Source organism: Sturnira hondurensis, unplaced genomic scaffold (assembly GCF_014824575.4).
Source record: "Sturnira hondurensis isolate 20B ecotype Veracruz unplaced genomic scaffold, ASM1482457v3 Scaffold0022111, whole genome shotgun sequence".
In the NCBI taxonomy this organism is placed as follows: Eukaryota; Metazoa; Chordata; class Mammalia; order Chiroptera; family Phyllostomidae; genus Sturnira; species Sturnira hondurensis.
The window spans coordinates 8,082-72,812 of NW_028094742.1; the positions used below are offsets into that span (position 1 = coordinate 8,082).

The window sequence follows — 64,731 nt, forward strand, 5'->3', positions numbered from 1 at the left end:
TGAAAAGGCAGAGAAACACAACAGCAGAGAAAGTTCCAATGTGTCTGTGTGTTTCACCTGACATCCTTCAGGATTCTCTTCTTGTTGTTAGTTCTGTCAGAGTTACACCCTTAATCTTCTTTCCCCTGAAGTCCTGGATCCTGCTCTTCTTAATTTAAGTTATTGATGCCTCAGAAAACATCACTGTCATACTCATATGCATGAAAACAACCAAATTTTTTAAATGTAGACCCATTTTTGAAAATGACCATTGCCAAATTTAAAATATTTCAATAATTGATATATGATTGTAATTATAAATCAACTCCTATATTTTATGAATTCTACCAATACCTTGCTTTATACAATAAAATTTTGTCTGCAAATGCTGATTATGAAATACATAAACTTATTTCATCTTATTCAGAATATCCCTCATGACCATATTACAAGTGCATGCACCAAGCAGAGAAGTGGAAGAAGGACTCATTTCCTTGTGCAGCATCGTTGTAGAGAGGGAGCAAAATGGGCTTTCTCAGGAGAGAGTCACAGGAGAAGTTCAAGAACAGGAAAAGGATGCCCTAGGCCTAGAGCATGTCTCTGTATTCCTGTGCACATATTGGGTAGGGAGACACATTGGGTCTGTATATATTCAGTTATTTTTTATCAGTGAGGTTCTCATTAAGGTCTCTCCTTTTCCAGCCTCCTTCTCAAAGCAGCATTGACGTCTCTGTTCCTCAGACTGTAGATCAGGGGATTCAGCATGGGATTAAAAAGGCTGTGAAACAGGAGGAGGTAGTTATTGTGCTCCTCAGAGTCCCCATATAGGGGTCCAGCATATGTAATAATGGCTGTGCCATAAAAGAGCCCCACTACACATAGATGGGAGGAACAGGTGGAGAAAGCTTTCCAGCGCCCCTCTCCTGACTGGATCTTCAGGATAGTACATAGAATGTGACTATAGGAGACCACAATAGTGGACACTGGTCCCACCAGAACCACCACTACCCCAGCAACAATCACAACCTCGTTAAGGTGTGTATCTGCACAGGCAAGATTGAGAACAGCCAGAAGCTCACAGAAAAAGTGATTCACTTTCTGGGGTCCACAGAAGGGCAATGGTAAAAGTAACAGGAAATGTACTAGGGCTGGGAGGACCCCTATAGTCCAGGAAGTCACTGCCAGGGTGAGGCAGACTCTCCAGCTCATTATGGTAGAATACCGAAGTGGCAGGCAGATGGCAACGTACCTGTCATAGGACATCACCACCAGAAGAAGACATTCGGTGCTAGCAAAAGTCATGAAGAGAAAGGTCTGTGTCATGCAGCCAGCATAGGAGATGGGCTGGGCTGGGCTCAGAAGGTTGACCAGCATCTGGGGCACTGTGGTGCAGGCAAAGGCTATGTCGACAGTGGCCAGGTGGGAGAGGAAGAAGTACATGGGGGTGTGCAGTCGGGAGTCGAGTGAGATGAGTCCCAGGATGATCCCATTGCCCAGCAGGGTGAAGGCATAGAAAATGGAGAAGATCCCAAAGAGGAGCACCTGCATCGTTGGGCTGAGGAGAAATCCCACTAGGAGGAACTCTGTGACAGAAGTCTGGTTGCCTCCCATTTTCCTGGGATGGAACAAAGGAGACGGTTCATCAAGTCTGAGTGCCCAAGGGAGGTGTTTAACATGGTAGACCTGTGTATGTCATTGTCTCTTCCCTCAGAAAACATCTTCAGTGACATTTCTGTCCTGTTCATCAGTTACTAAGTGAGTACTATCTATATATGGCAAATGACAGAGAAGGAAATTTTTTCACCTTGATAAATTAAATGCCAGTGTTCTATTACACTGTTCCATGAATCTTACCTTTATTTCCAAAGTTCCACCACAGTCCCTAACACGTTAACACGCCTGCTCTGCACACTTTCAGAGTGCACACTTTCAGTGGACACTTTCCTCAGTCAGCACAACTGCTTCAGAGGTCTGCTTGAGAGGAGTCAGGATTCCCAGTGCAAATACAGCCACCGTGGGGAGGGGGCTGTGGGCCTGCATCTGCACACACACACACACACACACACACACACACGAGGGTGGGAAGGAGGACCTGGAGCCTGTGGGAGATCCTTCTATCAGGGGATCTCACCGATTTGTGTCTTCATTAGAAGATTTATTGGTCAGCCTTGTAATTTTTACTGGCAACATCATCTTGAATTAAGTTGAGAGCATGGCAGGCAGACTGCCACAACTTTAGCTGCATTTAAGGGAGAGAACTTTGTCTTTTGACTTTTGTACTCAAAGATGTTCTACTCTCATCATGCTGTTTCATGGTGAGATATTACCCATCACACACTTAACCCTATATGAATATTCATACTCTATGACTGTATGTGTGGGTAACGTATATGGTATATATATAGTTACATACAAGGTTATGTGCACATGCCTATACTTGTACTATTATTACGTGCAAGTGTGCCCAGTACTTGTTATTTTCTATACTATTTTCTACTCTATTTCATTAGTAAAGTGCTGGTTGTATGATTTCTTGTTGGGTCATGGCCTGGGATTTAAAGCTACTGCTCAATATCCAAGGAAAGAGCTCAAGCTGTAACTACACATTCATATCCTTACAACCTTTAACATATTTTATAGCTTAACCCTAACATGAATATATTATTAACCACAAATCTTTACTTTCTGTGATTTCTCAATCTTCAGGAAAGAACTTGTCCCAGGGTGGGAATTCGGAGGTTTCACTTGTAACTATTAAACCACTGCTTCTGTTTCCTTGTCTGTCTGACTTCATATCCTTCTTCAGTTCCAGCAGCCATCTGAATTTTACTAAAATAAGGATTTCAAAAAATCCACACCTGTGGTCCTATATGAGTTCTCCATTCAAATTTTCTCATAAGTTAATATTTTCAAGGTTTGATAAGCAACAGTGTGAAAGTTTCACCCTGCTTCAAAGAAAGAATCCGAATTCACAGCAGTAACCCTGGCAGATGATTTTATCACAGTCCAAGAAATAACATCATAACAGTTGGATTTACCTTCATGAATAAAGCTGGTTGTTTTAGTAGGACCAAGGTTTATGTCAGTAAGTGCTTTAACTCAGAGATTTGGATTCCCTTGTTATGAGAGAAGGCGAGCAAGAAAAATGATCAGGTCTCTTGCAACTACAGGATTCTTTGGCCCTAAATGTATAGAAAAGTGATAGCCATTTTTGTTTCAGGTTTGTTTCCACATTTGGGGAGAAAGAAGATAGCAATGCTATTTCTAAAATGTCCTATAATGAATTACACAATAAACTTAAGCAGAAGGACCAGTGACTGCCATCTCATATTCCTCCTTTCTGCTAAAGTTGCTACAACACAAAATAAAATCCCACAGACATTGACTATATATATTCCATTTTCATCCACACATCTTGGCTGAGGACGTACAAGACAATTTCTATCTGCTGGTGTACAGAACCTGCTTAGAGTGACAGGTTTCTTAAAATGACTTAAAAGATGATAATTCTCGCATTCAAATAACTCACCAAATGGAAGTTCACTGTCAAATATAAAACCTTCAGGACAGTGTTCTGTAACAAACTTCTTTTGTGGTCAATTATGTCATGAAAACATGACTGAGTTTCATCAGACAATGGAAACACTCAAAAGCAACTCTCTCAAACAGCTAACATATCTGATCATTTAAACAAAGAATTTTATACTAAAAGTATCAAGGTAAAGATCGATATTAGATGTATCTAAACAATATGGTGACTGAGATGATCCTACTAGCTAAGTCTGTACATAGCAAACGCCTACAATTGGCAAAGAATAACAATTCTGTTCTGTACTGTGATTTCTCATCATAGCCCGTGTGAATTTGAATAAGGACAAAGACTGGACAACATATGAAACAACACTCTTAGACCTAAAATCAAGAAGACCAGCTGAATGTGACCTGGGTGGAGCAAAAACACACTAATATAGAGAAAATATCTGTGAGTTACTGTTGAAGTTGCCATCTCATAAGCATCTCTTAGGAGAAAAGGTGCTGGAAGAAGAAGACATGATTTATTCTCTGCTCCAATCCACCACCTCTCCATATATTTCTGAGTGTTTGTTGTAGGAATGGATGAAGACCCGCCAGGAACTGTACCATCAGCTCATTTACAGGAGAAAGGCATTCTCCAGGGACTAATATCTGGTGTTCTCCACAGGGACACCTGTGACAAGACACTGGGTATGATGGTTCCTTCACTCACTGTGAGGTCCATGTTCATCCATGTAGAAGCTCTAGAATGATTTCTGGGACTCTTTCACACATTACAGTGACCACACCTTGCATTCATTATGGCTCAAGAACTCAATTTCCCCACCTACTAACAATCCAAATAGAGTAGGTGGTACACAGGGAAGCTGAGTCCCATAGCTTTTACCCATCTTTTAGTCTTGGCTGAGTTTTTCCTCACATCTGACTGGAGCATGTATATTTTTCAATGTTTCTCTTTGAAAATATGGGAACTCAACAGGGAACAGATACCATACTGGTATAATATGATAGTAGAGGCTTTCATACAACACAATGGTTACAAGGATACTGGGAAACTACAACAGGAAACACAGAGCTCTCAGATCAGCTAGCAGAAGTGTGTGAGGCTGCTATTTCTACAGTTCAAGGGCACAGAGAAGAGGCTAGGTGATTAGATTCCAGAAGGGCAGAGGATTCAGGGTTCAGACTTGACCGTATGTGGAAAACGGTTGCCCCAGTGGCACAGTGGCCCCAGCAGGGAATGACAGGTCTGGCTCTGGGAAGCTGTGTAACTAAGGCTGGGCAGGGAGGCCTCTGTGGCCAGTTCCAAGAGCTGCTGGGCAAGGCTGAAAAGAAAGGGGGGCAGACAGAAAGGAGCAAGGTCCTTTTCCCTGCTACAGGCTCCCAGTTTACTTCAGAGATCCCTACCTGAACAATGTAAGCAATTGGAAGCCCCTGAAACCATTACTCTACCCTGGCTGGTGTGGTTCACTAGGTTATAGCATCATCCCGTAAACAGAAAGGCCCTGTGTTTGGTTCCTGGTCAGAGCACACAGTGTATTTAGGTTGAGGGTTTATTCCCAGTCAATACACATACATGTTTCATGTATGTATGTATGCATGCATGTATATAATGATTCATATGTAAGAGGGCACTCTGTATATTTTCCTCAAAGTGAGTTTGAATGCACAGGAAGAGGAGAACTTGGAGCTGAAGCACCTACTGCCTGAGGTGGGTCCCAGGGTGATGAGTCACAGAGGCCCTTTTTGTCCAGAGCACGAACACAGGACACGAGCTCAGGAGACTTCTTGACCAGAGGGCTTTACACTCTGACCACCTAAAGCCAACCCATTCCCCAGACACATACCTGTAGAGTCCAGAGAACAAATTACAAAGCATCGTCCCAATATTCCATGTCTTCCCTACTGAGCAGAACGAACCTGCCCTTTTGTTCTCAACTCCAGCCTTGGTATCTTTGGGTGTGAGTGCATGTGAGGGTGTGATTGACTGTTTCTGTGGTAATAGTAGAGAAGTGAGAACTCAGGAGAAATGTCAGGGTGGTCCTACTCAGCAGGATCTCTGAATAAAAATGTAACAGGCAGACAAGTCAGATGTTACAGAATATGTCACAGCACAACCTCCACATTCCCAAGTATCTGGATTCTAAGCAGCTGATCTGAGGTGGACACTGCCTCCGTACCACTGTGGAGAATGGTTTAAGCTTCATGATGTGGTGTGTGTGGCCCCCATGGAGCTTGTTAAGGTGAGCACCTCGAAGGACTGGCTCCTCCCAAAGGAGTGAATTATCTTTATCTCCTGAGAAGTGCTATCTTTACTGGGAAACCCATAGAGATTGAAGCTTATTTTCTTATATTTAGGGCCCTTTAATTGACTTCAAGGACACTGAATTGGCTATCCTGAGGTTGAATTCAGTGGGCACTGCTGTTCACATTGACCTGCAATAGTAAACACTGACCTGGAACACTGCAGTTTGGGAAGAGGCATGGGGTGAGAGATTAATTCATGTCTGGCATGATGTAAAATACATTAAGTCACTTGGAGTGATGAGGTCCCATAGTAAGTGCTTGTTCAGGGGAGATGCACACAACCTCAGTAATCTTTAGAAGAATATGACCCGATAATCAATGACACGATAACGTGAGTCCAGAAAACAGAGGCAATAAAAGGAACAAATAAAGACTTCAACAAAAACAAAATGAAAGATAAACATCGCATGATCATAGCAATAGATGTTGAAAAACATTTGGTAAAGTACAGTACCCATTTATAGTAAAAGCACCCAGCAAGAGGGAATAGAGGGAGCATACCTCAACATAATAAAGGCCATATATGAGAAAACTATAGCTTACCACCTCACTCAATGGGCAAAATCTAAAAGGTTTCTTTCTAAGATCAACAACAAGACAAAGGTGTCCACTTTCTCCAATTTTTTAAAGATTATTGACTTATTTATCTTCAGAGGGGAAAGAAAGGAGAGAGGGAGAGAAGAAGAGAAGTATCAATATATGGTTTCCTATCGAGAGTCCCCTGCTAGGAACTGGCTCAGAACCCAGGCGTGTGCCCTGACTGCGAATTGAACTGCAATCCTCTGGTTCCCAGGCCTGTGCTCCATCCACTGAGCTACACCAACCAGGGCCACTTTCACCACTTTTATTCAACATACTATAAGAAGTACAAGACACAGTGATCACACCACAAAAAGAAATAACAGGCATCCAAATTGGAAAGGAGGAATTAAAAATGTCATTGTTTACAGATGACATGATAGGGTACATAGAAAATCCTAAAGGATCCACCAAAAACTACTTGACCTAATCAGTCAATTTGCAGAATAGCAGGATGCAAAGTGGATATTCAGATTAAAAACATTTTTGCCAACCAACAATGAAATATCAGAAGCAGAAACCAGAAAAAAAAATCCCTTTTACAATGGCCACAAGAAAAACAAAGTTCAAATACATAGGTATAACCTGAACCAAGGAGGTAAAGGACCTGTACTCAGAAGACTACACAACACTGAAGAAAGAAATTAAGGAAGATAAAAATAAATGGAAGCACATGTGGTGTTCATGGATTGGAAGAAGTAACATCATTAAAATGCCCATACTACCTAAAGCAAGCCATAGACTTAATGCAATCTTTATTAACGTACCGATGACATGTTTCACCGATGTAGAACTAATATTTCAAAGATATATATGGAACCAAAAACAACCCCACAGGGTCTCAGCAATCTTGAGAAAGAGGAACAAAGTAGGAGGGATCACAATACCTCATATCAAACTATATTCCAAGGCTACTGTAATAAAACAAGTTTGTATTGGCATAAAAACAGATACATAAATCAATGAAATGGAAGAGAGAGCCCACAAATAAACCCATGCCTCTCTGGTCAACAATATTTGACAAAGGGGGCAGGAGCATAAAATTCAGTGAAAATAGCCTCTTCAACAAATAGTGTTGGGAGACCTGGAATGTTAAATGCAAAAAAAAAAAAAAATGAAATTAGACCACTAACATAAACCATTGACCAGAATTAGCTCAACATGGACCAAACACAGAACATATGACCTGTAACATCATTAAAATCCTAGAAGAAACAAATGCAAAAAAAATTTCACATATTCATGCAGCAATATTTTTGATGATATATCCTTCTAGCCAAGGGAAATAAAGGAAAGAATAAACAAATGGGACTACATAAAATTAAAAATCCCCTGCATGGCTTAAGAAAACGTCATCAAAATGAGAAGGAAACCAACTATATGGGAACACACATTTGTCACTGACACCTGAGACAAGGATTTGATCTCCAAAATATATAAACAACTCACAGGAATCACCACCAGGAAGACAAACCATTCTATTCAAAAATGGCCAAAGGAACTGAACAGACACTTTTTCCGAGGAGAACAAACAGAGGGCCTATAGTCATATGAAAAAATATTAAACATCCCTAGCAGAGAGATGCAAATTATAACCACTAGCAGATACCTCCTCACACCATTCAGAATGGCCATCATTAACAGATCAACAAATAGAAATTGCCGGTGAAAATGTGGTGAAGGGGGAACCCTAGTGCACTTTTGGTGCACTGGAATGCAGACTTGTGCACCTCCTGTAGAAAACATACAAAACTTCTTCAAAAAATTAAAACTGGAACTGTCTTTTGATCCAATGATTCCATTGCTGGAATCACACTCTAAGAGGCATGAAACACCAATACAAAAGAACTTATGCACCCCTATGTGCATAGCAGTGTTATTTGAAATACCCAAGTGCTGGAAACAGCCTACTGCTCATAAGTAAATGAGTGGATCATAAAACTGTGCATCATTTATACAACAGAATACCATGAAAAGAAAGAAAGAACAAACTCCTACATTTTATGACAACATGGATAGAATCGATGAGTATTATGCTTAGTGAAATGAGCCAGGCAGTGAAAGGCATATACCATGTGATCTCACCTCTAAAGGGAACCTAATGAACAACACAAATGAACAAGCAAATAGAACAGGAGGCATGGAAACCAGGAATAGATGGGCAGTGACCACAGGGGAAGAGGGAGGGCAATAAGGAGGGAAGGAGGGAAGATCAAGGAACAAGTAGAAATGACTCATGTACATACACAACAGGGTGGGGATTGACTGTGGGAGCAATAGGGGTAAACTAAGACAAGTCAAATAGAACACCATTAAAAAGACTTCAAATAACTGTAATTTATGTTAAAGGGGGAAACAATGTTATAAAGAATGAAAAATAAAAGATTTCAATGAAGTATTACAATGTACAAGAAAACTATTATTCATTTTCAAATGGCAATATATAATGATTTCACTGAAGAAAACATCAAATACAACACATGGCTATGCCCTAAAAAGAGCAGGACCAATGATCTCAAATGAAAATTAATAGAAAATATCAAATTGAGGCATAAAATAGAAAAACTGGAGTTGAGTCAGAAAGAAATCTTTGAAAGTGCTGAAAAGTGTTCTAACATACACAAGGGGAAAGGAAATTTAAGTGGTGAAAAAACAACTTTTGAAGATATTATTTCTGGAAAATTTTCCAGCTGTGATGAAGGATATGCTCCCATGAGCACACAAATCTCAGCAAATCACAAGTAGAACAAATTTACATACAACACCATGATCCTGCAATAATATAGTGACATCTCTGAAAACCAATGATAAAGTAACTATTCTCAAAACTCAGAAAAAATATTTATTTATTACTCATTACCAACAGGAATTGTTGCTTTAGCTGGAAAAAGATACATCCGTTAGTGTCCTTTGCATGTTACCCTGTTGGAAAAAAAACAAAAAAACAAAAAACAAAAAACAAAACCCCTTGGGTTTGGTTGTCTGGTTGGTTTGCTTGTTTTATTTTTACTTGTTTTTGTTTGAAAACATGTTCATTTCATCTTAATTTTGGAAGCATATTTTCCTGTATGTAAACATTTGGATTGACAGTTGTTTTTTTCAAAACTTGGCAGATACTGCTCATTATCCTATGACCTCCACAGCTCCCACCCAGCAGACAGAAATTACCATTATTGCTGTATCCCTCATGGTACTACAGAAAGGACCTAGTTCCATGGAGGGTCCTCTACTCTTATTCCCTTCCTTGCATAAGGGTGGGCTGCTCTCATAAGCCATTGCCATCATTTCAACCTGAGACCTTAGGGACTGAAAGTGACCTTAAGCCAGTGCTGGCTTCAGATTTCTTCATTCAGTTGCTGAGTCCCCTTCAGTTTTGCCGTTTGAGAGTTTTACTTACTCTCTTTCATGCCCAGTTATATATTTCAGAGTTATGGTTTTTTAAATATTCTGTCCACTAGTTTTAGGTGCTTTCTCCTAACATGATTTTCAGGATGACCACTCTGCTCTATTGCCACTGTTTCTGCTCTAGAAATCCCAGAAGTAACCTACCTGGGGAGGGAGTCAAATACCTGCTCTCTCCCTTCACAAATGAATACCTGATGCAAACAGAGCTGCACTATAGGGATGCAAGCTCCCTTCTCATTACCTGCCCACAAAAACCAGTTATTCCTGTGACCCATGTTCCTTACCCTTGCTCCTACCTCCCATTCCACTTTCTGCCTTGTGTTATTTCATGGGACACTTATCACCTCCCTTGCCCAAAATCTTGCCTTCATCTATAATGCATGCCTCCATTTTTATTTCTTGAATTCTTCACAATTCCAATCCATAGTCCTTTCCTGTAGTTACATGCTCAGATTTATAAACCTCTACTTGTTTCACAGATTCGTCAGGGGTGAATCTTTGCTCACATAATTATTTCATTAGATAAATTCTTTAAATGGGAATTACTGGATCAAAACTTTCTTGCAGTGTTCATCTGTGCTATTATGTATCAAATTGCCATGGGAGACACACACACTGGTATTATCTATTCTCTCAATGCTTTACCATAAAGTACAAGCAAGACTCATAGATAGAAAACAGACTGACAGGTGTCCGAGGAAAGGAGGTTAGAGAGATGGGTGAAAAAGTTGAATAGATTAAGCAATGATAAATAAATAGAACAAAGCCACAGACGCAAAAACCAGTATGGTGATTGCCAGAGGGAGAGAGGAGTTGGGGGGAGGAGGAAGAGGGTAAAGGGGCAAGCAATGGTGATGGAATGAGACTTGACTCAGTTTGGTAAACATACAATACAATTGTCTGTAATACAGACAGTGTATTACAGAATGGCACAGTTGACACATATAATTTTATGTTTAAAAAAATTTCACTTATTTATATTTAGAGAAAGGGGAAGGGAGGGAGAAAGAGAGGAAGAGAAACAGCCATGTGTGGTTCCCTCTCATGTGCCTCCTACTGGGGACCTAACCTGCAAACCAGAAATGTGCCCTGACTGGGAATTGAACCAGTGACCCTTTGGTTCTCAGGCCAGCACTTAATACACTTAGTCACAACAGGAGGTATGAAACCTATATAATTTTATTAACCAATTGGATCTTCTTTTTATTCTGATATGTACTCTTATATTTGTCCTGATAAATTGGGTAATTATTAATATAGTGTCTGAGAATGTTTACAAGACACTTAAATGTTGTGTTCTGATCATGCTTGGTCTTTTTTTTTTGCTTTAAACTTTTGAGACACTTTGGGAAAGAAACTAAGTTGTTAAAACACTTCACTCAGAGGAGACATCTAGTCAGAAACTGGGAGCTTAATAAAGATTACTGAAAGGGGATTGGACTAGCAGTCTTCTTTCTCAGAAAGGTCTCTTTTCTGGTTCCCCAGTGTGAATACATCACCAGGTGTCCTTACAGAGGTGATCTGCTGCTGGAGCTGGTTCTGGCTTTCTCTGTGTTTTAAGGCATACCTACTTACATTTTCATGGACCAATATGCACAGTGCATGAATAAGTGAATGACCAAAGGCGCATAACTATGAATACTGTGGCCCCCAATTCACCATACCCATACCTTTAAGTGATCTCATCTTCATGACTAGAGAACTGCTTTTGCAACTCATTTGAAAGATTAACACGAATTCCTTCAAGCATGTCTTTTATTTTTAAACATTTTTATTGTTGTTCAAGTACAATTTTCTGCCTTCTCTTCCCACCCCTCCCATCACCCCAGCCCTCCCCACTTCCTTGCCTTGTTTCCAACTCCCTTGTTACTATCCATGTGTCCTCTATAATCGTTCCTGTAGATACTTTACCGTTCCCCCCATTATCCCCTCCACTCTCCCCTCTAGTCACTGTTAGCCTGTTCTCAATTGCATAGCCTTTGCTTATATTTTGCTTGCTTCTTCATTTTGTTGATAAGGTTCCAGTAGAGATCCTATGGTATTTGTCTTTCACTGCCTCATCTATTTCCCTCAGCATAATGCTTTCCAATTCCATCCATGCTGCCACAGAGGGAAGGAGCTCATTCTTTCTTTCTGCTGCAGGGAATTCCATTGTGTAAACGTACTATACACTTTTGATTCATTCATTTACACATGGGCACTTAGGTTGCTTCCAGCACTTGACTACTGTACATTTTGCTGAAATCTATCAACAGAGTTCAGATGGATTCATTTCAATCTCATATCTACCTACTAAAGCACATTCTATTAAAAAAATTGATCAGCTTGCCGCAGACTACCTCTATCACTCTGTGTCTGCTTCTCAGGGCTAACATGGAGTTTTGGGGTCCAACCCTACATACCACTCAAAACATTCAGGCTTTGTCAAAGAAAGATATCTACATTCATCATGTATCATGAATGCATTGACACCTATTTCTCTGGGACTTAACCCTTATGGCAGATACCTCTCCCTCACCTCCTCAGGCCTCTCAGGCTCTGAGATCTCTCTTGGGTTCTCAGATGATTACTGTTCTTTAGCCTCCTCACTCATGTCATTTCACACGCCTCTTGCTTCCTGACCTGAGGTTGCCTTTTTGCCCCAGGGGAAAGTTTCTCTTGATTACTTGGTGGTCACACTGTACACACAATTGTTCTGTGGGATAATTGACAACCTGTGGAGGGAGATACACCATTTACTGATGAAAGATAACAGTAAGATAGTAAGTTCTCCACAGTATTATTTTTCTTAGAGAGGGGCAAGGGAGGGAGAAAAACATGGAGAGAAACATCAATGTGAGAGAGAAAAATTGATTACTTCCCTCTTGTACGTGCCTCAAGTAGGGACAGAAACTACAACTGAGGCATTTGCCCAGACTGAAAGTTGAACTGGTACCTTTTTCTTTGTGGGACATAGCACTGAGCCAACTGTGCCACACCAGCCAGGGCTTAAGTTCTTCCCTTTACTCTTCCTGGTAGTACCTGCCTTAGGTGCATGCTGCTTATGGCCTCTCATAAGGGCATCCTATGAGGTAGAACAGTTCGCTGTTTCTACCATTACACAGTGAGTAGCCTCAGTAAGTCACCATTGAACTTGCTTTCCATACTCTTTTGTCACTCCTTTTTTCTTCATTTATAATTAATTGTTGGCATATGAGCTTTTATTGCGGTTTTATTTTGGGAGGAGTCAGATGAATGAAACCACTGACCTTACCAAAAGCTAGTGGTAGAGAGAACCCAGCCTGAGGTGTAAGGACACTCTCAGCCAACATGGAATGGTAAAAATTCTGTTTTTCTGTTCCTGGTGAAGTGTAAGGGAAAAGGAAGACAGGTAAGAAGGCAGGTGGTCAGATGCATGTACACGCGGGCTTCCCCACTCTGGTGGTCTGAAAGGACAGAGATAGGTTTGTTAGGTCTGACAAGAATGAACATGAAAGGCTTATGAGTATTTCTCTGCATCTCCCATTAGTGCCTCTGGGTAGAGACAAATGTGCAGGTCAAGTGTATAAAACATCACACTCAGGGAGGGAGGAGAGAAAAGTGCTACAGAACTAAGCTTTGTAGACAGACACACCTGTGGAGTATCTCCTGGATCCTTGCAGCCTACATAGTTTCTGGAAGGACTTCAGGTGATTCTGCACATCCCCAGAGGTGGTGGTGGGTGAAAATATTGGAGAAGTATGTCTACCACTGGCACAGGGAATCAGCATTGTGTCACGGAAAAGCCTGATACCTGAGGGCATCAGGGTGGTCCAGTGAGGCTGGAGATCAAAAGGCTCAGCCAATTTCCAAGAGGTTTGCAGCACCAGGGAAGGTGTGAGTAAGGTGGGAATGACACACCAAGGACATCTAACTGACACTGACTCAATAAACAAGAGAACCACTTCCCACAGGCCATGCTCCAGGGTCAGAGACAAGACAGGTCCTGGGACACTTCACCAGAGGTTACATCTCAGCTGGCCACAGCTGCCCTCACCAAGGAACTCAAGTGCACAGAGAGACTGATGTATGGACATGAATCAAATGCCATGGGAAAGAGGTTCTTTAAACCAGGCAAGCAAGACTGAGAGACCTTCAATGGAAATGTCTAGAAATTCATGTAATCCTGTCATACATACAGAGCTTCCTTTTCCCCTCTCCCCAAACCTCAGTGCTGCTAATTAAGAATATGCCATGATATAGAATAAATAAGTTGCTTATTCCTGGTTCAACTATTCAGAAGAAAATGAAAATACACTTCTGACCTGGTAACATATTTATGTATATGCTATATTAGAGTAGAGCCCATCTCTCTTATTAGAGAATCAAAATCGGTCAGTTCCAACTTTTGAGCAGGGAAACAATGTTTCAATAAGTGTGATGATAACAATTCAAAAACATAAGAATAAAGACACGGTTTTTTATAAATACATTTTGGATTCTGGTGGACCCTTTCATACTTCTTATATGTACTATATACAATACTTTTACAACAAAGTAAGCAGTAGACAAATGTGAAGAAATCCTGAGGAGGACAAAATACATTTACAGTATTTTTTGAAAAACGTCTGCATAAAAGTGAACCCATGCAGTCTAGCCTGCTTTGTTCAAGGTCAGCTGTATGTATGTAGTCATCACTGTCTCACCAATGTTCAGCTCAGTGTGAGGAATGGTGTAAAGGTTGAGTAAAAGGTAATAACCATGATACCGTAAGCCTATCGAATGTTCAAGTCAAAGAAGATTCAAGTCCAGGACGTTCGTGACTCCAAATTACCCTGAGTACGTCTTCAACAAAAATGATTGCATGTGGTCCCCAAAGCATGTACATAATTCCGTCCATGGACCAATTTTGTGTTATAGCCAAAATTATAGAAAACAAGATATGTGCCACCAAAAGTATCATGCATATATTGTGATAGATTTTTAGAATGTAATGTATCAAACGATTAATTTCATGAAATAGAGTTACCTGTAGCAACCCAATGAATCCCACAATGAACCCAAGAATGAATGAGTCTGGAAACAGGAAGAAATCCAGGGGATCCTAACCATAGTCACCGAGGTTTACATACTTGTTGAAATGGATGTGAAAGTTTGTAAGTTGGAGATGTATTGAAATATTTGGCTACCATGCAGCCACTGGAAAGGACAATGTTGGAAGGAGCAGGATAGTATAAGACTCCTTACACAGTGAAATAAAATTTTAGAAAGAAATTCAAAGCACAGGTGTACAATGTGATCTGAATTATATTTTATAACATTAACATATTTACTCAATATATGTATGCCTATTTACATATATCTGGGAAAATTTTTTAAACATAAAACTGTATATGCTGATTATCTCTAGAAAGAAAGATCATGCGGGAATTTACCTTTCATATAAATGTTTTGCCTATGAGTTTCTTTTGTAATACACTCTGTGCATGAATGGGAAAAAATAAGATATTTCCACTAGGGAAAAGTCCATGCTGTGACCTAGAACTGAAGCTGCACCTCTTTGCTCCTCATTGGACAGTGACCCTCACCCAGCTGGCCAAGAAATGTCAGAATGGGGGCAGGTTTTCTCAGAGCTTCCAGTGGGAGAACTAAGTCGCTGCATCATGAGACACAGTTATCCTTTGTCAGGAAAGGGAGATTAAAAACCCAACCCCATTGCTCAATATAGAATTTTTTCCTGAACAGTACTGATAGAAAAAAAGATCAAACTCTTCTATTGACTGAAATAGGTAAAGAAGGATGGCCTTGGCCAGTGTGGCTCTGAGGGCTGGGCATTGTTACACAAAGCAAAAGGTCAATGTTTTGATTCCTGGTCAGGGCACATGCCTGGGTTGCTAGTTTGGGCGCCAGTTGGGGTTCGTGGTCAGGGCACATAGTAGAGGCAGCCAACCGATGTATCTCTTTCACATTGATGTTTCTCTTCCTCTCTTTCTCTCTCTCTTTTCCTCTCTCTAAAAATAAATAAATAAGAGTGTTAAAAAGAGTAAAAAAGGATCTAAAGTCAGGTGGAAAATTACCATTACACCCACCTAAACGTAAAAGACAGCCCAGGCAAAGCAAAAGTCTGAGTTGCACAGATCAAAGACAGTGAGCTGTGCCATTCAGACAAGCATTTTCCATTGCATTTTTTTAGTTTTCTCATTGGGAATACAGTTTCTGGGGGTGTCAGTCAAAAAAACAGAAGTATGACAAAATAATGAAAACCAGTGCCTGCCAATGCAGAATCAGACATGACAGGACACTGAGTAGTCATCTACTCCAGGATTTTCCATCAGTTTATAAGAAAACGCTTACTAGTGCATACTGTGCATCCCAAGCTCATGACAGCTGCCTCTTGCCCTTGACACTGCTTGAGGGAGGCACCCCAGACTCTGCCTCTGTGAATTCCTGAACTTACATCCCTGTGGCTGACCCATGTTTTTGCCAGGACACATGTCTGATCAGAGTGCCTTGCAATCGCAAGTTGGAGAGACATGTGCTCTCCTTCTTGTGAACTTCTGTGTCTATGTCTGCTTGCATTTGGTGTTTCTCTCCAAAGGAAGTGGCCGTCTCAGGCTAACTTCTGCTGACACTTTGCTGGAGCTCCCAGGAAATAGTGGCAAATTATGGTCAGTAAAATATCTTACAAAGTTGCTCAAGCATTCCTGAACTGATTCTATTGGAGCTGACAGATATACTTTTGACTTCTTATAAATTGATTTATTTGTAAATTAATGCAAGCAGAGTGCAGTTAAATGATGTATGTTGACATTCTAATCAGCAGACATGTAAGTTGGAAAACGGACTAATTTTCTGGACAACATAATTTTAAGGACCGGATAGAACATGGCCCTTTGTCGACCCACCAAGAATTGTGCTCACGGGTCCCCCTGGATGAAGCTGAATTGAGTGCTCAGAGAACTCTTACTCCCTGAGACTTCCAGGAGTATGGACATGTTGTACATTTTTAAGTCTCTTCTGGAATAAGCATATCATCATGGAAAGTAAGGAACAAAGGGAATGGTAAAAGAAAATTAGATAATACCTTCAGAAAAGGTCCTGTCTGAATGTCTTTAGAGCTAATGAGGATCTGGGAACCTGAGCCTGAAAAGACTAGGTCTCTTTCCAAGGATGGTGCTTGAATGAGCCATGGAAGGCCTCCAGGGGTGAAGCGAGGGTAAGAACTTGAAGGAGACAGGCAGGTGGACTGAGAGCAGGGCCCGGGATGGCCCCATGGAGTGTAACAAAGGCCAAGCTCCTGGGTTTCTCTGCATTCCCACTGCACCTGTGTCAGTGACCTAGGATAACAGGGGGGTGATTCAGCTATCTCATATGCATGTCATTGCCTTCCTCTTTCCCAAAGACTAGAATTGACTAATAAAAGTACATAATTAAAACAATGGGACTAATAGAGTTCTGCATACATTTTGGAAAGATATTTTTGAAAGACAAAACCAATTACTTAGGAAAAAACTGTTTGTAAATGGCAGGGACAAATAGGGAGGCAAATATAATTCTTTTTTTTAATTTTAATTTTTATTTGATTCTTGATCAAGTACAGTTTTCTGTCTTATATTGCCCACCCTGCCCGTACCCTGCCCAATGCTCCCAACCTTTCTCCCATTTCCACCCTCACCCTTAGTTATTGTCCATGTATCCTTTATGCTTGTTCATGTCAGTCCATCCCCTTTTCCCCTATGATTCTCTCCCCTCTCCCCTCTGGACATTATCAGCTTGTTCCGTATTTGAGTGTCATTGGTCATATTTTGCTTGCTTGTTTTTTTTGTTGTTTAGATTCCTGTTAACGGTGATGTCATATGGTATTTGTCTTTCACCACCTGGCTTATTAGTGAAAAAAATTCATCTGAGGTGAGCCACAAACAAACCACATGTTCTACAGGAGCCAAGTGCACTGTTACAGCGTTGTAGGAAGGCCAGGACAGAAGACCTCTGTCATGAAGGCTACTGACACACACAAGTTGTTGATCAGCTCATCTGGGAGCACAAGGAAAGTAGAAAAAGACACAATAACATGTAAGCAACTCATGTTCCTTTTAAACATTGGCAATGGTTTTAGATGCTGTTGCATCTAAAATTTCCCAGGTCAAGAAACCTGCTGTTAACGCTGTGCTGTTTCTCCATGAACTTGCAGGGATCTCAGGGGCTTTAAACATGAGACAGGCACCAGTAATGATGGCAGCCACACTCTTAAAATGATTAGCATTATGATTGCCTGCATCTCTACATCTTGTTGAGGGTGGGATTCCAAGGAGCCAGTTAGGGTGACCTTGAGATAGAAGAGTTACCCCAAGGTAGGATGTGTTCCTGTCTGCACTCAGGGTCCATAGGTACAAATGAGAAAAGATTATAACATCCATGAACAACAACTACTGAGTCCTTATGTTTCTGAAAATTTGCCAACTACCTTACAGTGACCACACAGTTAATATGATCACAATGTTCACTTAGAGATGTGGAACTCGAAATCTGAATGCAATGTTTTGAGTCCTCTGCGTGTGGCCAAGGGACCACAGGTCATCTCTGAGAACTTTTCCAAGGTGCTACCAAGTCTGAACTGCTTTCACAATAACGCTTAGACACTTTACCTTCTTCACCCTCATTCTCTCCCCAGTGCACAGTGGCGCTTTCTGGAGGCAAGATGACATTTGATGAGGTGGCAGAGAGAATGCAGAAGATGTCAACCCAGCTGTTCTCTGCTCAACTAACACTTAAAGGTTTTTCAGAACTGTAAAACACAGCTGCTTATTTCACTATTTTTATGTTCTATGGAAGATAGGTATGATCAAAATACATTCTCTAGGTTAACATACAAAGGAAATAGTTCTAAAGGAATTAAGAGTACATATTTAATAAACTCACTGTTTTCATTCCTACGTGAGACACACAGAAACACACATGCTCCCATGAATAAAGTGTCTTTGGGTCCTTAGTGATTTTTCAGGGTTCATGGGGGTCCTGTATAAAGTGACAGATGACCAGTTTCGCAAGGGGCAGAGCAGGAAGCATGTGAGTCTTACTGGACATCAACCATGACTCAGGTTCCTGTTGCTGCAGCACATGAACACAAATGTGTGAACAGGCTTCCACCAGCACTGTGTGTCCTACTGTCTCCCACATCCAACGGGTAGGAAGCCTGGTGGGCTAGGCTGCATCCTTGGCACATGATTTGCATGTGGAAACAAAGGCTTGGGCCAGATATGCCCCCATAACTGTGGCCCTGCCTGTGGCCTCTCCACCTTCACTCTTCACTTCCCCCTCTGACTTCCTGCTCTGCCAGGGGCCAGGGAGACCTCTCCTCTCAGGAGGCTCCCCTGACTTGGTTTAGCCCACCAACACAGCCTCCCTGGTTAAGGATCAGTTGGTGGGCAACAACCCTTTTGTACACTCCACAGACCAGAGCTGGACTAGATGACCAGGGTCTGGTGACTTGAAAGGCCTTCTACAGAATCCCACCTGCCAAGTGAGTTTTTTCTTACCTGCTGTGCCCTGTCCCCACTTTTAAATCATGCATTGGTCCTTGGGAGATTCCCCCTTTACCAGTGTGTTCGTTATCAGTCCACCTGCCTGCAGAACTCCCTCCCCCAAACCGTCCCAGCAACTCTGAATCCCACCACAGAACACCACAATTTCCATTCCTGGGCCTCACTCTCAGGTATGGGATTAGAATGCTTCAAGTGTTGTTTCATTTTTTATTTACATAAACTTACCTGCATGATCAGTTGGTTGCACAGTCCACACACCTGTCCTGTGGACTTTATACAGCTAAATGGCCAAACCTACTGGGCATCTGTGTTGAAGGGGCACATACACAACAGATGCAGTCATGGCTTATTTAGTATAAGAAACAAGGTTCCAGCATGGCTGTGCACCACACCTGGAGGAGCCACTGGGGGCCCAGGATAACTCGAGGCGACAGCTGAATCCTGTGTAAAGCCATGACATACATTTCCACAGTTATGTGCTAACTCGTTTGGTACCTGCTCCCCTTTGAGCTGAGTTATTCTTACCTTTTGACAACCTGTGCCAGACTCACAGGCACAGAAATGAGCAGATAGTAAATTACCACCTTCCTCGGGCTGTATTTTCCACTGGTGTTACATTCTGAGGCAGTCTTAACACAATCTTCCAATACTTTTGACCATCCAGATCATTATTCCAAATGACTTACATACGCAAGGCAGGTGGATCCTCCTAATCTGCTCATTCCTGGGGAACAGATCTTTTTCTAAAGACTGTTCCTCCTATTTTAAAGGAAACTCAGCCTGTCTGGTGATGCCATGAGAGCCACCCCTCTCTCCCAAACCCTTTTGTTCTGTTTTGTGGGACAGCTCACCATGCTTGTTATTTCTATTGTATATCAATGGCAGGAGTGCAGTTGCAAGGTATGTTATGGCACCCCACAAAAATGGAGTCCTCTATAATATTACTAGAGAAGTGGTATACCAACCTCAGCATACCTTAGTCTGGTTATGCCACAGGGCCTCCTGGAAACTGCCTCTTGCCACACAGGGCCCCTTCCCAGGGAGTTTGTACCTACCATGTGAAGTCCACATTTTCTCCCCTTGTAACTCATTGTTCTCTTCTGTTGTTTTCAATAACATACCAACACAGAAATAAACACTTCCCTGTGCCCAGTACCCCAGGTAATACCTTAGTTCCATTAAACCAGGGGTGTTTCTTAGCATGTGATCATCAAGGTGCACAGTTTCACTGTAATCAGACAGATGAGAATTGAACAACGGATGATCCAAAGGCCAGGTGGAAAGTGGTTCCTGAAAACCTCTTCCTAAAAGAGAACCGGTACAGTAGAATCAACCTAAAAAATAGGAGTCAAACTTTACTGCCACCTAGCCAGAATTTTGCCCAGTCACCAACAAATGATCCAGTTTATCATCTTGTCATGTGACCAAAATATGTCCCAGTAAAGGCCACTCAGAACTGCATACTTCCATTTGACCTTGGCAGCTTCTAAGCAAGGTTGTCTGAGCAAACGTGTGACATCACCAGTCTGTGTGTCTGGCATAACTTTGCTAAGAGACAGTATTATTCTGCAGGGGGGAGCCTTTCTTGAGGCTCTAATGTAATGTTAGATTTTCTTACCTCCCATTGTTTACCCTCACCTCCTCCTCCTCCTCCTCCCCACTTACCTGATTTTCATACAGATTCCCTCCTTTGGAAGGGATACTAGGCTCAGCCTGTGCTGTTACTGATCACTGGCAGCTGAGCATGTGTCTCTCATTCCACACACATTCCCAGAGGGTGGGGTCACACAGGGGCAGACTGGTGGGCCACCTCACCCACCAGGCATCACAGCTGAGTGACTGTCACTTTAGTGTTGCCAGATGTGGTGAAAACACACGCACTCCAGGTGCCATCAGGAATTCTGGCCCAAATATTTTCAGGTAGAGCTACAGGGTCTTGGTTAGGGATTAGCCCTGCTTCTGGGACAGGGAAGCAGAAAGTTCGTATATTGTGAAGGAGAACTGCACAGTGGTACCTGCATCCCCCACACCTCTTCCCTCAAGTACCCCCAGAACAGTGGAGGCATCGTGAGTATTATAAGATAGTAACTTTCATACAATACGATGGGTACACGGATACTGGGGAACTCCAACAATAAACACGAGTTCTCAGATGAACTAGCAGAACTTCATGAAGCTGCCAACACGAAGGGCACAGAGCAGAGGCTAGGTGCTTAGTCTCCAGGAGAACAGAGGAGTCGGGGATCAGACATGATTCTATGATAATGGGTGCCCCTGTAGCACTGTGGCCCCACTAGGGAATGACCAGGAGCTTCTGGGAAGCTGAGTGACTAAGGCTGGGGAGGGGTCTCTCACTGCCACTGCCAAGAGCTGTTGGGCAAGGCTGACAGTAGCAGCGGGCAGATAGGACAGAGCAAGGTCCTTTTCCTTGTGACAGACTCCCACTGTGTTGGTGGGAGTTTTCTGGTTTGTCCCAGTTGTCACACATACAGGAGGCAACCAATGGATGTTTCTCACATTTATGTTTCTCTGCCTCTCTCACTCCTCTGTCTCTATAAAAACAATAAGCATGTGCTTGGGTGAGGATTAAAAATAAAAATCATTAGTCCAAATGTCCCAGATTGGTTAAGAAAAGTGTTAAACTAGATACCATATGCAGGGGTCTCAAGTTTATCAGTAAAGAACAGTGTCCACATCATGCATACTAAGAGCTCATTAAAGGACAAACACAAGAATTACTTAAAAACACTAATTGAAAGATGAGATATAGATGGATGCAAAAAGAGGTTTGCTGATTTCTTACCTTGAAGCAAGTGTGCTAGCTACTCACAAATAGCACTGTGAGCCACAGGCCTTCCCTGTGCAGTCCAGTCTATGTCACACTGACAGCGGAGACCCAGAGAAGAAGGTGTGCTGCTCACTAAGGGTGGATGACCAGAGGGAAGGAGGGCTTGGAAGTGACAGCCACTCAGAAATCGTCAGATTTTTGCTACTTTCTGATATATGCACGCATAAAACAGACTGATAATGGGATGTTCTTCCGGGACTGGTTAGGATGGCTGGGTGAGATGTTGGGTGTTGAGTGCTATTGATGTGTAGTGCACAGCACTGGGTGAGGGATGTACAAATACTGTAGCTGTTCTCACTAGAGCCCATCTGATCTTCATGTTCAGTGATCTCTCCTCCCCACAGGAGCTAACTAGGAGTTGGTTGGCCTTTCATAATCTTCTTTTATGCTGTAGTTTTAAAAATAAAGACAGAGATTAATTTGGAGAGGTTTTCTTACACCTTACTATCTTTAGGAGGTGAGTGTATTTCTTTGTTTTTATTTTCACATATATTTCCATTTCAGCACAGTTGGTGTACAAGCTAGTACTGGTTACATTATTTTGCATGTAAATATAGTGATTTGGCATCTTCAAATCTTCCTACAGCATGAAACACAATTTGTAAAAGTTATAAACAAGCATCACCCTACAATCCGACAACAAATACTATATTATCATATGTTGTAGATTCCACTATTTACTGGGTATACATACCATGATTGCAGTTGCATAACATTTTAAAATATTGGTTCACATTTTCCCTTTAAATATTATAATAAGTCTTTCTTGTATATCTCAGAAGTCTATAGAGTCATCATTTTAATGACTGTATAAAGAGCTCTCTGAGGTAAAATGGAATAATTGATCACTTTATCATTGTGTTAAATAGAAGTTTACAACTTTCATATTTAAGATAATTCTAGTGGGGACAAAAGAGTCACATTCAGTAATTATATCTCCTCAGGTGAAGGGCACATACTTGTTGTTCTGATCAAGTCTGTTCACTCTCAGTGTGAGATGCAGAAAGACACTGGAGGCAAGAGGCCACCCAGCCCTCAAAGCGGGTTACGAAGTACAGTTCATGGTAACACCCTCAGACGTCACCTATGAGTGTGAGACACATCCCCAACCACTCTGTTTGAGAAGTAGAAGGAATGAGTATATATCAAAATCTGCCATCAAGGCAGATGAACCAGCCACACTGTACTAGTCACCTACAGCATCTGGTAAAATGTCCTGTGTCAGAATAAGCATTCTTATGAGATAAATGACACAGACTTTGACTAACCAGGGTGAAAGAGCTGACGAAAGACATTGGAGAACATGTGAACAGTCTGCATTTCTACACAATTCACAGCTCATCACTCAAAAGTTCTTGGGGACCATACACAGCCCAGATTGTTTCTCTGAGACCCAATGCCCAGTTCTGCCCTGTGGTAGGTAGTGGCTCAGCATTTTACCAACAAAGACGGAAAAAGGAGAAAGGTTCCTGCATCAAGGAGGTTAAATAAAAGAAGGCAACCTTTTTAGTACCTGCATTTGTGCCCAACGACCTCAGAAGCAAAAGCACTTGAAAGTCACACAGGGTCCTGCCTTCTTGCAGCTCCTCTGGGAGCTGCAGACACTCTTCTCTGTTTCTGACTGAAAAATAATGGGGAAGTCTCAGAAAAGGGGGTTTTATTCCCCAATGGGCTTGACCTAGTTGGCAGCCCTGGGGTCTCACTGGAAGGTGGGGTTACAAGCAGTGCATGCCCCCTGCCACCAAGAGGGAGACAGACCAACTCTCTTCTCCTGCTTCTGCTCTCACCCCTGCAAGACACAGTCACAGAGCACTGCTCTGAGATGACATCACTCATTGCAGAACCCACATACACTGTGCTGTTTGGATATTGTGCATCCCAGCACTGCCCTGGTCCCCAAACCTGGTCCAGGTGAAATAAAAAGGAATAAGGTTCATTGTGACAATGAGTAAGCTCCTGGCATTAACCTTGATATTTAGGCTTCTCCCCTCTGTAATCTGGGTCCCATGAGTTGCAACATAGGTGGCATGTAAGCACTCAGAAGAACTATCAGGGTCCAAGTGACAACTGAAGGGGTTGATGTGCTATAGACAGCTAGTTATGGAGGAAGGTGGAGGTGGCGAGGGAACTCCAAAGTATGGTCAAGGTGTCCTCATGAGGCTTCTTAGAACCTGGCTGAGGGAGTGTTTTCCAGGGGACAAAGCATTGGAGGTACCCTCTAATCTCTACCCTGAAGTGGGGAGATTTAAAGTCCAGCCTTTCCAGGGAGGGGAGGAAAGGACCCAATGCAAGGTGGCTTCCCTCAAAGCTTCATGCCTCTTCTGGGACCAGGAGAGGAGCTGCTATGTACAACATTATCATATTTATTTGTACTCTGCTGCACTCTCATATAAATGTAATGGAGTCAAAATGTTATTTTGGAAATCTCATATCAATAAAGCATGCAGTTTACAACTAATTCATTCCTTCCTGTGTGATTACTGACTTTCTGGGATCACGACCTGAACTCTGGAAAACTGAGCCCTTAATCAAATTTTGGAACATGTCCACCTTTGCTGTAACTCTATATTTCTATGCTGGTGAGAAACACATTCAGGAACACTAAAAAGGAGTTCTGATAGTATGAGAAGGCTGGTACATGCTGGGCAATCCATCAATATTGGCACCTATCTTCTTCCCTGTTTGTTTCATGATACAGGCGATCTTCTGAAAATCTGAAAACTGATACACAGGTGACAAACTAGTAGCCAACTGACCCTGTGAAAACAGTAGTTTAGGACACAGTTTCCAAGTTTGACATCAACTGACCATCAAGTATAAAGATAACAATTTTAAGACAATAAGTAATGAAATATTAATGTTTATGATACCAAACCAACTGTAACCTTGGGAAATAAATCACCTCAAAATGACATGTCTTTATTTCATTATCAAGGTGATATTCCTGTAACGTCTAAAAGTGATCAGAGCAAGAAAGACATATACACAAAACACAAATATACACAAAGTACATGGACACACACAAAACAGGCAGCTCTTAAGTACAATAAAGATGTTCTCAGGTATGTACATTATCCATCAGAACTGGGCACTTCCTGTCATCACAGCTCTCTTTTCAAACTGCATTTATACCTCCTATGTTTCAAGCAAGGTCCTCTAGAATTTTGATTATACTTTCTATCACAAAACAGAATGTGTAAAAACCAACACACCGATTATTTAGATGATTTCCAAATGAAATTATTGGAAATTGGTTTTCAAGCCATTGGTTTTTCACCCACATGGTAAACGTCCAATTAAAAAAAATGGATATTCAGAAAGTCGTGGTAGGTATAAAATTGATGGAAATAACTATCAACTTTTACCAAATATATTTATTGAGTACTGTGTGTTAAAGGTAAAGAGTTTGATGTTTTCCTTTGCATCTTGAAAACAAGAGAATAAAGAATTGACTATGGCTTTTTGGGCAGAGCCTGAGATATGGACGCTTCAGTTTGTAAGAGCCTGGGTTCTGACTGTGAGAGCTGGGACTGAGTGAGGGGAAGTTATTCCTACAGTTTTGAGAAATACCTTCAAAATAGTTCAATTCCATTTTCTCTGATGTTGGCTTCCTTGAATCATATTGTTATTTTTAGGTATTTCTCAGATTTTTATATCCTCACCCAAGGACATGCTTATTGATTTTAGAGAGAGGAGAAAGGAGGGCGAGAGAGAAAGAGAAACATCCATTAGAGAGAGAAACATTGATGGGTTGCCTCCCATATTCACCCTGACTTGGGACTGAACCTGCAACCTTTTTATGTGCCTTGAGTGGGAACTCAGTCCATGATCTCTTGGTTCATGGGGTGATGCTCCAGCCAACTTAGCCACTGAAACAAGGCTTCTCAGATTTTGGAAAAGAGGAGTGGGGCATTTCATTCAAAGACCAGAAACTATTAAAATTCTAGAAGAAAACAGGCAATAAAATGGTAGATATTTATTCTAGAAATATTTTTGCTGGTATATTTCTTCAGGCAAATGAAACAAAAGGACTAAACAAATTGAATTCCACCAAACTGAAAAGTGTTTTCACAGCAAAAGAAACCATCAACAACAACAAAAAAAAGGACCACCCACTGAATGAGAGAACATATTCACCAAAGGTATATCTGATAACACACTTACAATGTGCTAAATCTACAGAGAACTCAGGCAGCTAAACACTAACAAAAAGTACTACAACTAAGAATTGGGCAAAGGACCTGAGTATACACTCCTCCAAAGAGGACTGACAGATGGCCAATAGACAGAAGAAAAGATGCTCAATGTCACTGACTTCTAGAGAGATCCAAATGAAAGCCACAGGGGAAATCACCTCACACCTGTGAGAATGGCTATCATCAATAAATTAACGAACAACAAGTGCTGATGAGGATACAGAGAAAAGGGAGCCCTCCTGCAGTGTTGGCAGGAATGCAGACTGGGAATGCAGCCACTCTGAAAACAGTATGGAGTTTCCTTGAAAAATTAAACATGGAACTGCCTTATGACCTAGCCAATTCACTTGTGGGAATATATCCAAAGAAGCCTACAACACTACTGTGAAAGAATATAAGATGAGGCACAAATAGTATTATAAAATTTTATTACAGAACCTCTTATCACAAAATCATAAGCATGTAATTCTGTAACATATCAATATCACACTCAAACACCATGTGCCATTTTAGGTGAAATGCTCAAATTAAAACTAGAGATGACTACACCCATATCATTACTCTACCAACCACACTCAAGCAGGTGTTACTTCTGCACCCCGATGTTCATTAGGCTGTTCTTTACAATAGACAAAACTAAAAAGAGCCCAAGTGTCCATCAGTAGATGAGGGGATAAAAAAGCTATGGAACATTTACACCACAGAATACTTCACTGGCACATACAAAAAAAAAAAATCTTACACTTCGTGACAGCGTGAATGAACCTGGGGAGCATTATGCTAAGTGAAGTAAGTCAGTAAGAGGAAGACAAGTACCAGAGGATCTCATTTACATGTGGAATCTAATGAACACCAAAAACCAGCAAACAGAATAGAAACAGACTCATACATACAGAGAACAGACTGACAGCTATCAGAGGGAGGGAGTGAGGATCTGGGGGAGGAAGATGAAGGGTCAACTTCTCCAGCATCTTCTCTGACCACATTCCTCCCCCCCCCTAGCCCACTCAGCTCTGTCAAAGTTGTCCCGTGCTGCTTGCTGCTACTGCAGTCATCTTCAGCTGAGTGATTCAAAACCTACAAGAATATTGGCAGGAAACATTTCAAGAACTTCAAGAGGGGATTTAAGCTTGCTCTGTTAAAATGATCATAAGCAAAAAATAAACGTAAACTTTGAGTAATGCTCAAAACGTTTACCTCTAGAACCATTTAAACATTTACTAATACCATTTACTAATACCACTAGAACCATTTAAACATTTACTAATATGTGCTTCATTTGACCTTTAAGACGTTTTAGGATTTTTTACACAGTTTCTTTTGTAATACACCATTTGCAAACTTTTCCCCTTTACTACTAAATTATTTCACCAAAGAAATTAGAGTTTTTAACCTTTCACTGCATTCACCACACAACTGGTGAGGCACATTCATATAACTCTGCAATATCTTTTGTATTAAAATTTCAGTCCATTTTGGGAGGATTCTCATAAAGGATTACTTTTAGGGTGCTGTTTCCAAATACCACAAGGTGATAGGAAGTCAAATATCTAAGTACAGAGAAGTGTGTTGATACAATTTCCTCACATTTAATTTCTTGTCCATGTAATATTCCTGATTTGAGGAAATGAGAATTCACTTTTTTAAAAGAAAGACTAAAAATTCCAGTAATTTAGTAGTCCCGTTTTAACTTTACAAGCTATGCTCTTTAATGGAAGTTTACCTTATACTCAGGGTAGAAGTTGAACAATTACTGTTTGTATAGGAAACTTGTAATTCAGAGATCTCTCTGAGTTTTCCATTCACCTGGACCTCACCTGTAGCATCCTATACAAAGCAACCTTCACCTGAGCATTTCTCAGGCTGTAGATGAGGGGGTTCAGCATGGGGTTAAAGAGACTATAAAATAGGGATAGAATTTTATTCTTATCCCCTTGTTGACTGGAATCAGGGACCATGTAAACCACCATGGCACAGCCAAAGAAGAGCCCGACCACGCAGAGGTGGGAGGAGCAGGTGGAGAAGGCCTTCTTCCGGCCCTCCCCAGACTGGATCTTCAGGATGGCCCGGAGGATGTGCATGTAGGAGACCAGCACTAAACAGAGGGGCCTGACTAAGACCAAGATAGAAGCAGTGAAGATGACCACTTTGTTGAGCCAGGTGTCAGCACAGGCCAGCTTGAGGACAGATAAGAGCTCACAGAAGAGCTGGTTTACTTCCCGAGACCTGCAGAAAGGCAGCCTTTGAAGGAGAAGCACATGTATAAGGGCCAGGAGAAATGCCAACGACCAGCACATAGTGGCCAGGACTCTGCATACAGTCCAGCTCATGATGACAGTGTAATGGAGGGGGTGGCAGATGGCCACATACCGATCGTAGGACATTGCCACTAATATCAGGCATTCAGTAGGAGCAAGAACCAAATACAAAAATGTCTGCATGATGCATGGGACAAAGGAGATGGCTCTATTCTGGGTCACTAAGTTTGCCAGCATCTTGGGGACATTGTTGGAAGCATAGGTGATGTCAATGATGGCCAGGTGGGAGAGGAAGAAGTACATGGGGGTGTGTAATCTTTGGTCTAGACAGATGAGAACAAAGATCAAGCCATTTGCCAACAGACTGAAGGTGTAGAGCAGGGAGAAGACCCAGAAGAGGAGAACTTCTGTCTCTGGGCTGAGCTGGAATCCCAGCAGCACAAACTCTGTGGCCCATGACCGGTTTTCCCCCATTCCTTACAGAGCTGGTCAAGATCAGAATTGTGATAAGGCCGGGGCTGGAGAATCAATACAAAGTGGAGTTAACCTCAATGTGAGCTCAGAGACAGGTTGTATCCTTGTCACTCCTTGAAAGCTTCCCCTTCTTTCCCAAACTGTTTACCTGTTATTAACTTTCCTATGAAATAAATTTAAACTTACAGAAAACAGTCAAGAATTATGCAAAGAACTCCAATATAACCATATGCCCAAATTTAACAAATTTTCTTATTAGTTCTGTATTTGCAGTATAATTCTTTCTCTCTATTTTTATATAAGAGTATTACCTTTTTGCGAAGCACTTGAGATAAAAACATAAATAGACATTATACCCATTTAACCTTAAATTCCTCTTTATTTTTTTTACCAAAAGGAAGATATTTGGTAATCTAACCACAATTTTCAAAATCAGGCAGTTTGATAAAAACATGATTTTTAATCTATCATGTTGTCTCTCTACTTCCCTCACCCAGGCCGAATCCAAAATGACATGTGAGATTTGACATAATTTATCTTTAGTCTTCTTTCATCTGAAATAGTCACTCTGTCTGTCTTTGCCATTCCTGACCACTGAGTTTTGGAAAATTGTAGCGAAGTTCTTCACTACACTGTTCTCCAAATGGGACTGCATGCAGCTTATTATTGTTTTATTCAGATTCTTTACTTTCTGCAGAGAAATTAAGTATCTTCCTTTGTGCTTCATGGGTAGGTGCATGAGATTCACTGTTCCATCACTGGTGACACTCACTCAAATTGCCTGGAGAACATGGTGCTTCCCGAGTATCTCCATTATATTATCATTATCTTTTTCTCTCATGTAATTTCTGGAGCAGCCATTAAAGTTACTATATAATAATCTTTTCCTCATAGAGCTTCTCAGCCACTAATTTCAGTGCCTGTTGATTATCTTGCCTGACTTGATTACCAGTACTGATTATTGAGAAACATGGTGTTCTTACTCCATCACTGCTGTTGCATTTATTGGTTGTTAATTTCTTCATAAGGAAAGGCTCTATAATCTACCTACCTATCTATCAACCATCTGTATATCTTTATTCGTCTGTATCTATCATCTTTCTATCAGCATCAACTTTGTAATCAGAGGATTATAATTATTTCTTCTCTTTATTTATTCCTTCTTACTTATTTTAGGTCTAAACCCACCAAGCTTACCCTTTTGTTTTCTAACACGTCTCCATAGTTTTTGAGCACTGCCATAATTCTGATGGTGTTTCACACTTTTCTCATATTTTCCCCACTCAAGCCATGGACACACACACTTCTCCAAAAGGGTGTGATAACTCTAGGGAAGAGTCATTCTCATAAACCAGTATCTTAATGTCAATAACTGATACTTTTATCATGATTTCTGCCACATTTCTTATGGCCTCTTTTAAAACAACAAGCATAAAATTTAACAAGGAATACAAATTGTTCCTGGGATAACACATTCTCAAGTTTCTGAACATTGAAAACAGCTTAACTGACTTCCCATTTATGGAGTCAAATCTATTTCACTAAGTTAACATTATCATTGAAGAAAACAGTCTTAATATTTTTAGTAGATTATTCTTAGATACGATATATGTTTGTAACCAACACCTTATGAATTATGAAGTTCATATTATTGTTTTATTACTTCTCAGAAAATCACAGAGTTGAACATTTTAAGATTAAAGTTTAAGAATATGGGTCATTGTGTGACTATGGTGGTTCTTACCTTTTATGAGCTATTGATATGAAGTTTGAACACTTTCTTAGAAAAACACTAAGAAACTCTATTTAAGTGGAAAGAGGTAATACCCTGAAAAAAAAACCAAATAGGCATTATTACTAGTTTGTATATACAATAATATTATTTTACTGTACATCTTCATATGTATTATGAATTTAAATATATATATTAACCAATGCTGTTGATTTACCTATTTTTTTCATTTAGAAAAATATCAGAAACTATTTCCCATGTCAAAACATCTATGAAACATGTTGTGAACAGCCTCACACTATTTCCTTGAGTATAAGTATTTTATTTATTATCTCACTAGGTTTGTGCAATATAATGCTTCTACGAAAAATTTTGAACTCATGAATGCTTCCTTTAAATGCTGAGATTTGACAGTACTCAGTAAAATCTGTCACACAATTTATGTATCTGTGTTCATGTATTGCTCTGTCTCTAGTCATCTAAAGATCAACCAACAAAACCCAGCAGCAGGGAGACTCATCTCTGCCAGAAACCGCCCAGTGGGAAGGGTGTCTAACTCCACAGTCCTGACTCTCCTACAACTGAATTCACCTCTGCTGCATGGTTGTCCCACTTGGGTGGCTGTTCCAACCACACTGGCTGCCAGGGAGTGCTGGTTCTCTCCTCACACTCAGGTGAAAGCCTGCTGGTCTTCACCTTCCTTCATTCTTCAGTTCACTCTTCTCTCTGATGGATGTTAAATGTCCACAGAGCTTAGAACAGCCTGACTTACAATGTGTGCAGCTATTTGGTCACCAGGCTGAAAATCCCTGTTATCCTTATTCGACCTGCCACCTGAGCTATATACCCTCTTATCTAAAGGAACTGACACATTTTGTGTGACATTATTTCCTGTCCTACCTCTTCCACCCCAGGTTCCACATGGTCCACGTGAAAGAAATGACCCCAACACCAGCACTTGGATTTCCTCTTAGATGTCTTTACATCTAAGTTATGAAAAACAAGAGGTGTGGATTTCTCAGTAGTGTCTCGTCAAGTGTTTTCTTCTCAATTCCACTTTCTGTCTTGAGGGCAACTCCTGTCTTCTAGGTGAATGGCACCTGTAATTACATGACTCTTCACTGTATGAATAAGAGGAAAAGGCTCCTACCTGTGCAGCAATTAGAACTTAAACAATCCCTGTAGCACAATGAACATCTTTTAACCCCTCTGCCCACAGATGATGCCACTGCACCACACAGGCCTTACAGTGAGGCTTCAGAGGAGTGGACAGTGTATGCCCAAATAATGTCGAGGTTCATCTCTTAATACCATGGATATAATTTTAATTCAAATACTTTGTAAGGCTTATGTGTGTGGACAATTTTGGGAATTTTAAAACTCCTGAGAATTACAGTCTATACCTTGGAGGGCAGTCAGGCCTCAGTAACTGAGCATTCTCAGGTTTGTGAACCCTCAAGTTGGTATGCAAATGTTTTGCCACATTTGTGCTGCCACACTGGGCTGACTACTGATTTCACTCTTTTACCACAATGGGTGTTACAGGGCACCACACCTTCCTCTTCTGAACCATGACATCATAGTTGAAGCCAGTTACAACAGAGAGAAAGGTAGATACCTGCTTGATCGTCCTTGGGTCCCATTGAAGGGCTGGATGGCAGAGAACCTGAAAATAGGGTCTTTATACTCTTGGGAGTTAGGCTTGGTTCTTGTGGGGGGCGCACTCTTCAGAAAGAAAGCAAAGTACATGCTTAGCCAATAACAAGAGTTACAGCAGTCATATTCTCACTATAAGGGTATGGGTCAACTTCTGGACATATCAAAAATAGAAGGAAATACAGATAAAATGTCACTTATTTAACCTCTCACCAAATAATAAATTTTTTATCCTTAAATGTCTCACAAATCTTTATGTCTCATAACAATTAGTAGAGTTTTAGATGGAATAGGCACCCAGTAAATGTTTGTTAAATAGATGACTGTACTTTTTAGTTAAAAAAAATGTGTGTATGTTGAGCATCTTCTGTTTGCCAGGTCTATTTTTCACGACATGGTTTCTATTTTATTACAAAAGCACACTGAGAATTTGATAACTGGAAGAAACAAGCAAAGTTTTAGATTTTCACTTTCATAAATATAAGTACATTTGGGAAGATTCAATGTAAATGTGTGTTAAATTTGTGACATTATCTTTTCCTACAATTAAAGAATACTGCTATGTTTTGAAAGTGAGAGAAAGCCATATCAGTATTGCCAAACTCTACTCAAAGACAGTTGTACGCAGTAAGTAAAGTCTGAAACATATTTCATCTCTGAACATAGAATAATAATTTTATTGAATATAACTCAATGTATTATTAGTCAGCAGGAACATTAGTTTATTCCGTTTTTAATTCTGTGTCTCTATAAATGGACTATATTATTTTAAATGTACTTATCATTGTATTTTTATTATTATTTCCACAGTATCATTTTGCCATTAAAAATAAGCAATATGAAAATACGATATAAGACAGATAGAATCTCTTAAACAGACACACACTGGAACAAAGAAGAAAACATCACGGTGAGAATAAAACACTAGTGACATACATACAAAGTTCATGAGGTCAGCAGAAGCAGCTCTTCACCTGGGTGGTCCTGGGACTCCGAGTTTCCTCAGCTCTGGAGCTTTATCCCTCTTCCCCAATTCTGGCCTGGGTTCTCACACTCATTCTGCACTATTGGATGATAGGAGAGATACTTACATCACACACTGTGATTTTTAATGTGACAATCATCACCATGAGCTGATCACCTGGAAAGGAAAGGAAATAACTGTATAGTAAACCTTCATTTTACCTGGTTTCAGCAAAGAAATGCTTACTGTCCCGCTTCCTGGAGATTGTCTTCCATGGAGAGAACTTGCCCTGGACATCACTTGTCATTCAGACCAGGTAACACAGACCACCCTAATCTTGGCTCCTCACAGCCTTACTCAGACAGAAGGCCTGGCTATAAAGCCCTGGCTGAGACAGTGTGCTGCCTCTGACCAGCACTACACAAGCACATTGGGAGGAGAGTGTGCCAAGTTTTCAAGGTGGTCAGGGCCCTGCCTACAGCACAGGAGGGAAACAGTTCCTGAGGTGGGGAAGGAGGAAATCTAGGCACCAATTCCACTGACCTGAAATGCCCCATGGGAGTCAGGAGGAAAGAGCACCCAGCAATGCCAGTCTCGTGCACACAGCCAGAGTGGTGTCAGCTGCTCTCCTGTCTGGCCTCAACTCCCTACACTGAACATGACCTCCCAGCACAGATCAGTCTTTTCAGCTTGGGATTCTCTCATGAGCATTTACTCTGACCTGGTATAAACCCTTTGGAGGAGAGAGATTCACCTGTGAACAGGGCAGCCACCTGCCCCTCTTCAGCTTCTGGAAGTGGAGACCCAGACTCTGGAGGGGCTGCAGGTCTTGCTGTGGGTCCTTCAGAGAACCTCAGGGGCATAGCTTCCATTTGAGAATCAGATAAACTAAATACCTTCTATAGTTTCTACTGAGAGTTTAGATTCCCACACGATCATAAGATGTTCTACCTTGTTATCTTCTCCCTACAGGAAAAGTAAAACTCTCTGATTTTCTCTATGGAGGAGAGAGAAGATCGAGTCTGAGTGTACCCAGGGGAAGAGAGCTGGGGACCAGGCAGGGCGGCCATTAGCCCTGTGCTGATGCTCCATGAACTTGCAGGGATCTCAGGGGCTTTAACCCTGAGACACACACCACTAACGATGGCAGCCACGCTCTTGAAGTGATTAGCATTACGAATTCCTCCTTCTCTAAATCTTGTACACGGTGGGATTTCTTTTAAGGCAATGATGAGAGAGAACAGGTCCCCCAAGCCAGGACATGTTGCCATCTGCACTCAGGATTCTTAGGTAGATATGAGGAAGGATTATAAGATCCATGAGCAGCAACTACTGAGTCCTTCTTGTGTTTCAGAAAATGTGCCAAATACCTTACAGTGACCACACAGTTCAATGTGATCACAATTTTCACTTTTCAAATGTGGAACTTGAAGTCCCAATGCACATTAATGAACCTCCTGAGTGTGTCCAGTTGACCGTGGGAAATATGAGAACTTTTCCAAGGCTCTAGGAGGTCTGAATTGTTTTCACAGTAATACTGAGACACTTTTCTTTCTTCATCCTCACTCTCTCTGGAGTGCACAGGGGGGCTTTCTGGAGGGAACATGACATTCGATGAGGTGGCAGAGGGAATGCAGAAGATGTCAACCCAGCTGTTGTCTTCTCTTCCAACACTTAAAGGTTTTTCAGAACTTTAAAACACAGCTGCTTATTTCACTGTTTTTATGTTCTATACAAGATTGGGATCATCAAAATACATTCTTTAGGTTAACATACAATGGAAATTGTTCTAAGTGAATGAAAAACTCATATTTAATAAGCTCACTGTTTTCATTTCTATGTGATGCAAACGTCAACACAAATAAACACATAAATAAAGTGTCTTTGGCTCCTTAGTGATTTTTGAAAATTCAGGGGGTTCTGTACAGAGTGACAGATGACCAGTATGGTAAGGGCCAGAGCTGGAAACAAGTGAGTCCTACCAGAAATCAACCATGATTCAGTTTCCTGTCCCTGCAGCAGATGAACACAAATGTGTGAACGGGCTCTCACCAGCACCATGTGTCATACTGTCTTGCAGTTCCAAAGGGGTGGAGGCCTAGTGGGCTTGGCTGCATTCTTGGTGCACGACTTGCAGGTGGAGAGCAAGGAGTGCGCCCACATCTATGGCCCTGCCTGTGGAGCTCCACCTTCACTCTTCACCTCCCCCTCTGACTTCCTCATCTGCAAGGGGGTGGGGGACCTTTGCTCTCACGAGGCTTCCCTGATTGGGTTTAGCCCCCACTATGGCCCCCCTGGTTTAGGATCAGTTGCTGGGCAACACCCCTTTTGAGCATTCTCCAGATCAGGGCTGGACTAGATGACCAGGGAGCAGGTGACTTGGGAGGCCTTCTTCAGAATCCCACCTGCCCACCGAGTCTCTTCTTATCCACTGTGCCCTGTCCTCACTCCTTACATTTGCGTTGCTCCTTAGGGAGATGCCCCCATCTCCACCATCTTCAGTATGAGCGCACCTGCATCCAGACCTACCACCCCAAACCATCTTGGCAACTCTCAAACCCACCTCAGAAGAACACAATTTCCATTCCTGTGTCTCACTCTCAGGGACAGAATTACAATGTTTCAAGTGTTTTTTTTTTTTCATTTTCAATTTTTATAAGCTTTCCTGACTGAACAGTTGGTTGCACAGTCCACCCTCCTGTTTCGTGGACTTTCTACAGCAAAATGCATGGACCTCCTTAGCATGTGGGGATAGGGGGCATGGACACAACAGATGCAGTCACTGCTTATTGAGTATAAGAAACAGGGCCCCAATGTGGCTGTGCCCCACACCTGGAGGAACCAATGAGGGCCCAGGATACCTGGGAGGTACAGCTGAATCCTGTACAAATGTGACAGCATGACATACATTTCCATAGTTATGTGCTAACTTGGTTGGTACCTGCTTCCCCCTGAGCTATGTTATTCCTACATTGTAATAACCTGTGTAGAATTCAGAGGCATGTGAATGAGCAGAGAGCTAAATTACCACCTTCTCAGGCTGCATTCACCACTGGTGCTACATTCTGAAGCAGCTTTAACCCGATTCTGATACTTTTGGCTGTCCAGATCGGTATTCCAAATGACTTACTTAGGTGAGGCAGTTGAGTATTCCTACTCGGCTCATTTCAGGTAACAAGTCGTTTTCTATAGACTGTTCCTGCTCATCAAAAGGAAACTCAGCTTGTCCAGTGGTGCCACATGTCTCTCCTAAAGCCCTTTTGTTCTTTTTATGGGGACAATCCACCATGCTAGTTATTTCCGATTTATACCAATGGCATGAGTACAGTTGTAAGGTATGGTTTGTTACCCCACAAAATGTATGCCCCCCTATTGTTGCTAAAGAAGTGGTATTCCTACCTCAGTGTAACTTAGTCTGGGTACACCACAGGCTTCCTGGAAACTTCCTCTTGCCACACAGGCCCCTTCCCAGGGAGTTTGTCAGAGGAAGGGGTTGAGAAGGGGAAGGGGTTGGCTGTGTGAGAAAGGTGAATGGTTAACTTCCCCAGCATCCTCTTCCACCACATCCTTTCCGCCCCCCTGTCAAAGTTCTCTTGTGCTCTTTGCTGCTACTTCAAGCCATCCTCAGCTGAGTGGTTCAGAAACTACAAGAATATTGGCAGGAAAAATGTCAAGAACTTCAACAGGGGGTTTAAGCTTGCTCTGTTAGAAATGATCAAAACCCAAGAATAAATGTAAACTTTGAGTAAAGCTCAACACATTTACCTCTAGAAACATTTATACATTTACTAGTACATTTCCTGCATTTCATTTTTAATATATTTTAGGATGTTTTACATAGTTTCTTGTTGCAATACACATTTCCCTAACTTTTCCCCTTTGTTATCAAATTATTCCACCAAAGAATTTAGAGTTTCTTTAAACTTTCATTGCATTCGCCACACAACTGGTGAGGCACATTCATATAACTCTGCAGTATTTTCTGTATTAAAATTTCAGTCCACTTCGGAAGGTCTCTCATAGTGCATTGCTTTTACTGTGCTGTTTCCAACTACCACAAGGTGATAGAAGGTAAAAAATCTAAGTACATAAGCCAGAAAAGTGTGTCGATACAATTTTATCACAGTTAATTTGTTCTCCATGTAATATCCCTGGCTTGAAAAATGAGAATTTACTTTATTTAAAAAGGAAAGATAAAAATTGTAATAATTACTTGTTTTATTTCAAATTTAAAAGTTATGCTTTTCCATAAAAGTTTCTTGTATTTTCAGAACTAGAATTTAAACAATTACTAATGGTATATGAAACTTCTATTTGGGAGAATTTTCTGAGTTTTCCCTTCACTTTGACCTCACCTGTAGCACCCTACACAAGGCGTCCTTCACCTGAGCATTCCTCAGGCTGTAGATGAGGGGGTTCAGCATTGGGTTAAAGAAACTGTGAAACAGGGACAGAATTTTCTCCTTCTCCTCTCTTTGACTGGAGTCAGGGACCATATAAACCACCGTGGCTATGCCAAAGTAGAGCCCGACTACACAAAGGTGTGAGGAGCATGTGGAGAAGGCCTTCCTGCGGCCTTGTCCAGAATGAATCATCAGAATGGCCCAGAGGATATGTATGTAGGAGACCAGCATTAAGCAGAGGGGCCCAACTAAGACAAAGATAGAAGCACCAAAGATGGCTACTTTGTTGAGCCAGGTGTTAGCACAGGCCAGCTTGAGGACAGACAAGAGCTCACAGAAGAGGTGGTTTACTTCGTGAGACCTGCAGAAAGGCAGCCTTTGAAGGAGAAGCACATGTATAAGAGCCAGAACAAATGCGCACAACCAGGACTTGGTGGCCAGGACTGTGCACACAGTCCAGCTCATGATGACAGTGTACTGGAGGGGGTGGCAGATGGCCACGTACCGATCGTAGGACATTGCCATCAAAATCAGGCATTCTGTAGTAGCAAGACCCAAATACAAAAATGTTTTCATGATGCATGAGACAAAGGAGATGGCTCTATTCTGGGTCACTAAGTTTGCCAGCATCTTGGGGACATTGTTGGAAGCATAGGAGATGTCAATGATGGCCAGGTGGGCGAGGAAGAAATACATGGGGGTGTGCAATCTTTGGTCCAGAGAGATGAGAACAAAGATCATACCATTTGCCAACAGACTGAAGGTGTAGAGGAGGGACAAGACCCAGAAGAGGAGAACCTCTGTCTCTGAGCTGAGCTGGAATCCCAGCAGCAAAAACTCCGTGATCCATGACCGGTTCCCCCCCATTCCTTAAAGACAGATCTTCAAGAACTGAATTGTGATAAAGGTCAGGGCTGGAGAATCAATACAAAGTGGAGTTAATCTCAATGTGAGCTCAGAGAAAGGTTGTATCCATGTCAATCCTTGAAAGCTTCCCCTTCTCCCCCAAAGTGGTTACCTGTTTTTAACTTTCCTATGAAATAAATTTAAACTTATAGAAAACAGTCAAGATTTATGCAAAGAACTCCAATATAACCATATGTCCCAATTTAATGAATTTTACTAGTTATTTCATATTGCATTATAATTATTTTCCTCTATATTATTATATATGAGTATTGCTTTTTTCTGAAGCACTTGAGATTAAACTTAAATAGACATGATACCCATTTACCTTAAATTTCTCTTTCTTCCACCAAAAGCAAAGACAGTCAGTAATCTAACCACAATTATCAAAATCAGGCAATTTGATACTGACATGGTTCTTTAACCTATATTATTCTCTCTCTAGCCCCTCACCCAGGACCCAATCCAAAATGACATGTGAGATGTAATGTCATTCATCTTTAGTGTCCTTTCATCAGAAATAGTCACTCCATCAGCCTTTGCCATTCCTGACCACTGAATCTTGGAAGATTGTAGAGCAGTTCTTCACTACAATGTTTTCCAAATGGAACTGCATGCAACTCCTCATTTTTTAATCAGACTATTCACTTTCTGCTGGGAAATTAAGTATCTTCCATTGCGCTTCATGGAAAGGTGCATGAGGTTCACTGTTCCATCACTGGCGACGCTCACTCTGATCGCCTGGTGAACATGGTGCCTCCTGAGTATCTCCATTGTACAATCATTACCTTTTTCCCTAATGTAATTTCTGGAGCAGCCATTAAAGTCATGATATAATATTCCGTTCCTCATAGAGCTTCTCAGCCACCAATTATAATGCCTGTTGATTATTTTGCCTGACTCGATTTCTAGTACTGAATATTGGGAATTATTGGGATTAGTGGTGTTCTTATTATATCACTGCTTTTCCATTTATTGGTTGTCAATTTCCTCGTAGGGAAGGCTCTATCACCACCTACCTATCTATCAATCATCTATACATCTTTATACATCTGCATGTATCATCTTTCTATCAGTATGGACTCATGAATTTTACACTCAAGGGATTATAATTATTTCTTCTTTTTGTTTATTCATTCTTAATTATTCTAGATGTAAGCTGACCAAGCTGGCCCTTTTGTTTTCTAACACGTTTCCATTATTTCTAGCACTTCCTTACTTCTGATGGCTGTTTTACACTTTTCTCATACATTCGCCACTTCAGCTACGGGAACACACACTTCTCCAAGAGGGTCTGATTTCTCTAGGGAAGAGTCATACTCATAAACCAGTATCTAAATGTCAATAATTTACACTTTGTCAGGACTTTCATCACATTTCTGATGTCCTCTTTTAAAACAGCAAGCACAAAATTTGGCAAGAAACACCAATTGTTCCTGGGATAACACATTCTCATGTTTGTGAACATTGAAAACAGCTTAACTGACTTCCCTTTTATGGAGGCATATCTAATTCACTAAATTAACTTTAGTATTCAGGAAAATGGTTGATAGTGTTTAGTAGTTTATTTCTAGGCAAAATATAGATTTGTAATTAACACCTTATTAATTACCAAGTTCATATTATTGTTTTATTCCTACTCAGAAAATTACAGAGTCATTTGAAGGAACTGACACATTCTGTGTGACATTATTTCATGTCCTACCTCCTCCACCTCAGGTTTCACATGGCCCATGTGAAAGAAACACCCCCAACACCAGCATTTGGATTTCCTCTTAGACAACTTTATATCTTCATCATGAACAACAGGAGACACAGAGTTCTCATTAGTGTCTTCTCTAATGTTTTCGTCTCTATTCCAGTTTCTGCTTGAGGGGAACCCCTGTTTCCTAGATGAAGGGCACCTGTATTTACATGACTCTTCACTGTGTATGAATAAGAGGAGAATGCTCCTACCTGTGCAGGAATCACAAGTTAAACAGTTACTTTAACACGATGAACATCACTTAACCCGTCTGCACCACACAGGCCTTTCAGTAAGGCTGCAGGGGAGCGGACAATGTGTTCCCAAGTAATTACAAGTTCCATCTCTTAAGACCATGGATATAATTTTAATTCACTCGTATTTAAATAAATGCTGATGAGTGTGCATGAATTTCGTAATTTTAAAAGTGCTGAGAATTACTGTCTATCCCTGAGGGGGTGGTCAGGCCTTAGTACCTGAGCATTCTCCGGCTGGTGGACTCTAAGGTGGGTATGCAAATGGGTCAACACACCCATGTGCTGACACACTGGGCTGACCACTGCCCTCACTGTCATACCAGATGGATGTTGTAGGGCACCCCACCTTCCTCATCTGAACCATGACATTGTAGGGTACAGCCATTTACAACACAGAGAGTGGTGGCCACCTGCTGGATCATCTCTGGGCCCCACTGAAGGGCTGGCTGTCAGACAGCCTGAAAACAGGGTCATTCTACCCTTGGGAGTTAGGCTAGGTTCTTGTGGGGGGCTCTTCAGAAAGAAAAAAAATGTGCAGGCTTGGCCAATAACAATAATTACTACAGTTCAATCCTCACTACAAGGTTATATGGGGAAACTTCAGGACATATCAAAGACAGAAGTTAATTCAAATCTAATGTCACTTATTGAAGCTGACATTCCTGTTCACCAAATAATGAACTTTTTATCTCTATATGTGTTACACATTTTTATGTCTCATAACAATTAGTATAGTTGTAGATGAAATAGTCACTGAGGAAGTGTTTGTTAAATAGATGATTGTCATTCTTAGTTAAAAAATGTGTATGTTAAGCATGTTCTCTTTGCCAGGGTCTATTGACCAAGACATGGTTTCTCCAAGAGGGTCTGATTTCTCTAGGGAAGAGTCATACTCATAAACCAGTATCTAAATGTCAAGAATTTACACTTGACATTTTATTACAAAACCACAGTGAGAATTTGATCACTGGAAGAAACGGACAAAATCCTAGATTTTCACTTTCATAAATATCAGTACATTTGCGAATGTTCTATGTAAACGTGTGTTAAGTTTTTGAGATTAATTTTTCCTACAATTAAAGAATACTGCTATGTTATGGAAAGTGAGAGAAAGGCACATCAGTATTGCGAAATTCAACTCAAACACAGTTGGACACAGTAAGTAATGTTGGAGATATATTTAATCTCTGAACATGAGGAAAAATAATTTTGTTGAACATAACTCAATGCATAATCAGTCAGCAGGAACATTTGCGTATAATTTTTTAGTTTTGTGTCTCCATAAATAAATTAATTGATTTCAGCTGTTCTTATGATTTTATTTTTATTTTCATTACCATAGTTATCATTTTGCTATAAAAATAAGCAACATGAAAATAAAATAAAAGAAAGACTAAATCTCTTAAGCAGACAAACTGGAACAGAGAAGAAACTATCACGGTGAGAATAAAACACTGGTGACACACATAGAAATATTCATGAGGTCAGCAGAAGCAGCTCTTCACCTGGGTGGTCCTCTGACTCAGAGTTTCTTCAGCTCTGGAGCTTTGTCCCACTTCCCCAGCTCTGGCCAGGAGTCTCACACTCATACTGTCCTTTGGATGATAGGAGAGATACTTACATCACATACTGTGATTTCCATTCAGAAGATCATCACCATGAGCTGATCATCTGGGATAGTCAGGGAAGAAGTAACTGTATGGAAAAACTTACATTTTAGATGATTTCAGCAAAGAAGTGTATTAGTGTAGTGCTTCCTCAAAGGTTCTTTTCCATGGAGAGAACTTGCTTTGGATGTCACTCTCGTGATTGAAACTAGATAACACACACCACCTCTAATCTGGCTCTTCGGAGCCTTACTCAGAGCCAATGCCTGGCTATAAAGCAATGGCTGAGACAGTGTGGTGGCTGTGGCCAGCAGAAATTGTGAGAGAAGTGTGAGAGATGCTGAGGGAGTTCATTGCCCTGCCCACAGCACAAAAGGCAGACAGTCCCTGAGGTGGGGAAGGAGGAAATCTAGGCACCAGTTCCACTGACCTGCAATGCTCCCTGGGAGTCAGGAAATAATAACACCCAACAATGCAAGTCTTATGCACACAGCCCCAGTGGTGTCTATTGCTGTCCTTTTGGATCCAAACTACTCACACTGAACATCACCTCCCAGCACAAAACAGTTTCTTTTGTGTGGGAATTTCTCATGAGCACCTACTCTGACCTGGAATAAACCCCACAGAGGAGAGAGATGCACCTGTGAAGAGGGGCAGCAGCCTGCCCCTGTGCAGCTTCTGCAGGTTGAGACCCAGACACTGGAGGGGCCACAGATCTTGTGGGTCCTTCAGAGAAGCCCAGGGGCATAGGTTCCATTTGAGAATCAGATAAACTAAAAACATCTTGGAGTTTCTACTGAGAGTTCACATTTCCAAAAGGATAATGAGATGTTCTGCCTAGTTATCTTCTCCATACAGGAAAAGAAAAACTCTGAATTCCCACTGTGGAGGAGACCAGAGATCGAGTCTGACTGTCCCTGGAGGAAGAGCCCTGGGGACCAGGCAGGGCTCCTGTTAATGTGCTGTTTCTACATGAACTTGCAGGGACCTCGGGGTCTTTTACCTTGAGACAGAGGCCATGAGTGATGGCAGCCACGCTCTTAAAATGATTAGCGTTATGAATGCCTGCTTCTCTACATCTTGTACAGTGTGGGATTCCATGGATCCAGTTACAGTTAGCTTGAGAGAAAAGAGTTCGCCCAAGGCAGGATGTGTCCCTGTCTGCACTCAGGCTTCATAGGTATAAGTGAGAAAAGATTATAACATTCATGAACAACAACTACTGAGTGCTTCTTATGTTTCTGAAAATTTCCCAAGTACCTTACAGTGACCACACAGTTGAATATGATCACAATGTTCACTTAGAGATGTGGAACTCGAAATCTGAATGCAATGTTTTGAGTCCTCTGCGTGTGGCCAAGGGACCACAGGTCATCTCTGAGAACTTTTCCAAGGTGCTACCAAGTCTGAACTGCTTTCACAATAACGCTTAGACACTTTACCTTCTTCACCCTCATTCTCTCCGCAGTGCACAGTGGGGCTTTCTGGAGGCAACATGACATTCGATGAGGTGGCAGATAGAATGCAGAAGATGTCAACCCAGCTGTTCTCTGCTCAACCAACACTTAAAGGTTTTTCAGAACTGTAAAACACAGCTGATTATTTCACTGTTTTTATGTTCTATGGAAGATAGGTATGATCAAAATACATTCTCTAGGTTAACATACAAAGGAAATAGTTCTAAAGGAATTAAGAGCACATATTTAATAAACTCACTGTTTTCATTCCTACGTGAGACACACACCAACACACACACTCACATGAATAAAGTGTTTTTGGGTCCTTAGTGATTTTTCAGGGTTCATGGGGATCCTGTATAAAGTGACAGATGACCAATTTCGCAAGGGCCAGAGCAGGAAGCATGTGAGTTCTACTGGACATCAACCATGATTCAGTTTCCTGTTGCTGCAGCACATGAACACAAACGTGTGAACAGGCTTCCACCAGCACTGTGTGTCCTACTGTCTCCCACATACAAGGGGTAGGAAGCCTGGTGGGCTAGGCTGCATCCTTGGCACATGATTTGCATGTGGAAACAAAGGCTTGGGCCAGATATGCCCCCATAACTGTGGCCCTGCCTGTGGCTTCTCCACCTTCACTCTTCACTTCCCCCTCTGTCTTCCTGCTCTGCCAGGGGCCAGGGAGACCTCTCCTCTCAGGAGGCTCCCCTGACTTGGTTTAGCCCACCAACACAGCCTCCCTGGTTAAGGATCAGTTGGTGGGCAACAACCCTTTTGTACACTCCACAGACCAGAGCTGGACTAGATGACCAGGGTCTGGTGACTTGAAAGGCCTTCTACAGAATCCCACCTGCCAAGTGAGTTTTTTCTTACATGCTGTGCCCTGTCCCCACTTTTAAATCATGCATTGGTCCTTGGGAGATTCCCCCTTTACCAGTGTGTTCGTTATCAGTCCACCTGCCTGCAGAACTCCCTCCCCCAAACCGTCCCAGCAACTCTGAATCCCACCTCAGAACAACACAATTTCCATTCCTGGGCCTCACTCTCAGGTATGGGATTAGAATGCTTCAAGTGTTGTTTCATTTTTTATTTACATAAACTTACCTGCATGATCAGTTGGTTGCACAGTCCACCCACCTGTCCTGTGGACTTTATACAGCTAAATGGCCAAACCTACTGGGCATCTGTGTTGAAGGGGCACATACACAACAGATGCAGTCATGGCTTATTTAGTATAAGAAACAAGGTTCCAGCATGGCTGTGCACCACACCTGGAGGAGCCACTGGGGGCCCAGGATAACTGGAGGCGACAGCTGAATCCTGTGTAAAGCCATGACATACATTTCCACAGTTATGTGCTAACTCGTTTGGTACCTGCTCCCCTTTGAGCTGAGTTATTCTTACCTTTTGACAACCTGTGCCAGACTCACAGGCACAGAAATGAGCAGATAGTAAATTACCACCTTCCTCGGGCTGTATTTTCCACTGGTACTACATTCTGAGGCAGTCTTAACACAATCTTCCAATACTTTTGACCATCCAGATCATTATTCCAAATGACTTACATACGCAAGGCAGGTGGATCCTCCTAATCTGCTCATTCCTGGGGAACAGATCTTTTTCTAAAGACTGTTCCTCCTATTTTAAAGGAAACTCAGCCTGTCTGGTGATGCCATGAGAGCCACCCCTCTCTCCCAAACCCTTTTGTTCTGTTTTGTGGGACAGCTCACCATGCTTGTTATTTCTATTGTATATCAATGGCAGGAGTGCAGTTGCAAGGTATGTTATGGCACCCCACAAAAATGGAGTCCTCTATAATATTACTAGAGAAGTGGTATACCAACCTCAGCATACCTTAGTCTGGTTATGCCACAGGGCCTCCTGGAAACTGCCTCTTGCCACACAGGGCCCCTTCCCAGGGAGTTTGTACCTACCATGTGAAGTCCACATTTTCTCCCCTTGTAACTCATTGTTCTCTTCTGTTGTTTTCAATAACATACCAACACAGAAATAAACACTTCCCTGTGCCCAATACCCCAGGTGATACCTTCGTTCCATTAAACCAGGGGTGTTTCTTAGCATGTGATCATCAAGGTGCACAGTTTCACTGTAATCAGACAGATGAGAATTGAACAACGGAGGATCCAAAGGCCAGGTGGAAAGTGGTTCCTGAAAACCTCTTCCTAAAAGAGAGCTGGTACAGTAGACACAACCTAAGAAATAGGAGTTGAGAGTTACTGCCACCTAGCCAGAATTCTGTCCAGTCAACAAAAAATGATCCAGTTTATCATCCTGTCATGTGACCAAAATGTGTCCCAGTAAAGGCCACTCAGAATTGTATACTTTCATTTGACCTTGGCAGCTTCTAAGCAAGGTTGCCTGAGCAAACGTGTGACGTAACCACTCTGTGAGTCTGGCAAAACTGTGCTAGGAGACAGTATCATTCTGCAGGGGGGAGCCTTTCTTGAGGCTCTGATGTAATGTTAGATTACCTTACCACCCATTGTTTACCCTCACCTCCTCCTCCTCCTCCCCACTTATCCCTGATTTTCACACAGATTCCCTCCTTTGGAAGGGATACTAGGCTCAGCCTGTGCTGTTACTGATCACTGGCAGCTGAGCATGTGTCTCTCATTCCACACACATTCCCAGAGGGTGGGGTCACACAGGGGCAGACTGGTGGGCCACCTCACCCACCAGGCATCACAGCTGAGTGACTGTCACTTTAGTGTTGCCAGATGTGGTGAAAACACACGCACCCCAGATGCCATCAGGAATTCTGGCCCAAATATTTTCAGGTAGAGCTACAGGGTCTTGGTTAGGGATTAGCCCTGCTTCTGGGACAGGGAAGCAGAAAGTTCGTATATTGTGAAGGAGAACTGCACAGTGGTACCTGCATCCCCCACACCTCTTCCCTCAAGTACCCCCAGAACAGTGGAGGCATCATGAGTATTATACGATAGTAGAGTAACTTTCATAGAACACAATGGGTACAAGGATACTGAAGAACTACAACAGTAAACACGAGTTCTCAGATGAACTAGCAGAACTACGTGAAGCTGCCAACACGAAGGGCACACAGCAGAGGCTAGGTGCTTAGTCTCCAGAAGGACAGAGAAGTCAGGGTTTGGACTTGATCCTATGAGGAGACCGGGCACCCCAGTGGCGCTGTGGCCCCAGTAGGGAATGGGGAAGCTGGCTCTGGGAAGCTGAACGTCTAAGGCTGAGCAGGGGTCCCTCACTGCCACTGCCAAGAGCTTTTGGGCAAGGCTTATAGTAGAAGTGGGCAGAGAGGATGGAACAAGGTCCTTTTCCTTGTGACAGACTCCCACTCTGTTGGTGGGAGTTTTCCAGTTTGTCCCAGTTGTCACACATACAGGAGGCAACCAATGGATGTTTCTCACATTTATGTTTCTCTGCCTCTCTCACTCCCCTGTCTCTAAAAAAACAATAAGCATGTGCTTGGGTGAGGATTAAAAAATAAAAATCATTAGTCCAAATGTCCCAGATTAGTTAAGAAAAGTGGTAAACTGGATACCATATGCAGGGGTCTCAAGTTGATCAGTAAAGAACAACGTCCACATCATGCATACTAAGAGCTCATTAAGGGACAAACACAAGTATTACTTAAAAACACTAATGGGAAGGTGAGGTGTAGATGAATGCAAAAAGAGGTTTGCTGATTCCTTACCTTGAAGCAAGTGTGCCAACTACTCACCAGCAGCACTGTGAGCCACAGGCCTTCCCTCTGAGGTCCAGTCTATGTCACACTGATAGCACAGATGCAGAGGAGAATGTGTGCTGCTCACTAAGGGTGGATGACCAGAGGGAAGGAGGGCTCGGCAGTGATAGCCACTCAGAAAAAATCGGACTTTTGCTACTTTCTGATATATGCACGCATAAAACAGACTGATAATGGGATGTTCTTCCGGGACTGGTTAGGATGGCTGGGTGAGATGTTGGGTGTTGAGTGCTATTGATGTGTAGTGCACAGCACTGGGTGAGGGATGGACAAATACTGTAGCTGTTCTCACTAGAGCCCATCTGATCTTCATGTTCAGTGATCTCTCCTCCCCACAGGAGCTAAATAGGAGTTGGTTGGCCTTTCATAATCTTCTTTTATGCTGTAGTTTTTAAAATAAAGACAGAGATGAATTTGGAGAGTTTTTCTTAAACCTTACTATCTTTAGGAGGTGAGTGTATTTCTTTGTTTTTATTTTCACATATATTTCCATTTCAGCACAGTTGGTGTACAAGTTAGTACTGGTTACATTATTTTGCATGTAAATATAGTGATTTGACATCTTCAAATCTTCCTACAGCATGAAACACAATTTGTAAAAGTTATAAACATGCATCAGCCTACAATCCGACAATGAATACTATACTATCATATGTCGTAGATTCCACTATTTACTGTGTATACGTACCATTATTCCATTTGCATATCATTTTAAAATATTGGTTCACTTTTTCCCTTTAAATCTCATAATAAGTCTTCCTGTGTATCTGGGAATTCTACAGAGTCATCATTTTAATGACTGTATAAAGGGCTCTCTGAGGTAAAATGGAATAATTGATCACTTTATCATTGTGTTAAATAGGAGTTTACAACTTTCATATTTAAGATAATTCTAGTGGGGACAAAGGAGTCACATTCAGTAATTATATCTCCTCAGGTGAAGGGCACATACTTGTTGTTCTGATCAAGTCTGTTCACTCTCAGTGTGAGATGCAGAAAGACTCGGAGTCAAGATGCCATCCACACCTCAAAGCGGGTTACAAAGTACACTTTATGGTAACACCCTCAGAGGTCACCTAGGTGTGTGGGACACATCCCCAACCACTCTGTTTGAGAAGTAGAAGGAATGAGTAAACATCAAAATCTGCCATTAAGGCAGAAGTTCCAGCCACACTGTACTAGTCATCTATAGCATCTGGTAAAATGTCCTGTGTCAGAATAAGCATTCTCATGATGTAAATGACACAGACCTGGACTAACTGGGGTGAATGTCTTGGTAAAAGACATTGAAGAACATGTAAACAGTCTGTACATCTACAGAATTCACAGGTCAGGTCTCAAAAGTTCCTGGGCACCATGCACAGCCCAAATTGTTTCTTTGAGACTCAATGCCCAGTTCTGCGCTGTGGTAGGTAGTGGCACAGCATTTTACCCCCAATATGGAAACAGTGAGAAAGGCTCCAACACCAAGGAGGTAAAGTAAAAGAAGGCAACCTATTTAGTACCTGCATTTGTGCCCAACGACCTCAGAAGCAAAAGCACTTGAAAGTCACACAGGGTCCTGCCTTCTTGGAGCTCCTCTGGGAGCTGCAGACACTCTTCTCTGTTTCTGACTGAAAAATAATGGGGAATTCTCAGAAAAAGGGGTTTTATTCCCCAATAGGCTTGACCTAGTTGGCAGTACTGGGGTCTCACTGGAAGGTAGGGCTTTATAAGCAGTGCTTGCCCCCGCCACCAAGAAGGAGACAGACCAACTCTCTTCTCCTACTTCTGCTTTTGCCCCTGCAAAACACACAGTCATAGAGCACTGCTCTGAGATGACATCACTCATTGCAGAACGCGGATACTGTTTGGATATTGTGCATCCCAGCACACCCCTGGTCCCCAAACCTGGTCCAGGTGAAACTAAAAGGATGTAGGTTCATTGTGACAATGAGTAAGCTCCTGACATTAACCTCGATATTTAGGCTTCTCCCCTCTGTAATCTGGGTTCCATGAGTTGCAGCAGAAGTGGCATGTAAGCACCCAGAAAAACAGTCAGAGTCCAAGTGACAACTGAAGTTGTTGATGTGCTGTAGACAGCTAGTTATGGAGGGAGCAGGGGCTGGCCTGGGGACTCCAAAGTATGGTCAAGGTGTCCCCATGGAGCTCATTAGAACCTGGCTAAGGCAGGGTTTTCCAGGGGCACAAAACTTTGGAGGTACCCTCTAATCTCTACCCTGAAGTGGGGAGATTTGGAGTCCATCTCTTCTAGGGAGGGGAGGAAAGGACCCTCTCCAAGGTGCCTTCCACTCAAAGTTTCATGCCTCTTCTGGGACCTGGAGCGGATCTGCTACCTACGACTTTGTCATATTTATTTGTACTCTGCTGCACTCTCATACTCAATGTAATGGAATCAAAATGTTATTTTGGAATCTCGTTTCAATAAAGCATGTAGTTTACAACTAATGCATTCTTTACTGTTGGATTCCTGACTTTCTGGTATCACGACCTGAACTCTGGAAAACTGAGCAGTTAATCAAATTTTGGAACATGTCCACCTGTGCCATAACGCTTCATTTCCATGCTGGTGAGGAACACATTCAGAAACACTAAAAATGCCTTCCTATGAGAAGCCTGGTACACACTGGGCAATCCATAAATATTGGCACCTACCTTCTTCCCTGTTTGTTTGATGATACAGGCGATCTTCAGAAAACCTGAAAACTGGTACATAGCTGACAAAACTAGTAGCCAACTGACCCTGTGAAAACAGCAGTTTAGGACACAGTTTTCCAAGTTTGACGTCAACTGACCATCAAGTATAAAAATAACAATTTTAAGACAATAAGTAATGAAATATTAATGTTTATGATACCAAACAAACTATAACCTTGGGAAATAAATCACCTCAAAATGACATGTTTTTATTTCATTATCAAGGTGACATCCCAGTAACTTCTAAAAGTGATCAGAGCATGAAATACACATACACAAAACACAAATATAAACAAAGGACATTGACACACACAAAACGTTCAGCTCTTAACTATGATAAACATGTTCTCAGGTATGTACATTATCCATGGGGATTGTGCACTTCCTGTCATCACAGCTCTCTTTTCAAACTGCATTTATACCTCCTATGTTTTAAGCAAGGTTCTCTAGAATTTTGATTATACTTTCTATCTGAAAATAGAATAAGTCAAAACCAACACACCGATCATTTAGATGAATTCCAAATGAAATTATGGGAAATTGGTTTTCAAGTCATTGGTTTTTCACCCACATGGTAAATGTCCAATTAAAGGAAAAATAGATATTCAGAAAGTCATGGTAGATATATAATTGATGGAAATAATTATCATTTGTAACGAAATATATTTATCAAGTACTGTGTGTTAAAGGTAAAGAGTTTGATGTTTTCCTTTGCATCTTGAAAACAAGAGAATAAAGAATTGACTATGGCTTTTTGGGCAGAGCCTGAGATATGGACACTTCAGTTTGTAGGTGCCTGGGTTATCACTGTGAGAGCTATGACTGAGTGAGGGGAATGTATTCCTACAGTTTGGAGAAATACCTTCAAAATAGTTCAATTCCATTTTCTCTGATGTTGGCTTCCTTGAATCATATTCTTAGTTTTAGGCATTTCTCAGATTTTTATATCCTCACCCAAGGACATGCTAATTGATTTTAGAGAGAGGAGAAAGGAGGGGCAGAGAGAGAGGAAGAGAAACATCCATTAGAGAGAGAAACATTGATGGGTTGCCTCTTATATTCACCTTGACTTGGGACTAAACCTGCAACCTTTTTATGTGCCTTGAGTGGGAACTCAACCCATGATCTCTTGGTTCATGGGATGATGCTCCAGCCAACTTAGCCACTGAAACAAAGCTTCTCAGATATGGAAAAGAGGAGTGGGGCATTTAATTTGAAGACTACACACCAGAAAAATTCTAAAAGAAAACAGGCAATAAAAACATGGATATTTATTCTCGAAATATTTTTGCTGGTATATCTCTTCAGGCAAATGAAACAAAAGAAGGACTAAACAAACAGAACTCCACAAAACTGAAAAGTGTTTGTACAGCAAACGAAACCATCAACAAAACAAAAAGACCACCCACTGAATGAGAGAACATATTCACCAAAGGTATATCTGATAACACACTAACAATGTGCTAAATCTACAGAGAACTCAGGCAGCTAAACACTAATAAAAAGCACTACAACTAAGAATTGAGTACACACTCCTTCAAAGAGGACTGACAGATGGCCAATAGACAGAAGAAAAGATGCTCAATGTCACTGACTTCTAGAGAGATGCAAATGAAAACCACAGGGTAAATCATCTCACAACTGTGAGAATGGCTATCATCAATAAATTAACAAGCAACAAGTGTTGGTTAGGATATAGAGAAAAGGGCACCCTCCTCTACTGTTGGTGGGAATGTAGCCACTGTGGAAAACAGTATGGCATTTCCTTGAAAAATTAAACATGAAACTGCCTGATGACCTAGCCAATTCACTTGTGGAAATATATCCAAAGAAACCTACAACACTACTGTGAAAGAATATAAGATGAGGAACAAATAGTATTATAAAATTTTATTACAGAACCTCTTATCACAAAATCATAAGCATGTAATTCTGTAACATAACAGTATCACTCATTCACCACGTGATATTTTAGGTGAAATGTTCAAACTAAAACTACACATTATGACATTCATATTATTACCCTACCAACCACACTTCTGCCTGTATATGCAGAACCTGTATATGCAGTCCAATGATCATTACAGTGTTGTTGATAATAGACCAAAACTGGGAGGAGCTCAAGTATCCATCAGCAGGTGAGGGGATAAAAAAGCCATGGTACATTTACACCATGAAATACTACGTGGCAGCAAAAAGAAGGAAAATTTTACCTTTTGACAACATGAAAGGACCTGGAGCACATTATTCTAAGTGAAATAATTCAGTGAGAGAAAGATCAATACCACAGGCTCTCATTTACATGAGGAATCTAATGAAGACAAAAAAAATGCAAACAAAATAGAAACAGACTCATAGATACAGAGAACAGACTGACAGCTGTCAGAGGGAGGGAGTGGGGGTCTGGGGGAGAAAGGTAAAGGGTCAACTTCCCCAGCATCTTCTCTGACCACATCCCTTCCCCACCTTGCCCACTCAGCTCTGTCAAAGTTGTCCCGTGCTGCTTGCTGCTACTGCAGTCATCTTCAGCTGAGTGGTTCAGACACTACAAGAATATTGTTGGGAAAAGTTTCAAGAACTTCAAGAGGGGATTTAATGTTGCTGTGTTAGAGATGATCATAACCAAAAAATAAATGTAAGCTTTGAACTAATGCTCAAAACGTTTACCTCTAGAACCATTTAAACATTTACTAATACATGTCCTTCATTTGAACTTTAAGATGTTTTAGAATTTTTTACATAGTTTCTTTTGTAATACACTGTTTGCAAACTTTTCCCCTTTGCTACTAAATTATTTCACCAAAGGATTTAGAGTTTTTAATCTTTCATTGCATTCACCACACAACTGGTGAGGCACATTCATAAAACTGTGCAGTATATTTTGTATTAAAATTTCAGTCCATTTTGGGAAGAATCTCATAAAGCATTACTTTCATTGTGCATATTTTCCAACTACCACAAAATTATAGGAAGTCAAATATCTAAGTACAGAGAAGTGTGTTGATACAATTTCCTCACATTTAATTTCTTGTCCATGTAATATTCCTGGTTTGAGGAAATGAGAATTCACTTTTTTTTAAAAAAAAGAAAGACTAAAAATTCCAATATTTAGTTGTCCCATTTTAACTTTAAAAGCTATACTCTTTAATGGAAGTTTACCTTATACTCAGGGTAGAAGGTGAACAATTCCTATTTGTATAGGAAACTTGTAATTCAGAGAACTCTCTGAGTTTTCCCTTCACCTGGACCTCTCCCGTAGCATCCTACAAAAGGCGTCCTTCACCAGAGCATTTCTCAGGCTGTAGATGAGGGGGTTCAGCACTGGGTTAAAGAGACTATAAAATAGAGATAGAATTTTATTCTTCTTCCCTTTTTGACTGGAATCAGGGACCATATAAACCACCATGGCACAGCCAAAGAAGAGCCCGATCACACATAGGTGGGAGGAGCAGGTGGAGAAGGCCTTCCTGCGGCCCTCCACAGACTTTATCTTCAGGATAGCCCAGAGGATGTGCATGTAGGAGACCAGCACCAAGCAGAAGGGTCCGAGTAAGACCAAGATAGAAGCAGCGAAGATGGCTACTTTGTTGAGCCAGGTGTCACCACAGGCCAGCTTGAGGACAGACAAGAGCTCACAGAAGAAGTGGTTTACTTCCCGAGACCTGCAGAAAGGTAGCCTTTGAAGGAGAAGCACATGTATAAGAGCCAGAACAAATGCACACGACCAGCACATGGTGGCCAGGACTGTGCACACAGTCCAGCTCATGATGACAGTATACTGGAGGGGGTGGCAGATGGCCACATACCGATCGTAGGACATTGCCACCAAAATCAGGCATTCTGTAGGAACAAGAACCAAATACAAAAATGTCTGCATGATGCATGGGACAAAGGAAATTGCTCTATTCTGGGTCATTAAGTTTGCCAGCATCTTGGGGACATTGGTGGACGCATAGGTGATGTCAATGATGGCCAGGTGGGAGAGGAAGAAGTACATGGGGGTGTGTAATTTTTGGTCCAGACAGATGAGCACAAAGATCATGCCATTTGCCAAAAGAGTGAAGATGTAGAGCAGGGAGAAGACCCAGAAGAGGAGAACTTCTGTTTCTGGGCTGAGCTGGAATCCCAGCAGCACGAACTCTGTGTCCCATGACTGGTTCTCCCCCATTCCTTACAGAGACCTGGTCAAGAACTGAATTGGGATAAAGATCAGGGCTGGAGAATCAATACAAAGTGGAGTTAATCTCAATGTGAGCTCAGATACAGGTTGTATCCTTGTCACTCTTTGAAAGCTTCCCCTTCTCCCCCACACTGGTTACCTGATTTTAACTTTCCTATGAAATAAATTTGAACTTATAGAAAAGAGTCAAGATTTATACAAAGAACTTTAATATAGCCATATGCCCAGATTTAATAAATTTTACTATTTATTTCATATTTGCAGTATAATTCTTTTTCTATATTATTAAATGTGAGTATTGCCTTTTTCTGAAGCCCTTGAGATTAAAATATAAATAGACATGATACCCATTTATCCTTAAATTTCTCTTCTTTTTCCACCAAAAACAAAGACATTTAGTAATCTAACCACATTATCATAATCAGACAATTTGATATTGACGTTGCTCTTTTACCAATATTATTCTCTCTCTACTTTCCTCACCAAGGGCCCAATCCAAAATGACATGTGAGATTTGACATCATTCATCTTTAGTCTCCTTTCACCTGAATTAGTCACTCTGTCTGCCTTTGCCATTCCTGACCACTGAATCTTGGAAGATTGTAGAGAAGTTCTTCACTACAATGTGCTCCAAATGGAACTGCATGCAGCTTCTCATTATATTCAGATTATTCACTTTCTGCAGGGAAATTAAGTATCTTCCATTGTGTTTCATGGGCAGGTGCATGAGGCTCACTGTTCCATCACTGGTGACGCTCACTCTGATCGCCTGGTGAACATGGTGCCTCCCGAGTATCTCCATTATACAATCATTATCTTTTTCTCTCATGTACTTTCTGGAGCAGCCATTAAAGTTACTATATAATAATCTTTTCCTCATAGAGGTTCTCAGTCACTAATTTCAGTGCCTGTTGATTGATTATCTTGCCTGACTTGATTGCTAGTACTGATTATTGCGAAACATGCTGTTGTTACTCCATCACTGCTGTTGCATTTATTGGTTGTCAATTTCTTCATAAGGAAAGCCTCTATCATCTACCTACCTATCAATCATCTGTATATCTTTATTCGTCTCCATCTATCATCTTTCTATCAGCATCAATTTTGTAATCAAGGGATTATAATTATTTCTTCTATTCATTTATTCATTCTTACTTATTTTAGGTCTAAACCCACCAAGCTTACCCTTTTGTTTTCTAACATGTCTCCATAGTTTTTGAGCACTGCCATAATTCTGATGGGTGTTTCACGCTTTTCTCATAATATCCCCACTCAAGCCATGGACACACACACACTTCTCCAAAAGGGTGTGATAACTCTAGGAAAGAGTCCTTCTCATCAACCAGTATCTTAATGTCAATAACTCATACTTTTATCATGATTTCTGCCACATTTCTGATGTCCTCTTTTAAAACAGCAAGCATGAAATTTGACAAGGAATACAAATTTTTACTGGCATAACACATTCTCATGTTTCTGAACATTGAAAACAGCTTATTTGACTTCCCTTTTATGGAGTCAAATCTATTTCACTAAGTTAATATTAACGTTGAGGAAAACAGTCAATATTATTTAGTAGTTTATTTTTAGGCAAGATATATATTTGTAAACAATACCTTATTAATTATCAAGTTTATATTATTTTTATTACTACTCAGAAAATCACAGAGTTAAACATTTTAAGATTAAATTATAAAAATATGGGTCATTGTGTGACTATGGTGGTTCTTACCTTTTATGAGCTATTGATATGAAGTTTGAACACTTTCTTAGAAAACCACTAAGAGACTCTATTTAAGTGGAAAGAGGAAATCCCCTGAAAAAAAAACCAAATAGGCATTATTAAGTGTGTATATACAGTAATATTACTTTACATTTTCATATGTATTATGAATTTAAAATTTGTTAACCAATAGTAAAATTTGTTAACCAATGTTGCTGGTTTACCATTTTTTTCATTTAGAAAAATATCAGAAATTATTTCCCATGTCAAAACATCTATGAAACATGTTGTGAAGAGCTGCACATATTTCCTTGAGTATATGTATTTTATTTATTATCTCATTTGGTTTGTGCAATATAATGCTTCTGTGAACAAATTTTGAACTCATGAATACTTCCTTTAAATTCTGAGATTTGACAGTGCTCACTCAGTGAAAGCTTTCACACAACTTATGTATCTGTGTTCATGTATTGCTGTGTCTCTAGTCATCTAAAGATCAAACTACAAAATCCCAGCAGCAGGGAGACTCAGCTCTGTCAGAAACCACCCAGTGGGAAGGATGTCTAACTCCACAGTCCTGAAGTCCTTACTCCTGAATTCACCTCAACTGTGTGGTTGTCACCTTTGGGTGGCTGCTCTTACCACGCTACCCGCCAGGGGGCGCTGGTTCTCTCCTCACACTCAGGTGAAAGCCTGCTGGACTTCACCTTCCTTTGTTCTTCAGTTCACTCTTCTCTGTGATGGATGTTAAATGCTCCACAGAGATTAGAACAGCCTTACATTACAAATGTGACTTGTAATGTGTCCAACTATTTGGTCACCAGGCTGTACATCATTCTAACTCTCAGTTTACCTGCCTCCTGAGCTATTTACCCTCTTATTTGAAGGAACTGACACATTTTATGTGACATTATTTCATGTCCTACCTTCTCCATCCCAGGTTCCATATGGTCACGTGAAAGAAAGGACCCCGACACCAGCCTTTGGATTTCCTCTTAGACGACTTTACATCTACATCATGAAAAACAAGAGACACAGATTTCTCGTTTTCTCTCTAGTATTTTCTTCTCTATCCCAGTTTCTGGCTTGAGGGGAACTCCTGTTTTCTAGGTGAATGGCCCCTGTAATTACATGACTCTTCACTGTGTACGAACATGGGGAGAAGGCACCTACCTGTGCAGCAATTACAAGTTAAACCATTCCTTTAACACAATGAACATCAATTAACCCCTCTGCTTAAAGATGATGCCACTGCACCACACAGGCCTTACAGTGAGGTTTCAGAGGGGTGGACAGTGCATACCCAAGTAATGTCAAGGTTCATCTCTTAAGACCATGGATATAATTTTAATTCACACACTTTGTAAGGATTATGTGTGAGGATGATTTTGGGAATTTTAAAACTCCTGAGAATTACAGTCTATACCTTGGAGGGCAGTCAGGCCTCAGTACCTGAGCATTCTCAGGCTGGTGGACCCTCAGGTGGGTATGCAAATGTGTCACACACACACATGTGCTGTCACACTGGGCTGACCGTTTCCCTCACACTTTTACCACAATGGGTGTTGCAGGGCCCACACCTTCCTCATCTGATCCGTGACATTGTAGGGTATAGCCAGTTACAACAGAGAGAAAGGTGGATACCTGCTTGATTGTCCTTAGGCCCCATTGAATGACTGGATGTCAGAGAACCTGGAAATAGGGTCTTTATGCTCTTGGGAGTTAGGCTAGATTCTTCTGTGGGGCTCTTCAGAAAGAAAGCAAAATACATGCTTAGCCAATGACAGTTACAACAGTCATATTCTCACTATAAGGGTATCGGTCAACTTCAGGACATAACAAAAATAGAAGGAAATACAGATAAACATCACTTATTTAAGCTGAGATTCCCTCTCAACAAATAATAAAGTTTTTATCCTTAAATGTCTTACACACCTTTATGTCTCATAAGAATTAGTAGAGTTTTAGATGGAACAGGCACTCTGTAAATGTTTGTTAAATAGATGACTGTCATTTTTAGTTAAAAAATGTGTGTATGTTAAGCATCTTCTTTTTGCCAGGTCTATTGACCAAGAAATAGTTTCTATTTTATTACAAAAGCACAGTGAGAATTGGATCACTGGAAGAAACAGGAAAAGTACTACATTTTCACTTTCATAAATATGAGTACATTTGGGAAGATTCTATGTAAATGTGTGTTAAATTTGTGACATTAACTTTTCCTAGAATTAAAGAATATTGCTATGTTTTGGAAAGTGAGAGAAAGCCACATAAGTATTGCCAAATTCTACTCAAAGGCAATTGTACACAGTAAGTAATGTTTGAAACATATTTCATCTCTGAAAATGGAGAATAATAATTTTATTGAATATAACTCAATGTATTATTAGTCAGTAGGAACATTTGTTTACTGACTTCTTAGTTTTGTGTCTCCATAAGTGGGTTATTTTATTTTAGATGTACCTATCATTTTATTTTTATTATGACAGTATATATTGCTATTAAAAATAAGCAATATGAAAATACTATATAAGACAGATAAAATCTCTTAAACAGACACACACTGGAACAAAGAAGAAAACATCATGGTGAGAATAAAACAATAGTGACATACATACAAATGTTAGTGAGGTCGGCACAAGCAGCTCTTCATCTGGGTGGTCCTGGGACTCCAAGTTTCTTCAGCTCTGGAGCTTTATCCCACTTCCCCGGCTTTGGCCAGGAGTCTCACACTCATTCTGCCCTATTGCATGATAGGAGAGATATTTACATCACACACTGTGATTTTTAATCTGACAATCATCACCATGAGTTTAACACCTTGGTTGGACAGGAAAGGAAGTAACTCTATGGTAAACTTACATTTTAAATGGTTTCAGGAAAGAAATGATTTACTTTCCTGCTTCATGGAAGATTCTCTTCCATGCTGAGAACTTGCGCTGGACATCACTCTCTTCATTCAGACCAGGTAACACAGACCACCCCTAATCTGGCTCCTCAAAGCCTTACGCTGACAGAAAGCCTGGCTATATAGCCTTGGCTGAGACAGTGTGCTGGCTCTGACCAGCATTACACAAGTACAATTGGAGGAGACTGTGACAAGTATTTAGGGTTGTCAGGGCCCTGCCTACACACATGAGGCAGGCAGTCCCTGAAGTGGGGATGGAAGATATCCAGGCGCCAATTCCACTGACCTGCAGTGCCCCGTGTGAGTCAGGAGGAAAGAGCACCCAGCAATGCCAATCTCGAGCACACGGCCACAGCGGTGTCAGCTGCTGTCTTGTCCAGCCCCAACTACCTATGCTGAACATGACCTAGCAGCACAAATCAGTCTCTTTAACGTGGGATTTTCTCATGAGCATTTACTGTGACCTGGAGTAAACCCTACAGAGGAGAGAGATGCACCTTTCAAAAAGGGTAGCCACCTGACACTCTTCAGCTTCTGCAGGTGGAGACCCAGACTCCAGAGGGGCTGGAGGAGTAAGCAAATGCTTCTCTGTGGGTCCTTCAGAGAAACCCAGGGGCATAGCTTCCATCTGAGAATTAGGTGAACTAAAAACCTTCTATAGTTTCTACTGAGAGTTTAGATTCCCACAATGATCATAAGATGTTCTACCTAGTTATCTTCTCCCTGCAGGCAAAGTAAAACTCTCTGATTTTCTCTATGGAGGGGAGGGAATATGGAGTCTGACTCTCGCAGGGGAAGAGAGCTGGGGAGCAGGCAGGGCAGCCATTAGCCCTGTGATGATTCTCCATGAACTTGTAGGGATCTCAGGGGCTTTAACCCTGAGACACACACCACTATTATGATGACAGCCACGCTATTGAAATGATTAGCATTATGAATTCCTGCTTCTCTAAATCTTGGACAGGGTGGGATTTCTTTTAAGGCAATGATGAGAGAGAACAGGCCTCGCAAGCCAGGACGTGTTGCCATCTGCACTCAGGATTCTAAGGTAGATATGAGGAAGGATTATAAGATCCATGAGCAACAACTACTGAGTCCTTCTTGTGTTTCAGAAAACATGCCAAATACCTTACATTGACCACACTGTTCAATGTGATCACAATTTTCACTTTACAAATGTGGAACTTGAAGTCCCAATGCCCTTTAATGAATCTCCTGAGTGTGTCCAGTTGACCGTGGGAAATATGAGAACTTTTTCAAGGCTCTAGGAGGTCTGAACTGCTTTCACAATAATGCTCAGACACTTTGCTTTCTTTATCCTCACTCTCTCTGGAGTGCACAGGGGTGCTTTCTTGAGGGAACATTACATTCGATGAGGTGGCAGAGAGAATGCAGAAGATGTCAACCCAGCTGTTGTCTTCTCAACCAGCACTTAAAGGTTTTTCAGAACTTTAAAACACAGCTGCTTATTTCACTGTTTTTATGTCCTATACAATATTGGGATCATCAAAATACATTCTTTAGGTTAACATACAATGGAAATTGTTCTAAGTGAATGATTAACACACATTTAATAAGTTCACTGTTTTCATTTCTATGTGATTCACAAGTCAACAAATATAAACACGTAAAGTATCTTTGGATTCTTAGTGATTGTTCAAAGTTCAGGGGGTCCTGCATGAAGTAACAAATGACCAGTATGGTAAGGGCAGTGCTGGAAGGAAGTGAGTCCTACCAGAAATCAACCATGATTCAGTTTCCTGTCCCTGCAGCAGATGAACACAAATGTGTGAATGGGCTCTCACCAGCACCATGTGTTGTACTTTCTCTCCGTTCCAAAGGGCTGGAGGCCTAGTGGGCTTTGCTGCATTCTTGGTGCAGGACTTGCAGGTGCAGACCAAGGCTCAGGACAGGAGTGCGCCCACATCTATGGCCCTGCCTGTGGAGCTCCACCTTCACTCTTCACCTCCCCCTCTGACTTCCTCATCTACCAGGGGGTGGGGAACTTTGCTCTCAGGAGGCTTCCCTGACTGGGTTCAGGCCCCCANCTGCTTATTTCACTGTTTTTATGTCCTATACAATATTGGGATCATCAAAATACATTCTTTAGGTTAACATACAATGGAAATTGTTCTAAGTGAATGAATAACACACATTTAATAAGTTCACTGTTTTCATTTCTATGTGATGCACAAGTCAACAAATATAAACACGTAAAGTATCTTTGGATTCTTAGTGATTGTTCAAAGTTCAGGGGGTCCTGCATGAAGTAACAAATGACCAGTATGGTAAGGGCAGTGCTGGAAGGAAGTGAGTCCTACCAGAAATCAACCATGATTCAGTTTCCTGTCCCTGCAGCAGATGAACACAAATGTGTGAATGGGCTCTCACCAGCACCATGTGTTGTACTTTCTCTCCGTTCCAAAGGGCTGGAGGCCTAGTGGGCTTGGCTGCATTCTTGGTGCAGGACTTGCAGGTGGAGACCAAGGCTCAGGACAGGAGTGCGCCCACATCTATGGCCCTGCCTGTGGAGCTCCACCTTCACTCTTCACCTCCCCCTCTGACTTCCTCATCTACCAGGGTGTGGGGAACTTTGCTCTCAGGAGGCTTCCCTGACTGGGTTCGGCCCCCCACTATGGCCCCCTGGTTTAGGATCAGTTACTGGACAACACCCCTTTTGAGGACTCCCCGGATCATGGCTGAACTAGCTGACCAGGGGGCAGGTGACTTGGGAGGCCTTCTTCAGAATCCCACCTGCCCACCGAGTCTCTTCTTATCCACTGTGCCCTGTCCTCACTCCTTACATTTGCGTTGCTCCTTAGGGAGATGCCCCCATCTCCACCATCTTCAGTATCAGCGCACCTGCATCCAGACCTACCACCCCAAACTGTCCTGGCAACTCTCAAACCCACCTCAGAAGAACACAATTTCCATTCCTGTGTCTCACTCTCAGGGACAGGATTACAATGTTTCAAGTGTTTTTTTTTTTTTCATTTTCAATTTTCATAAACTTTCCTGACTGAACAGTTGTTTGCACAGTCCACCCTCCTGGCTCGTGGACCTTCTACAGCAAAATGCATGGACATCCTTAGCATGTGGGGATAGGGGGCAAGAACACAACAGATGCAGTCACTGCTTATTGAGTATAAGAAACAGGGCCCCAATGTGGCTGTGCCCCACACCTGGAGGAACTAATGAGGGCCCAGGATAACTGAGAAGTACAGCTGAATCCTGTACAAATGTGACAGCATGACATACATTTCCATAGTTATGTGCTAATTTGGTTGGTACCTGCTTCCCCCTGAGCTATGTTATTCCAATATTGTAATAACCTGTGTAGAATTCACAGGCATGCGAATGAGCAGAGAGCTAAATTACCACCTTCTGAGGCTGCATTCACCACTGGTGCTACATTGTGAAGCAGCTTTAACCCGATTCTGATACTTTTGGCTGTCCAGATCGGTATTCCAAATGACTTACTTAGGTGAGGCAGTTGAGTATTCCTACTCGGCTCATTTCAGGTAACAAGTCTTTTTCTATAGACTGTTCCTGCTCATCAAAAGGAAATTCAGCTTGTCCAGTGATGCCACGAGACCCACCTGTCTCTCCCAAAGCCCTTTTGTTCTTTTTATGGGGACAATCCACCATGCTAGTTATTTCCGTTTTATACCAATGGCATGAGTGCAGTTGCAAGGTATGGTTTGTTACCCCACAAAATGTGTGTCCCCCCTATTGCTGTAAAAAATGGTATTCCTACCTCAGTGTAACTTAGTCTGGGTACAACACAGGCTTCCTGGAATCTTCCTCTTGCCACACAGGCCCCTTCCCAGGGAGTTTGTACCTACTCTGTGAAGTCTATGTTTTCTTTCCACATTAACCCATTGTCTTCTTCTGTTCTGTTTAATAACTTTCCTCCCACAAAAATAAATACCTACCTGTGCCCAGCACCCCAGGAGGTGCCTTTGTTTCATTAAAGCATGGACGTTTCTTGGCATGTGAAATCCAACGTGCACAGTTACACCCTGATCAGCCAGCTAAGAGTTGAGAGACACATCTTCTGATGGCCACGTGGAGTGATTCCTGAAAACCTCTTCCCAAAAGATAGCCAGTATGGTAGATGGAACATAAAAAATAGGAGTCTAAAGTTGCTGCTATATAGCCAGCATTCTCTCCAGTCAGCAACAACTGATCCGGTTTATCATGCTATGATGTGACCAAAATGTGTTCCAGTGAAGGCCACTCAGGACTGCATGCTTCCATTTGACCCCATCAGCAAGCACATGCAGGGTCGTTTTAGTAAACATGTGACATCACCACTCTGCCCATCTGGCGTAACTGTGCCAAGAGACAGTATCATTCTGCAGTGGGGAGTCCCTCTTGAGGCTCTGATGTAATGTTAGATTTCCTTACCTCCCTTTGTTTGCCCTCAGATACTCCTCCTTCCCCTCCGCACTTACCCGTGATTTTCAGTCAGATTCCCTCCTTTGGAAGGGATATCAGGTTCAGTCTGTGCATGCTTGTTGATAACTGAGCACGTGTCTCTCATTCTCAGAGGGTGGGGTGACACAGGGGCAGCATGTCAGGCCACCTTAACCAGCAGGCAACAAAGCTGAGTCACAGTACCCTCAATGTTGCAGCATGGGGTGAAAACAAAGGCACCCCAGGTGCCATCCAGTATTCTGGTAGAAATGTTTTCAGTTAGAGGTATAGTCTCTTGCTTAGGAATTAGCCCTGCCTCAGGCACAGGAAATCAGAAAGTTGGGATAATGTCAGGGAGAACTACACAGTGCTACCAGCATCGCCCACACCCCTTCCCTCAAGTAACACCAGAAAAGTGGAGGCATCATGAGTATTCTACAATAGTAGAGAGACTTTCATACAACAGAATGGTTACAAGGATACTGAAAAACTACAACCCTAAACACAGAGCTCTCGGATGAACAAGCAGAAGTCTGTGAAGCTGCCATCCCTAGGGTTCAAGAGCACACAGCAGAGGCGGGGTGATTAGAATCCAGAAGGTCAGAGGAGTCCGGGTTCAAACTTGACCCTTTGAGAAGAAGGGGTGAGCAAGCAGCACTGTGGCCCCAGCAGGGAATGACGAGGCTGGTTCTGGCAAGCTGAGTAACTAAGGCTGGGGAGGGGGCCTTCACTGCCACTGTCAAGAGCTGTTGGGCAAGGCTGACAAGAGGAACAGGCAGACAGGAATGAGGAAGGTTCTTTTCCCTGCTCCATGCTCCCAGTCTGCTTTAGAGATCCCTGCCTACACAACATAAGCAATTGGAAGCCACTATAAGCAGTAACCTTCCCTGGCTGGTGTGGTTCAGTAGGTTGTATTATAGGCCTGTAAATTGAAACTTTGGGGGTTCGGTTCCTTGTCAGGGCCCATATATACCTAGGTTGCCTTATATATGTCGAAATTGGCACACATACTGGAGGAAACCAATGGGTGTTTCTCACATTTATGTTTCTCTGCCTCTCTCTCTCTCCCCTCCCCTGTCTTTTAAAAAACAAAAAGCATGTCATTTGTTGAGGATTAAAACATAAAACTCAATAGTCCAAATGTCTCAGTTTGGTTAAGAAAAATTGTCAGTTGGATACCAGATGCAGGACTCTCAAGTTGATCACTAAAGAACAACGTCCACTTCACTCATACTGAGAGCTCATTAAGGGAC

The 64,731-nt window shown here is 41.6% G+C and overlaps 4 protein-coding genes across 4 annotated transcripts; all 4 read right to left on the minus strand.

Moving 5' to 3' along the window:
- Positions 1-660: 660 nt before the first annotated feature.
- On the minus strand, positions 661-1,590 carry LOC118978682 (olfactory receptor 2A25-like). Its single transcript, XM_037034269.1, has one exon. It carries the CDS (start codon positions 1,588-1,590, stop codon positions 661-663), a length of 930 nt encoding a protein of 309 aa, XP_036890164.1.
- A 26,560-nt stretch (positions 1,591-28,150) lies between these two features.
- LOC118978680 (olfactory receptor 2A2-like) lies at positions 28,151-29,080 on the minus strand. The gene has a single exon (XM_037034267.1). It carries the CDS (start codon positions 29,078-29,080, stop codon positions 28,151-28,153), a length of 930 nt encoding a protein of 309 aa, XP_036890162.1.
- Positions 29,081-37,743: 8,663 nt separating this feature from the next.
- LOC118978681 (olfactory receptor 2A2-like) lies at positions 37,744-38,702 on the minus strand. The gene has a single exon (XM_037034268.1). The coding sequence runs from the start codon at positions 38,700-38,702 to the stop codon at positions 37,773-37,775; it is 930 nt and encodes a 309-aa protein (XP_036890163.1). The 3' UTR covers positions 37,744-37,772.
- Positions 38,703-53,486: 14,784 nt separating this feature from the next.
- Positions 53,487-54,416, minus strand: LOC118978683 (olfactory receptor 2A2-like). The gene has a single exon (XM_037034271.1). It carries the CDS (start codon positions 54,414-54,416, stop codon positions 53,487-53,489), a length of 930 nt encoding a protein of 309 aa, XP_036890166.1.
- Between the last annotated feature and the right edge of the window lie 10,315 nt (positions 54,417-64,731).

What these genes read in the sequence shown, in the direction of transcription:
- LOC118978682 (XM_037034269.1), bottom strand. Translation starts at nt 1,590, where the DNA reads ATGGGAGGCAACCAGACTTCTGTCACAGAGTTCCTCCTAGTGGGATTT.
- LOC118978680 (XM_037034267.1), bottom strand. Translation starts at nt 29,080, where the DNA reads ATGGGGGAAAACCGGTCATGGGCCACAGAGTTTGTGCTGCTGGGATTC.
- LOC118978681 (XM_037034268.1), bottom strand. Translation starts at nt 38,702, where the DNA reads ATGGGGGGGAACCGGTCATGGATCACGGAGTTTTTGCTGCTGGGATTC.
- LOC118978683 (XM_037034271.1), bottom strand. Translation starts at nt 54,416, where the DNA reads ATGGGGGAGAACCAGTCATGGGACACAGAGTTCGTGCTGCTGGGATTC.